Source organism: Stenella coeruleoalba, assembly GCF_951394435.1.
Source record: "Stenella coeruleoalba genome assembly, chromosome: 14".
Lineage (NCBI taxonomy): Eukaryota > Metazoa > Chordata > Mammalia > Artiodactyla > Delphinidae > Stenella > Stenella coeruleoalba.
The window spans coordinates 68,868,737-68,939,402 of NC_137160.1; the positions used below are offsets into that span (position 1 = coordinate 68,868,737).

The 70,666-nt window shown below is 52.5% G+C and overlaps 1 protein-coding gene across 1 annotated transcript; it reads left to right on the forward strand.

The window, feature by feature from the left end:
* Positions 1 to 7,355: 7,355 nt before the first annotated feature.
* MN1 (MN1 proto-oncogene, transcriptional regulator) lies at positions 7,356 to 51,569 on the forward strand (the record flags this gene model as incomplete). Its single annotated transcript, XM_079941803.1, has 2 exons — positions 7,356 to 12,184; positions 51,388 to 51,569. The coding sequence occupies exons 1-2, from the start codon at positions 8,422 to 8,424 to the stop codon at positions 51,567 to 51,569; spliced, it is 3,945 nt and encodes a 1,314-aa protein (XP_079797929.1). The 5' UTR covers positions 7,356 to 8,421.
* Between the last annotated feature and the right edge of the window lie 19,097 nt (positions 51,570 to 70,666).

Here is a 70,666-nt window from a genome sequence, read left to right on the forward strand (position 1 = left end):
GTTGAATAATCACGAACCCTCCCGAACTTCCCATTTTCTGACTAATTGTGTGGTGCGTGATGCTTTATGTATGATGCCTGTTTTTTTTTTTTTTTTTTTTTTGCTGAATGGGAACTTTTTCAGGGGGAGGCTGGACTGGGCTCTGGAGTCGCCAGGGGCCTCAGTTCCAGCTCGTGGGGCTGGTTTGAGTTATTTTGGGACCAGGGCCTGGGTTCAGTGCACTCCGCTTAGAGAATGGAAAATAGAAGCTCATAGCTGGATGCCATCTGGGGAAGAGAAATCCTCATAGATGGGGAGGTCCGCTGAATCGCCTCAGGATCCTATGGGCCGGGCTTGAGACCGGGCCCTGCCATGGACAAGCCTCGTGGCCTCCAGAAAGTTCCCAAGGATAACGGAGATTCTGTCCTCCTGGAAGTGCTTTCAAGATTAAACGAGGTCTGGGAGAGCTTCTGTGCTCAGATAAGGGGCAGCTCTTATCAAGGTTGCTATTCATACTTCCAGGCAGTGGCCCTGTTTCTGATCCTCCAGGTCACAGCTAGGCATGTTGCCCTGCAGTTTGGATGTCCATGCTGGCTCTGAGCTAGATCCTGGAAAGGGAGTGTGTCTGAGGGAAGGCTAGGTTGTCAGGGAGGGTTTGATGCTGGAAGCAGGCCCCTGTGTGTCTGGTTCCCTGGGAAGTCGAAATGCCTTATGGTGGCCAGAGCTCTCGTCCTGTGCAGGTGGCCCTACTCGGCCAGGCGAGCTGGGAAACAGCCACTTCTCGTCCAGCTATTGTTCAAGGGGACGGTCAGTGGCTCCCTTGTATTGAAACTCTGTGTCAGGCCCCGGGGGCCTCTGGGAAGCAGGGAGGTACAGGAAGAAGCAGAGGAGGGGTATCCCTCCCCAGGCTGGGCACTCCTGGGGCAGAGGAGGGGGCGTTTCTTAGGCCCTTCCCATGCCCCTCCCTAGCCCCAAACTCTGGGACTCAGACCTGGGCCCAAGTTGTTTAGACTGTGGACTGGTTTGCAGGCTGATGGTGGGGTCACACTGGGGCTGGTGTGAGTCCCACTCTGCCTTTCACTTGCTGGATGACCTGGGCCAAATCCCTTCACCTCTCTGTGCTTCAGCTTCCTCCTTTGTAAAATGGGAAAACTAACAAACCCCACCTCACAGGGTAGCTATATAATATAATAATAGAATATATAATATACTGTGAGAATATCTATTGTATATGGTACATGTTATAGAGTGTAGGCTGGGTGCTTTCCCGCACTTTTAGCCTTCCGGACACCCTGGGACACAGGTATTACTATAGATCCAGAAAATGGAGCTCCAGTCCAGGGCTTGCCCAGGGTCATGTGGTCAGAACTGTGTGTGTGGCGGAACTGGGCTTTGAACCTAGAATGTCTCTCTTGGAAACGCCCCTTGGCCTCCCCCAGCTGAGGGTGGGAAGTCCTACTCAGCAGGAAGCAGCATCTGTCATCCCTGAGGCAGGAGGGGACCCTTGTCTGTGCAAGCAGCCCTGGGGTGGGAGAGCCAGCAGGTATTGCCTTGATCTGTGCTGGCTGCTTGGGGACAAACTTGGGACTTTCCCTCTCCCAGGCCTTGTTTTCTGGGAAACCAGTGAAGATGGCTTCTGGGGTTACCTTGAAGGCAAAGAAAAGGGAGATCCTGAGGTCCTTTTGAAACTCGCCTCTGATTATGTCACTTGGCTTTGCTTAAAACCCTTTCATGGGGCTTCCCTGGTGGCGCAGTGGTTGAGAGTCCGCCTGCCGATGCAGAGGACACGGGTTCGTGCCCCGGTCCGGGAAGATCCCACATGCCGCGGAGCGGCTGGGCCCGTGAGCCATGGCCGCTGAGCTTGCGCTTCCGGAGCCTGTGCTCCGCAACGGGAGAGGCCACAACAGTGAGAGGCCTGCGTACCGCAAAAAAAAAAAAAAAAAAAAAAAAAAAACAAAAACCCTTTCATGGCTGGCTCCCCAGAACCATGTCCAAAATGTCCCATCTGCCTTTGTGGTCCTCCTGATCTTGGTTCCTGTTGACCTCTTGGGCTTCAGACCCTGCCCCTCCCTTGTCCTACTCTAAACGAAGTGCTGCCTAAAACTTCCCACACTCCTTCTAATCTGATTCCCCTGCTTGGGAAGTCTTTTGACCCTGGTTGGGTTGTTAAACTCCTATTCTACCTTCAAAACCCACCTCTGGGAACACTTCTCAATTATCCATCTCTCCTAAGACAGTTATTTTATCCCTTATAGTGTGTAATGTAGTCTCTTTTGCATAGAATACGAGGTTTCCTTTGATCTGGCTGGGACTGGATCTTCTACTTTTTCCCCAAGTTCCTAGGCTGAACCCTGACATTCAGTAGGCATTCAATATGTATTTATTCAATGGAGAAGAGACCCCAAAAGATATCAGGCATCATGCATAGAGAGAGGGAGGGGATACTGTTGCCTAGCAACTGGCAGCCTGTGGCTACATGAAGGTCTCATGCCTTCTAACCTCTAGCCAGCTACCATATCCTCTATCCTGGCCATAGCTGGACCTTCCCCAAAGGCTTCAGCCCTGGCTGCTCCCTGAACAGATGCTGAGCCTGCACCCGCTTACGCCAGCACAGTCGGGGGTGAGAGAGTTTGAGGTGACCACCTAAGAGAGTCATTCTTTCTCTCAAAGACTGGCTGGTGAGGCAAGGCTGATTTGTTAAATAAACCCAGTTTCTCTGGCATCCTTGTTCTGCTTTTCACCTCCCTGGATCCAGACACAGAAGAAATAATAATGATACTAATGGTAATAAGAGGCTACCATCTAATGAATGCCCGCCATCTGCCATGCTCTGTGCCCCTTTTAAAACCTTGTCTCCTTATGAGCCAATCCTTATGCTCCATATGAACTGGCTATGAGTCCCCTTCCCAGCAGGGGAAACTGAGGCTCAGAAGAGGAAAGTATTTTGTCCAAGGTCACACAGATGAGAAGTGGTGAAGCCAAGATCTGAATCTGGGTGTGCAATGCCAAAGCTCACATGCTTTCCACCGCTGACTCAGGAGAGAGAGGTGTCAGTGGAAGCAGGTTCCCCTCCAGGCCTCCTGGGGACTTTGCCTGCAAGAGAGACTAGGTCTGCTGTGATTCCTGTGAGCTTCCAAGCTCTAAAGGGGATGGGGGTTAGTGGGGAGCGGGCTGAGAACAAAAGTGTGTGTGTGTGTGCGTGCGTGCGTGCGCTTGCACACACGTGCACGTGCACTAATTTCTCACACTGGTGTGGTAGAGAGACACCCAGAGAATAGTGCTAATCATCATCACAATAATATTAATGATGATCATAATGGCAGTAGTGATAAAAGTAGCCAACATTTCTTGGCACTTACCACGTTCCCCGTACTGTGCTAATCGCTTTGCCTGAACTAGTACATTCAGGTAGAACAGGTGGTGGTTAAGAGCCAGGGGTCAGGGTCTGGCAGATTGGTTTGGAATCCCAGCTCTGCCACTCTTTGACTTTGGGAAAGCCATTTGCCCAGTCTGAGGTTCTATGTCCTCATCTGTAAAACAGGTTCAGAGTCCCAACCTTGAAGGGTTGCTACAAGGATGAAATGTAATGAAATGTAATGTAATGGGACCCTGGATGTAAAGCAGGGAGGAAATGAAATGTAATGAAATGAAATGAAATGAAATGTAATGGGACCCTGGATGTAAAGCAGGGAGGCTTCAATAGCCAGCAGCCAGTGTGCTGATCTGTCCACTATGGAGGTATGCGTGAGTGTGTCTGTGAGTGCGTGTGCCTGCATTGGTTTTGGGGGCCTGATGGGCAAGGGTGAAGGCTGTGTGCCTACTGAGGAAAGGGTGTTGAGTGTGGGTTGTTTTGTGCTTTTTTGTGGAGTGGGGGGCTCACTAGTTGCAGTCCCCTTTGGGACTGGGGCTCCTGGGGCCATTCGGGGCAGCTCCCCACTTGTCACCAGCTGGGAGCATCCCTCTTCAGCTCTGGGGCCCCAGTCCAGCTGTGTCTCCTCCTTTCCTTGCCCGGGAGACCCCTTCTGACTGGTGCCAGCACACTCAGCGCCCCTCGAGGGAAAGGCCGAAGGAAGGGGAAGAGGAGGGAAAGGCCCCGGGGTTGGAACCCCTGCTGCTCCTGTTGCTCCAGGCTCTGCACCGGCGGGTGGGAACTTTGAATGTGTCTGAGCACTAGGGGGCAATGTGTCTGTTTCAAAGAAGCTGCGGGCCGGTGCAGGCAGAATGCACACACAGGCACACGCAGGGGCGCCCACACCGTGGAGGCGCACACGCCAGCACGTCCACCGGCACAGATGGGCACAGGCAGGGGCACGGCCTCTCACACTCGCAGAGAAAACAGACACACGTGAGCAGAGATGCAGGCACGCAAGGTGTGAGGCAGCCACACACACAGAGGTACAAACACAGAGGCATCCACAGAGAGGAGCATGGGTCTGGGGGGCAGACAGGGACGCTCACGGAGACACCCAGAGACACAGGAACGTGGGCACACACAGGCATGGACACAAACATGCGCAGGTGCCCTGCACCGGCACACACGGGCCAAGACACAAATGCAGGCACAAGCCACACACCCGCACAACATTCTTTAGTGTTAAGGAAAGGTGACCCAGACACACATTCTGAACAGAAACACAGCCGGGCCCAAACACACTCTGCTTTCAGACACTCACACACCTTGTAGACTTAACTCTTGGAAACAGTCCCAGAAAAATACTCCCACACCACCCCTCCCTGGAACGCACAGAATTATTCCACAGGAAACCTGCCCAGGTGTTCAGGGGACCCTCTCCCAGCCCCGTGTGAAGTCATGCCTCAGCCAACAGCACACCCCAACCGGGGTCTCCCCAGACCTGCAGGTCTGCGGGTCATTTTTCCCACCGCCCTGGCCCACCCAGGGCTCCAGACAGGCCCCAACTGTCCCTGTTCTCTCCAGACACACAGAGACATAAAGCCCTTAAACGGTGCCTCCTGAGGCACCCAGAACCCAGAACCCACCACTCTGGACCAGGTATGTGACCAGATGTCATGGGTTTTGCATAGGTCTTTGCCCATGCAGGGTCCTCCTTGTGGCAGCCATTCCTTCTACTTGTCTCCTTCCTGCCCAGGAGGCTCTGGGTCTCCCCAGCTCTGGCCTGGGGCCCCAGGGTGGGGGTGGGGAGGTCACTGGAGGCTTACCCACGCCCTTTATTTCTTTGTGCCGAAATCAGCCAAGCCTCAGTCTTTTCTTCGGCTCTCACTTCCCTGTCACTTTGCTAAGTAATAATTTCCATGTCCAATTCCATTTCTTTTCTAGTTCTGAAACCTCTAAGCTATCAGCAAGAGGATAGTTCACATGAAAACTAATTACACAAAATCAATATTTAATCACAGACCAACAACCTGATCCTGCAGAAAAATCCTTTTAAAACTCCACCTCCCTGTACAAATACTTCTTCCCGGATGCTTATTTATGGACCTAATTTTTGGTGGGGGTAATTTTCATTTTTAATTTCAAAAAGGAAAAAAATATCTGTAGACATCCACAACAGGGAGGTCCCACGAAGGGCCTTGGATCTGAGCTTGCTTCTGCTCTCTGAGTTTTAAAGTTGCAGGTTTTTATTGTTTGCTTTTATTTTTATTCTTATCGAAGGGGGGGGTGTTATTTTCTCCCGGAGTCCCTGAAGACCCTGCTTCTTCCTCCCCTCCGTCTAAATTGAGCCCATTTTCCTGGCATTTTCGGTTCTGGAACACCTAGCGTCTGCCTTCCCAGCAGTAACTCTGGGGAGCGATGAATCCGCACGCTCGTCCTGGTAACTTTTTAACTCCCCGCCCCGCGACGGTGAAGTGCAATCTGAGGTTTTAAAATAAAAAGGGCTCAGGGGTTGGTTTTATTATAACGTTTATTTCATTTCAGATTTCATGCGCAATTTAGCAAACGCTAGACAGTCTTGGGCGATAAACACTTTCTTTTGTTGGGGGGAAAAGGCATTTTTATACACCATGCTTAATTTTATTTAGATTTAATAGCGATATCAGGGGCACTTCAAAGAAAGTTCCCTTTTCTCCCCTTCTCCTAAGAATGCTGGTCTGCTAGCAAAATCGCCTCGTGCTATTTTATGGCAAGGAAAATTAAAAGCCTGCTCCCCCTTCCTCCCGTACAGACGCTTTAGGGAGGAAAATACACACATGCAGGCACAGAGAATAAATACTTCCTCTACCCTCCATCACCTCTAACTCCCAACTTCTAATTGCAAGATAGATTGCAGACTCAGTGGGGATCAGGAAGATCTAAACATTTTAACTAAGATTATTGGGATAAATATTTCATAAAGAGCAGGGCAGATATTAAATTACTCCTATTGATTTTAGTATCACAACCCAATTCCGTTCTTTGGGCTCTTCAGTTTAATTGATCTCTTAAGGAGGCCAACCTCGCGCCCCAAGAGGGCCTGGGCCTTGACCGGGGTGCCTGAACTAGGGTGCTCCGGCCGGCCAGTGTGGCCCTCTGCGCGCTGGTCTTCTCGGGGCTCCTAACTGCCTGGCCGCTCTGGCGCTGGGTTGCTCCGATATGCCCCCCATAAAGTGGCCCAGTGGTTATGGTTCCTCCGGGCGGAAGCCGGCCATTGAGAACCGGGAACCCTAGACAGTGGGGATAGGAAACAATTGTGCGCGCCCTAGTGAGGGAGGCGATCCCTAACTTCGGGGTTCCCCGTCTGCTTTCACCTCCAGGGAAATCCGAGGTCCGGCTAACTTGGGTGCGACAAGTAATCAGACAGCGGTGGAGAGCCGAGGGTTCGCTCCAGCTGAAGCGCAGTCGACACTTAGCGACTTTCCGCGGTGAGTCCAGGATCTTTGCCTGGCGACCCCATTGTCTGAGCGCCCCGCACCGCTTACCGCCCACCTCCCCGCCCCTTACTCACACCGCAGGTCTCACTTCAGTTGGGGGTGGGGAGTTGGGAACTGTGGTGAATGGGAAGGGGGGTGAACAAAGCCAAGCTCCCGCCATTCTCTGCCTGCGCCCTCTCCAGACCGATGCGCGAGGAGGCCAGGGTGCGCCCGCAGCGCACTGGCACCGGACCCCGAGGCTGACCGGCGCTGGGGACCCCCGAGCTGGCGAAGTGCGGGTTCGTGGTGGGGGCCTCAGCAGTCAGCACCCAGGACCACCTTAAAAGCGGGCCCCGCCCCGGACCCGGAGCTCGGGCTGCGCTGATTGGTGCAAATGTAATGGCTGAAATTGATTGCTGAAATGCAAAACTTGTTGCTGCTTCTCCGGGCTCTGGGCGAGAGGCAGACACAGAGAGGGGAGCCGAGACCCTCGGAACGCCCCACGCAGAGCCCCCCCGCCAGCCAGGAGAGGGGTGCGCGGACCCCCCAGAGCTGCCCCCGCCTCCCTCCCATTCCGGGCTCCGAGAGCGCAGCCGGAAAGCCTTAGCCTGCTAGCCCAGCGTGGCCCCCAACCAGCGTACGCCCCCCTCCCTGGGTCCGAGGGCGACTTGCGAAGCACCTTGGCGGGGAGGCAGGGAACCCTAGCCTTGGAGCGACCCAATCCCTCGTTTTGCTGCCCGCCCGCGCCTGGAACGGGGCGCGGAGATCCCTGCGAACTCAGAGACCTAACAGCGGAGGACAGAAGCGTCAGGCGGCGGACGTGGCCGCGAAGCGGCGCGCCGGGGTGCAGCGCACCCGCCGCGGAACAGGGGAGCCGCGCCTTCCACCAACCCTCGGTTTCAACCCCGGGCACCCGCCTCCTCCTCAGCCCCGCTGAGCTCTCGGCTCTGGGACCGGCACCGGTGATGCAGAGCGGAGCCTCCAGTCCTCCGACTCCCTGAAGAAGCAGTAGCCGCTTGCTCGGGCCGACGGGGACTGTGCGAGCGGATCCTGCTTGGCTGAGGCTCGGGCTGCGGAGCGCGGGGACTCCGGGGGGAGGGGGGAGGGACCGCTCGGTCTTTGCCCCGGCGCCAGCCACGGCTTTGAAGGGTCTCTCTGCTTGGCCCCTTAGCAACTCCGCCACGGACTCCGGGAGGCTTCAGGCAGCGTCCAGGGGCTCCCCACCCAAACCGATCGGACTTAAGAAGGTGATTGCTCTGCTTTCCCTCCCTCCTTCCCGACTCCTTCCCCCCACTTAACTTTTTGTCTTCAGTCACCCGCAGCTCCGTCCCCTCCCCACAAACCCACCCGCGGCCGTGCTAACGTCCCAGGGCATGGGCCCCCCAACACGGCTCCTGGAGGCCCCGCGGCGCCGCAAGATGTGAGAGGCCCGCGTCGGGCAGAGCGAGAGCTTCGGGAGAGGAGCTGATAACCCCCAGCCTTCACAAGCCGGGCGAGGTGGCGGTGCGCGCTGCGTCCCTGCGCTGCTGAGCGTCCCGGAGCGCCCAACCCAGGGCCGGAACGAGTAGCTGGCCGGAGGCGCGCCGCGGAGATCAGGCTGTCATGCCCTATTGATCTCCCCGCCCCCCGCCAAGTATGTTTGGGCTGGACCAATTCGAGCCCCAGATCAACAGCAGGAACGCTGGCCAGGGCGAGAGGAACTTTAACGAGGCCGGACTAAGCATGAACGCCCACTTTAAGGCCCCGGCTTTCCACGCGGGGGGACCCCCTGGCCCCGTGGACCCTGCCATGAGCGGGCTGGGCGAATCCCCGATCTTGGGCATGAACATGGAGCCTTATGGCTTTCACGCGCGCGGCCACTCGGAGTTGCACGCGGGGGGGCTGCAGGCGCAGCCGGTGCACGGATTCTTTGGAGGCCAACAGCCGCACCACGGCCACCCGGGAGGCCACCACCCCCACCAGCATCACCCCCACTTCGGGGGCAACTTCGGCGGGTCGGATCCTGGGGCCTCGTGCCTGCACGGGGGTCGTCTGCTCGGCTACGGCGGCGCGGCCGGCGGCCTGGGCAGCCAGCCGCCCTTCGCCGAGGGTTATGATCACCTGGCGGAGAGCCAGGGGCCGGAGAGCTTCGGCCCGCAGCGACCTGGGAACCTCCCGGACTTCCACAGTTCGGGCGCCTCAGGCCACGCCGTGCCTGCCCCATGCTTGCCGCTGGACCAGAGCCCTAACCGAGCCGCCTCCTTCCATGGCCTGCCCGCCTCCAGTGGCTCCGATTCCCACAGTCTGGAGCCCCGGAGGGTGGCGAACCAAGGAGCCGTCGACTCGCTGGAATACAATTACCCGGGCGAGCCGCCCTCGGGACATTTCGACATGTTTTCCCCCTCTGATTCTGAGGGGCAGCTGCCTCATTATGCAGCGGGTCGTCAGGTTCCCGGGGGCTCTTTCCCGGGTGCCTCGGCCATGCCTAGAGCTGCAGGCATGGTGGGCTTGTCCAAAATGCACGCCCAGCAGCAGCAACAGCAGCAGCAGCAGCACGGAGTGTTCTTCGAGAGGTTCGGCGGGACCCGCAAGATGCCCGTGGGTCTGGAGCCTGCAGTAGGCTCCAGGCACCCGTTAATGCAGCCTCCCCAGCAGGCCCCGCCGCCGCCTCCGCAGCAGCCCCCGCAGCAGCCGCCGCCGCCGCCTCCGCAGCAGCAACAGCCGCCGCCGCCGCCGCCGCCGCCGCCGCCGCCTGGGCTTCTGGTCCGGCAAAATTCGTGTCCGCCTGCGCTCCCGCGTCCCCAGCAGGGCGAGGCGGGCACGCCCAGCGGCGGCCTGCAGGACGGGGGCCCCATGCTGCCCAGCCAACACGCGCAGTTCGAGTACCCCATCCACCGGCTGGAGAACCGGAGCATGCACCCTTATTCTGAGCCTGTATTCAACATGCAGCACCCTCCTCCGCAGCAGACGCCCAACCAGCGGCTGCAGCATTTCGACGCACCCCCCTACATGAATGTGGCCAAGAGGCCGCGCTTTGACTTCCCGGGCAGCGCGGGAGTGGATCGCTGCGCTTCGTGGAACGGCAGCATGCACAACGGCGCTCTGGACAACCACCTCTCGCCCTCAGCCTATTCCGGCCTACCCGGCGAGTTCACGCCGCCTGTGCCCGACAGCTTCCCCTCGGGGCCACCCCTGCAGCATCCGGCCCCGGACCACCAGTCCCTGCAGCAGCAGCAACAGCAGCAGCAACAGCAGCAGCAGCAGCAGCAGCAGCAACAGCAGCAGCAACGCCAAAACGCGGCCCTCATGATCAAGCAGATGGCGTCGCGGAATCAGCAGCAGCGGCTGCGCCAGCCCAACCTGGCCCAGCTAGGCCACCCCGGGGACGTGGGCCAGGGCGGCCTGGTGCACAGCGGCCCAGTGGGCGGCTTGGCCCAGCCGAACTTTGAGCGCGAAAGCGGCGGCGCGGGCGCCGGGCGCCTGGGCACGTTCGAGCAGCAGGCTCAGCACTTGGCGCAGGAGAGTGCATGGTTCCCAGGTCCGCACCCGCCGCCGGGTGACTTGCTGCCCCGCAGGATGGGAGGTTCAGGCCTGCCCGCTGACTGCGGCCCGCACGACCCCGGACTGGCGCCGCCCCCTCCGCCCGGTGGCTCGGGGGTGCTGTTCCGGGGCTCTCTGCAGGAGCCGCTGAGGATGCCCGGAGAGGGCCACGTGCCCGCGCTGCCCTCCCCTGGCCTGCAGTTCGGGGGCAGCCTGGCCAGCCTGGGGCAGCTGCAGTCGCCCGGGGCTGGGGTGGGGCTGCCCAGCGCTCCCTCCGAGCGCCGGCCTCAGCCGCCCGATTTCACAGCGCCAGCGCTCGGGGGCCAGCCTGGCTTCCCGTTCGGCGCAGCGAACCGGCAGGCCACGCCGCACAGCGGCCCAGGCGTGAACTCGCCCCCGAGCGCGGGCGGGGGCGGCGGCAGCACGGGCGGCGGCGGCGGCGGCGGGGGCGCATACCCGCAGCAGCCTGATTTCCAGCCCAGCCAGCGCACCTCGGCCAGTAAGCTGGGCGCGCTCTCGCTGGGCTCCTTCAACAAGCCCAGCTCCAAGGACAACCTGTTCGGCCAGAGTTGCCTGGCTGCACTCTCCACAGCCTGCCAGAACATGATCGCCAGCCTTGGAGCCCCCAACCTCAACGTTACCTTCAACAAGAAGAACCCGCCCGAGGGCAAGAGGAAACTGAGCCAGAACGAGACCGACGGCGCGGCCATGGCCAGCAACCCGGGCTCGGATTACTTCCCAGGAGGGACTGCTCCTGGGGCCGCAGGGCCCGGAGGCCAGTCGGGGACCAGTAGCAGCGGCTCCAAAGCCTCTGGGCCGCCCAATCCGCCCGCCCAGGGAGATGGCACCAGCCTCTCCCCCAACTACACCCTGGAATCAACGTCGGGGAACGACGGCAAGCCGGTTCCCGGGGGCGGCGGCCGGGGACGGGGTCGCAGAAAAAGGGACAGTGGTCACGTGAGCCCCGGGACCTTCTTCGACAAGTACTCGGCAGCGCCGGACAGCGGGGGCGCGCCTGGAGTGAGCCCAGGGCAACAGCAGGCGCCAGGCGCAGCCGTCGGGGGAAGCTCCACAGGCGAGGCGCGCGGGGCGCCTACGCCTCATGAGAAGGCGCTCACGTCGCCTTCGTGGGGGAAGGGGGCCGAGTTGCTCCTGGGGGACCAGCCGGACCTCATGGCGTCCCTGGACGGTGGGGCAAAGTCGGACGGTAGTTCCCCGCACGCGGGCGAGTTCGCCTCGGACGAGGTGAGCACGAGCTACGCCAACGAGGACGAGGTGTCATCCAGCTCCGACAACCCCCCAGCCCTGGCCAAAGCGAGTAGGAGCCCTCTGGTGACAGGCTCGCCCAAACTCCCTCCCCGCGGGTTGGGCGCCGGGGAACATGGACCGAAGGCGCCCCCAGCCCCGCTTGGCCTGGGCATCTTGTCTACCTCTACCTCCACCCCCGACAGCTACGGCGGCGGGGGCACGGGCCATCCCGGCACGCCGGGCCTGGAGCAGGTCCGGACCCCAACGAGCAGCAGCGGCGCACCGCCGCCTGACGAGATCCACCCCCTGGAGATCCTCCAGGCACAGATCCAGCTGCAGAGGCAGCAGTTCAGCATCTCTGAGGACCAGCCCCTGGGGCTCAAAGGTGGCAAGAAGGGTGAGTGTGCTGTGGGGGCTTCTGGTGCGCAGAATGGTGACAGCGAGCTGGGCAGCTGCTGCTCCGAGGCCGTCAAGAGCGCCATGAGCACCATCGATCTGGACTCGCTGATGGCAGAGCACAGCGCCACCTGGTACCTGCCGGCCGACAAGGCTTTGGTGGACGGCGCAGACGAGGACAAGACGCTGGCACCCTGGGAGAAGGCCAAACCCCAGAACCCCAACAGCAAAGAAGGTATATGCACTCATTCCCTGTTCCCTTCTCACCTGGTGGATACCCGTCCCACCCCCATTGCAGGCCTTAGCTTCTGCCTTGAAGGCTCCATGAAAGGGTGGTGTCCCTTGGGGTCAGGAGGGCGCAGGGCCTTCCTAATGCCCAGTTCAGAGCTGGGTGCCCTTCCTTTGGTTACACCTAGGGCTCTGTGGGCAGACCCCTTCCCTCCCCCCAGGTGCTGCCAGGTAGATTCTGGTTCCAGAGGGTGGTAACAACTTAGGCGGAAGCCCTTTGGCGATTATTGTAGAGCCCCACCCCCTCAAGTTTTAGCTGAGTTACTGGGTGCCCAGAGCACTAGGCCCCTTCCCTTTCACACTCAGACCCCCTCCTCACCTTCAACATTGAGGCTCGTTCCACTTTTCAGGAGTTGTTTGCCACCCCCCCCCCCCCTTCCTGGCAGGACACCTGGGAAGCTGTGTTAATGCCTCCCCACCTTTTCCTAGTCAGCCAACCTTCAGCTTGAGTTCCCTTCCGTGTGCCAGCATCTCTGGGAAAAAAAAGTGACCAGTTCTGGTGTCTGCAGCATCATTCAGAGGCAACGCCTAATTTGACCTTTGTTCCTAATGAATAACTGTTTTGTCTCTTCTTAACTATTAGAGTTTCATTGAAAAACTGGAGACCTGTCGGGATGGTAGGAGGCAGGCAGTCTTCAGAGTGCACCTCCCTGACATTTGATGGGGGGGCCTGGGCTGGAGTGGGGTCCACTTTGGCAGAGACCAGACCAATCGGGCAGGGCTTCGTTTGTGTATGGGGATATGGATATATATTCTTAAGACACAAAGGACCCGCGTTTGTCAATATCTCGCCTGGCTTTGGTGACAGATGTCCGGTCCCGGTTCTCCTTTGCATTCTAAGCACTCTTTCCCCACCAGGCCTGGAGGCCTTTAAGGTGGGTGGGGTGGGGGTCAGTAAATGGACCACCATTGCCGATAAAATAATAATAGTGTTTTTTTTTTAACCCAAACACGACTGGGCTGCGGTAGCTATCCATTTTATTTTTTAATGGGGACTTTTTACGTAACATCATTTCCTACCTCACCCCCCCACCCCCACCCCCACAATGCCTACCTTTTTCTTTTAAATACTCACTGGATTTCCTTGGTTTCACCAGGCTGAATGTTACCATGGAGTCAGTAGCTGGCGATTTAACAGTGTCTTAAAAAAATACATCCCCCATCCTCGCCTTCTCTTAAGGTGCTTTTCCTCTGCCTTAGTTTTCCTAGTCCACATCCTGCATCTTGCCATCTCTTGACCCAGGGTTTAAGGTGATGGTAGGTTTTAGGAGAAGGGGATAGGGGCGGGAGGAGGGGGAGGGGAAGTGCGGCAGGAGTTGGGTGGCTCAGAACTCCGGGCTTTCACGCCCGCCTGTCCCGGGTAGCTTTCCCGCTTGCGTTTTCTAATTCATGAATGCGGCCTTGCTGCTTTTCTCTTTGTTCGCCTACTGCCCAGCCCGGGACGCCGCTCTCTCATTTGAAGCTGGGTGTTTAGCATGCACAGCAGACGCTGCGGCCAGCATCAGCATTCTCCAGGCTTCTCCCAGGCAAGGCCATAAATTGGTTAGTTTGGGACCCTCCGCTGCCTCTCCCTTTTTCCCCCCTCCCTCCCTTTTAAAATGGAGTTGGACACAGCATCCTGTTTGCTCTGCCCCGCTTCTCTTTTATTTTCTTGTACACAACATCTCGGGCCTGCCGATCAATAACTGGTTAGCACAAATCCCAGCCCCTGTCACTTCTACCTGGCTTGGTCTGGCTGCCCCTCCCCCTCCCCCTTCTCCCCCTCCCCCCCCCCGCCCCCACAGTAATTAAGACCACATTGGCCAAAATGGGGCGAGAAGAGTTAAAAAGAAAAAAAAAACGCCACGATTTAGAGAATTAATAAAGAAAAACCAGTAACGCTTTGCTTGCAAGTCGTTTGAAGGGCCTTAGGTGCAGAGGAATTGGGTGGTTTTAACGAGATTTTTTTTAAGGTGTCGCACTGTTCCCTTCCCAGTCTGACTAATGTCCTTTGCAGAAAAAAAATGCAGACTGTGAATGAAGAAATGTCATTAAAGAAATGTTTTGTTTTGTTTGTTTCATTATCACAGTCAGACGAAGGAAAATATTTTTTTGGAAACAGATGCTAGTCACTTTGGGGTTGATTTCCCCTGTATACTAAACTCAGCCCTCCCCTGCATACGGGAGACGGAAACTTCCTCCAGGGACCCGCTTCAGGGCTGGCCGCCTTAGAAGCCTCGGCAGGGACACCCACTTGACCTCCTTTGTTTTCCACTCTGTGATGTGGGAAGGACAGTTTCCTAGATAAAGCCCCGAATTGAGGTCACTCGCAGCTTCTACAGCCTTGGGGCTGCTAGTTAAGGCTTTATAAGGTATCTGCATATGATTCCTGCTCCCTTACTGGTAGTAAATAAGGATGATTAAACTTTTCATTATGATAACACCCTGCAGCTCCATCTGCATATGTTGTATAAATAGGTACACAGAGCCTTCAACGGGCCCCCGAGTGCCCTGGCTGAAAATCAGAGTGAAGTGCACCACTTTGAAATAGAGTTGAGAAAAAAAAGAATTGAAACGAAAGCGTCCTGCTTTTCCGTAAACACATGCCCAGGGTCCCATCAGCCATGAAGCAGCTTTGGATATACCTTTTCCAGGTTCCAGCCCCAGCGAGCACTTTCTTTGACCGCCTGCCCCCCGCCTTTCAGGCAAAGCCCAATTTTGTAATGATATTTTATTTTGTCACGCCATAAAACACGCCAGTACTAATGTGATTAAATATTAACACTGTTACTGAAATTCTTCGCTCCGATGACAAAATACTAGTCGGTCTTTAACAAAATGATCGTGCTCAGGTTGGAGAGAACGAATAAGTCTTTAGAACTGCACAAGCTGTGTAGCCACTGGGACGTGCCCAGATTGTCTTATGGGGTTTAGATGTCCTTTGGAGGGGAGGGAACTCTACTGGCAAGTAACACTTCTCACAAAGTCTAGGCCAGAATCACATGTGATGATGATTTTTTTTTAACCAGGAAAGTAATCCTCTCCAAATTATGCTTCCTCTGACTTCCTAACCCGCCAAACAACTCTCATATCATAAAACTCTACGTCTCATCATGAGATTCTGTTTGCACAAAGTTGGGGTGGGGGAAGGGTGAGGTTGTGCAAAGGGAAAAACAACAACAACAACAAAAAAAACCGGCCTGAGTTTGGGCCTATTCAGACATCTATTAAATCAGTGAGGATCACATAAATTTGAAATTAGTTTGCAAAGTCATCCACCTATCTTTGTAATAGCTGTGTGGCTATGGAGGAATTTCAAAACAGGGAAGGAGACATAATGATAGTTTGTAGATAAAGGATATTAAGCCTAAAAAAGTATGTCCCCCGCCCCCCCCAGCCCCTTACAATTTTCAAAATTTGAATTAACTGTATTCCCGTAATAAGTTTACCATTGCCAAACTTCTAGTCCGTTGGTTGTTCTCTATCTTGAAATCCGGAGATGTCTAGAAACGCTCTTTCACACACCGTGAAACGGGAGAGGTCTCTGTATACACTTCTGCATGCAATTCTGCCCTTTTTGGAGGTATGATATTTTTACAGTGATGCGGGAGAAATTTTTGGAATTTCATGCTTCTCTCAGTGTTCCAGTCGGAACACAGTAAGCAGTGCTAAGAAATACTAGTCAGGCAGGATTTGAACATTGAATTTCCTTAGACATGGGGCAGGCTTGGGGTAAGAGCCGGAGGGCTCCTAGTGCTCTTGTTCTGAGTCATTTCCCTCACTCCTTACACCGTGGAGAGAATTTTTAAGGCTCCCTCCAAGTGGTTTTGGGAAGTCATGGAGCCTCGCACTCCTGTTTCCCCCAAAAATCACCCAGCACGGGTTGCATGCCTTCATGTGACTTTTGCAGCATCCGGAAGATGTAACCCAAAACTTCGCAGGTGTTAATCAGGGGTAATGTAAACAGATAGCCCCCTTTGTGCAGCTGACGGTCTGGGTCTGCCTGCTCCCTGGCTAGTCTGGGACATACTACTACTCTTCTTTGGTGCTTGTTCAATATTTCATGGTTGTAATAAACCAGTCTTCTTTGCCCGCATCCTGACATAAAATCCCCACCTAGCACGCATCTGCAATTATACATTTCTACTAAATATTAATAAAGGACAAGGATTTCTAAGGGCCTGAAGCTTATTGGTGTTGAACTTATGGTTTCTGCCACTGGATTTTTCTGGCTGTTTTGATTTTAAATAGTCTCTGCCTTCTAATATGTGATATATACTTATATATTCTCCTATATATATATATCTATACAATATTTATAGATTGAAGGCATTTTCTCAGGATTGCTTTCTTTAGCTTTCTTAATTTAAATCTAAATTCAATTAGATTTCTTGTGAGGCCCCTTCAGACCGGAAGTAAGAGACTGTTGCAATGTACTTCTATTTTATTGAGATTTCTAGGAAAGGAGTGAGGGTTGGTTAATCTAATTTCTCTTTCTAGAAATGAAATTCTGTGATTCCTTATATGATTTTGTTTGCCTGACAGAGGTATTTAAATTTCCAAAGAAAATCTTAATAGGTCCTGAAAATATGGCTGCCCTTGCCAGGAAGTTCCTTGCTACTCTCTGCTGATATAAAATATACATCTTTAATAAACAGTCCAGGAGGACCAGGTGAAATTAGAGGAGGGAAATTCTTCCCACTCTGGAAGGGCAAACTTGAGTGTATCCTTGGGATTTCACAGGATCTCCTGAACTCACTCCATGCTGGAAGCTTTAGCAAAATCACCTTTCTGTCCACTTGAGTGACAATAACCTTGGGTCGTGTTCTTTGCCCAGGGAGTGATATGCTTTGCCGAAAGCATTTAGGAGGTAAATATTTCTAGTTAGGAATACTGTATTTGCCTCGGTTTGGTTCATTTTAGAGATTAAAAGTCGATAGCTTTATGCAGTAGGATCAAATGTCCGGGGAGTGTGTAAGGGCAAGTAGGCCTCCCAAGCACACTGCAATATAAAAACCCCAAACCTCTTGTGCCAGTGGGGACCTGGATCTGTTGGGGGGGGTCCCCTGTAACTAGTGGGTGCACCTTGTATTCTTCCCTCGATGCCCTTCTGCTTGTTCCACCCAAGTCTTCCGTCTGGAAGGGCAGGAATAACCCAGCTTCATCGTTTTGACTCAAGTCAGATTTTGACTTGCCCAGCGATGTGTTTGTTTTAGGATGATGTCTATTTTTAGGCGTGTCTTGGGTGGACAGATTTGAGTGTGGGTTTTGATTGCTAGTGGCGGACATGTTGATACATACATGAGTGCCTGATTGAGAAGAGAGACATTTGGGGAACAATTTTCAAGTTTCCTTGCCTTCTGGTACACCCTGGGGCCCAGCAAAGTGGTCTGGGGGCTGGCTTGAAAGGGTGTGGCTGAGGTGCCAAGTCCGGTCTGGGTCTATCTGCAGCCCACAGGAGGAGAGCAGGGCCCATGCAATTCAGCGTGGGAAGGAGCCCCCCACCCCCAAACCCCTCACCCCACCCCAGCGTACGCACATATACATATGTATGGCCAAGTGTATTTCCATCAAATCATCCAGCTACTCCTTTAGTTTACCGTTAATCTGCTTTCCAAAAGCAGAGTTGGGGGGCGCGCGGTGGCAGGGAGAGAAACTAAACCTTCAGTCTCTTTGGCCTTAGCTGACAGGTTCTGATTCTGTAAAGGACTGAATGAGCGCAAGTCCTAAAAATAGAGGAGGATTTTGAAGATCCTAATTATGAAATCTCGGCCTCCCGGGCCTCCTGGGCTGGGGGTGACTTTGATCTGGAGTATTTCGGTAGCAGACGTACGTCGCCCCTTGCTGAGTTTTGCGCGTGGAGGTGTCTCTCTGTCTGAGTTCAGCTAACACCACTCTCCAACCGCGAGAGGAATCTTTGAATCGGTGCCCACCCACCCCTCCCCCACACCCCCTCCCAGTTGTGGGAAGCGGGCGCTGCTTCTCATTTATGGAAATTCCTCTCCTTTATTGTAATCTTTTGGTACCAACGACTTGGCGGAGAGGACGGTGGGCTTTTGAATTAGTCACAGCTTTGCCTTCAGGGACCCTCTGTGTCCTGGTGCACAACAGCTCAGCCAATGGTCTCCTCAACTCATGAATGGGACCGGAAGGAAGAGATGGTTCTGGGACCCTCGCACATCACGTTTTGCTGGACGGGTCGCCCAGTGCCGAGGCGGCCCTGATCATTTTCTGCCATCTTCCAGTGACAGGGCAACACACATCCGCACGCAGCCTCACGGGGCCATCAGTGACTTTAGGGTGTGGGTAAGAAGCTACCCCACGGATGTGCACTTCAGGGGCCCAGAACCCCCAACTTATTTTGTGACCGGGATGGAAAAGCAGAGTTAAGTTTGATATACTTGAACGAGGAGGGGCGTTTGAGAGCCATCATTCTCACGGGGGGTAATTATTGCGGGACTCCGAGGCCTGCTTTGTTTGCTGGCTTGCATTTTAATCAGTGACCTCTGAGGTTTGGGAAGCAAGTGGAGGGTCTGCTCCCAACATGATGTTTGCCCAGAAAGGACATGGGGTGCGGAGTGGCGGAGAGGCTTCCCAGCATCATGAAATCCAAGGGGCTCTTTGTGGGCCCTGATAGCTTCAAGTTTTGGCCCCGCAAGGCCACTTCGACCTGGCATCCCTGATACCTACTGCTGGGGGGTCCATCGTAGCCCCAGCATCCCAAATTCTCCTTTTCCTTCTTGGCTGAGAAAGCTGGTAGGTTTTCATCACCTCCGCATCCTCGCCAAGCAGGATCGGAGGGAGAACTTTATAGTGGTCGTGTGCTGATCCTTTCACAATTTATGCATCATCGTAAGGACCCAGATGCCCTTTAAACATAGCGGCAATTGAATTTAACAGTTTGGAGGGCTTAGCGCATTCATGATAACAAACTGGCTCTCTGAATGTCCCAGATGGAGCATCTTATGTGGGATAGACTTTTCCCCCAAGAGGGGGAACCTCCAATAAACATCCCAACACAAACTCACATGGTAGGGGGAAAGCAGGTTTTTACGTTCTGATCATTAAAGCTCAGGGGTCCAGCGAACTCAGCTCGCCCCACTTCCTCTGTAGCTGGTAGGATGGATTGTGTGACCCAAAGGCTCTGTCTTCTTCCTGTCTTTGACATCTCTGTGGAAGATCTTGGCTTCTTCATGGAACAATTGGCCCTGGGATTCCGATTCTTAGGAGAGATCTCTGATTTTCTGGGTCTCAGTATGACTTACCTCTGCTAGTGTTCAGTTTAAGTGAATCAGGTGTGTTGGAAAATGATTTAGGAAAACAAGGAGACCCTTCTGTGAAGGCATCTTTGGGGCCCACTGACGCGGATGGTCTTTGGAAAGTTGGAGGGAACCGGCTCTTGTTTTTATCCTGCACGTGTCAAAACCCCGCTCCAGGGAGACTCAGAAATAGACAACATTGTCATGCCTTCAGAGGAGATGCGGACTAACCTGGGTGCTGAGACCCTTCTGGGCCTTACCCCACCCTGCTCCCTCTTCCAGCAGACCATCTTGTGAGAACTAAGTGGCCCGGAGATGCAATCTGAGGACTTAAAATAAGTTTTCCCTTCTAACTGCTGATGATAATTTAAAGAGTGTTTGGGCACGAAGGTTTCATTTGCTCTCAGAGCTTGGGTCAACACTTTCACTGGAATGGGGTGGGCTTGGGCCTTTCTGACCCAGCTGGCTTTGCCTGGTACGACTGGAGGACTCTGTCTGTCCCCAGTTTGAGAGACCCATTGGTGGTGCCCCTGGTCATATTTGGGAGCTCCTGCAATGAGAGGAGACACACACACAGGCACACGCACATGCACACGCACTTGTACACAACACACACACACACACACACACACACACACACCCTGCCCCCTGTTCGTCCAATCATCCAGGGCAGGGTGAGATGCGGAAAAGATATGACCCTTTAAAGTTACCATGAAGCAGTGTTTTTCAGATGCCCTTGGATCTGGGAACACAAATATTGTCGAGTGATTGGCAACGACCACCAGGAATGAAATACTTCTGAGGGACCATCTTATGATCAGAGAAGGGCTGGGGAAGTCGGCAGAAAACATAGCCTGCTTTGAAACCCCCAGAGCTCAGCCTTCCAGAGAAAGCCAGGCTTGGTTGAGTGTTCACTGGAAGTAAGCGGGTTCTACCCTGACCGCATGGGCTGTTGGAAAAGTCCTTGAAATTCAAGGGCCTGAGTCCTGATGTGGACACTCTGTCCTTTCCTCTGAGCCGGAAGGCAGAGAGAGAAACAGCCCCAGTTAGGAATACTGGATGGAGATGGGGGTGCAGTTTATTTTCTCCGGGGGCGGGGGCAGGTGATCAAGGGATGGATGGAGAGGGGAGAAGTGTGTCCCTATGAGTCGAAATATTTACCGACACAGGGTTTAGGAGTGGAAAATAATTTGTAAGTGTGGAAGTCATTTATAGTAACACCTCCCGGGCGAGGCTGGGAGTGAGGGAATTGCTTGGGGGCTGGTGTTGGCCATCATAAAGGACAGAAAGTTCTTGGCCCAGCTCTCCCTGCTGGGCCTGGGGCTTCCACGTGACCGCAGATGTATGGGGGAAAGAGATGTGGGGAACCCAGCCTGGGGCGGATGACCACGTCATGGGTCTCTTAGCAGTCAGAGCCCCTTTCTGTGTAGTTAGTGGCCAAGCTAGCCATGCGGTGCCGGGGCGTGGGGCGCGGGGATGAAGACCCAGATGGGCCCTGGGTGGATCGAGCCTCATAATGTGGCTGTGGCTAACTTTTCCTGCAGAGAAGCTGGTCCCACGAGGCCTGCTGCAGAAGCATAGAGTTTCACAGATGCACCCAGATCTTTCCATAAAAGAGGGACGATGGGGGTGGGAAAAAGGAGTGACCTTTTCCCTGATGACCCCGTAAAGTGACCACTGATGCTTCTCTCCCAGCACTGAGCCTCTTTAGGGATAACCTTGCCTATTACAGACCTTGCAGGCAGGTCCCACTGTCTTAAAACGCAAGCAGTGCCCTCCCACACAATACATACATTTTTTTCCATTTTCTGAATAGTAGGCAAAAAGGGAAGGCAAGTAGATGACAAATTCAGCAAGAGGAAGATTTCCCTGACTCGAGATAAGCCGAGTGTGGAAAGGAGCTGGATGAATTAGAGGTTCACTTTCCTCCCCTTCAGGGGACCCACGGTCCAGCCATCAGCAGGCCTAATTGGCTCAAAGCAAATTGACCATTTTCATCTCCTGCGATGTAACTTTTGGTGGTTGTTTAGTATTTGAGGGAAGGGAGGCTGTGGACCAAAATTTGGCTTTTTTAAACAGGAGCAATTTCACGATCCTTATGCCGTGACTATTTCCAAATTGTCTGGGCATAAAGCTCTGGATGCCTTTTGCCGGTTTCTGCTTGTGCACGCAGGCATGCGCACCCCTACTCGAGTATACACATGAGTGCACACACACACACATGAACACACACAGGCCTGAGAAGTCTTAATAAGAAACGAAAAAATAAATTAATTTTTTCCCCAAGAAGCAGCTCATGCAAAGTTTTGGCCCTGTTCAATTTTAAGTAGAAGCTTATTGATCTCCGTGTGGTCAATTTTTGCCGAATTTGTAATCCTGTTAGGCCTCCAGGAGAGGCGTGATTAATTTACTTGTACGTTTCACCATTTGGGGTCAGTTTAGTTAATAAGCATTTATTTTGTGCTCAGTGTGTGTGAAGCATTTTGCCGGGATTAGAAGTGTGTGTGTGTATGTGTGTGTGTGTGACTGTGTGCACTAATGGGCCCCCTTGGCCGTCACGGAATAAAGGCCCCCAGTTGAGGTTCCCACCACTTCCTCAGGACAGGAAGGGAGGGCGAGGCCCCTCCAAGCATCACTTGTCTGGGAGGAGGGAGGAAAAGCCCAATCCAACAAACTCAGCCCCCCAGAGCCTTGGACACGGCCAAAGAACATCCATCGGCTTCCTTCTGGTGTCTTGGTCCCCGGAAAGTTTTCAAGCATTAATTCTTAATTGACTGGGAGCTGAGCACAGACGTGGAGAAGAGTAAAGAATCTTAAACCTCTCTGGGGCACCTTCCATGCTGCTCCTTGACAAACGGTGGTGCTGGGTGTTTGTGCGTGCGTGCGTGCGTGCGTGTGTGTGTGTGTGTGTGTGTGTGTGTGTGTAACTTTTAAGGAAACGCGTGGTTTGACTTCCAAAGAAGGAAGAAAAAGTATGCGTGAGTCTCGAAAGCTGGGAAAAAGAAAACCAGAGCAAAACAGCCTGCAGCTTTGGCCTTTCTGAACACCGAGTCTCAGAAGGGGAGAGTGTGTCATTCTTGATGGCGGGCTGTTTAGCCAGGCATCGCTGGGTACACCCCCTCCCTTTCTTCCTGGGCTCCCTCCAGCCTTCCTGTCTCTCTATCTCTGGATGATGGGTTAAAATTCCACTTTTATTATTATTTTTTAAACGACAGATTTTGGCTTAACAGTTGTAGAGCAAATGGGTGTCCTGAGCCACCCTCCCCTCCCCAGTTGCTTAATTCCTTGAACGTCAGTTTCTACTGAGTCCTTGCCTTTGCAGGGCGAGGGCTGGACAGGAGTATTTTCGGCGCTGGGCCAGCCTGAAATGAACTTGAGGCGCTGGGAAAACAGGCATTTGGAGAGATGAGGATACAATTTCTTTTTTTATGTGGGCCCGTTAAAGTCTAATGGACATCGGTCTGGCCTTAAATTTGGAGAGGGTCTTTATCTAACCCTTAAAACCAGAATCGTTTCCGGTAATTACGACACCCCTGACTAGACCACTAAATCTTCCAGCAGCTTGTCTGGAAGGCGGTGGCAGAGGTGGGAGGAACAGAGGGGCACACCTGTTACCTGTATCAGCTATAATTATGACATTTCTGGGCTCCTGGTTTGAAAGGGAGAATTTATGGACTGAGCTTTGCCGGAAGAGAGCAGCCCAAGACGTTCTGGCTCATGGCAGCGAAATCACAGGGGGCCTCACGCTCCGTGTCCATCACAGCCCTTGCATTTCCTTAATGAATTAATTTAGCTCCCCGACATTTGGTATTAAGTAAGTAGTTATTTTGGAAATCCAAGAGAGAAAGAGCTCGAAGACTTTTTTTAAAAAAACAAAAAGCAAAAAACAACTTTTTGGAAAAAAGAAAAAGTATTGCATTTTGAATTTGGAGACCACTGGGCATTCAGGCATGTTGGGGGAACCCGTTTGGTGGGACGTGGCAGGACGTGGCAAAACCGACCGGCCCCGTCCCCGCCTGTGTTTTTGCTTCTCTACGGAGAGGATTTTTCCATTGTTAAAGCCGTCGGAGGCCGCAACACCCAAGCTCCCTGCAGTTTGTTTGGAAGTATTGTTTAGATTATTCTCACTTTTCAAATTGAGAGAAACTTAGTTTAATGGGAAAATAGCAGTATTGCTATCTTGGTGTGTTTGCTTTAGTGTTTAAAAATAGTTTGTTTTCGTATCCTGAATTTCATCCTTTCCTTGTTTGCTTGTTTGATGGAAACCGGTGAGTGTGTGTGTGTGTGTGTGTGTGTGTGTGTGTGTGTTCGGGGTGGATACACACGCAGGCAGTCAAATGGTTGCAATCATGCAGCCAAAAATCGGTTGCAATTTTAAAGCTGGCTAAAGGGACCCAGAGTGCTTGCTTTTAACTTAAACCATCTTGTCCCTTCCTCTCCCATCAGCACACCACTCCCAACCCCCTCAGCAATATTTATTTCTTCCTTAAAAAAAGGAATGCTGGGCCTGTTTGCTGAGGTCCCTGTTGGAATAGATTTTCAGGGGTTATGTATTAAATGTGTTTGAGGGCGATTTCAGTCCTCAGCCTGGTCGTCCCACTACTAATGGTAGCAGGGCCTAGTATAGAGAGGCAAAGAATATTGTAAATGGCTTATGCAGAAAAACCATTTAGATAAAAATGCAATTTTCCTTTCTGCATAGAGTGCTAAGAATTAATAGCATATTCTTTCTAAATGGGTATTTTTATATTATATTTTCCTCCTAATGAAATTCTTTTCCCAAACAGGAACATGTTTCATTTTAAACTTTAGAGTAAAATTGATCTGTTTTTAAGCCTGCAAAAACTGGTGTCCCAGTTTTCAGTAGGCCCCTTGCCTCCCTACTCTGTGCGCAAGATTTTTGAAGTTAGATCCTGCAGAGGATGGAATGGTGATTCTGTCCCTTCCCTGTCCACGTTCAGGCTGAGAACAGGGAGAGGGGCTGGGTTCACCCACATTTTGGTTTTTTTTGTCCTTCTTCCTGGGGTGCGTTTGGGAGGGTTTGATGGTTTCCACAGATAGAGAAACTGGTCTTGAAACTTGAACTGTCTGTGTTTGGTGCCCCTCAACCCCTCACCTTCCCTGGGTAGGAGGCTCACCTCTCTTGCCCCAGGGAATTCCCCATCATCCTCTTGGTGCGTCCCTTTCTCCCCTGCTTTTTCAATGCTTCAGAGGAAGCCTGGGTGCTCACTGCCTGCTCCCCTTTATGTGACAGCTGTGAAAGAGGATGCTTTTAGCCCCAGAGCACCCACCAAGGGGCGGTTCTGTGGGTCAGCTCTCTGCCAGGGCCTCTGTGGCCATTTTGGGAGGAGTGGAAGTTCAGAACTTCTTAGAAGGCCTACTTTGTCCATTCCAGCAGATCTTTGCGGCAGCATTGCTGTGGAAAGTGTTTGAGAGCTTATTTTGCCGGCTGCCATGGGCCACTGTCTGCTGACCCAATTTTTCCTGCCAGGGTGTGCGTATGTGGAGATACTGGGTAGATTTGTGTTGGCAACTGAGATGTCCAGACGTGACGGAGGGTGAAGCTGCAGTGTCATGGTAGATGGATATCCTGGAAAATATGCTTGTAATTTTCACTCTTGAAATAGCAGGAAGGTGAACGTTTAGGCAAAATTATAGAATGGGAAAAAAACTTTTCTCATTTTTGTGCCCCCTCTCCACAACGTTTTCCAACCGAGAGATCCAAGGCCCAGAGAGGGCAAGCAACTCAGCCAAGGTCACACAGCACAGCTGCACAGCAAGGATTTCACTATAGCTGAACTTCAGCCTTGACCTTGCCTTACTGCCTCTTGACCCCTCACCTGGGAGCTAGGATCTGATTTTGCTGAGCCTGTGCAAACCAGAGTCCAGGTCTTCTTAAACCAGAAGTTTCCAAACCTTTTGTAGGAAGCACCAATGGAGGACACACATTCCTGATGACAGCAGCACTGTTCCCCTTCCTCTTTCAGAGCTACAGGAGGTATAGGCTGTATAGGAGATGATTCTTGACCTTGGGGAAGCCACAGTAGCACCAGATCCTGCCAGATGGGTGGCCTAGATTTCAGGCCTGGCTCTTTGACTCTTCTGAGCTATGTGACTATCACCTCTTCAGTGCTTCCAGCTTGGTTTCCTCATAAAATTGAAAAAAGGAAAAAAAAAATAGTGCATATCTCATGGAAGTATTATGAAGACTAAATGGGATGACTTTAGCTAAATAATAGGATGATTATAATGATGTGGTTAAGAGCACAGGCTCTGGCAGATTACTTGGGTTCAAACCCAAGCAACTCCACTTCCCAGCTGTGTGACCTTGGGTAGGCTACTGAACTTCTCTGTGCCTCCATTTCCTCATCAGGGAAAGAGGATAATAGTTCATACCTCATGGGTGGGGCGGGGGTGGGGGAGGATTCGGTGAGTTAATATATGCCTGAGTAGATGCTCAGAAGACTGCCCAACAATGAGGAAGCGCTGTGCCAGCACCAGCTTTTATTAACCTCCTGCTGTATGCCCGGTGTTTCATTTGTAGTGTCATAAGACCCTTCGAAGTGCAAGATGGTGTTGCTGCTAGCGTTTGTCCTGTCTTAAGGGCTAGGAAATGAATAGCAGAGAGGCCATGTGACCTGTCCTGGGCTATGGAGTCATGCCGGCTGGAGGGGAGCCACGCCAGTCTGTACATCAGGCCCTTAGCACGGGCCCGGCGCCTGGGGCCATGCTCAGTACATGTCACATGGCCTAGGGCAGGGCTGGGCTGGAACCTGCTGCTTCTGCAGCAGCTGTCTGAGGCCTCACCGTCAGACCCTGTCCTTGTGGGGGGCAGTCAGACTGCGTGTGGACCTTGGTGAGCTGGCCCCAGCCTGGTGTGGGCAGCCATGGTGAGGCCCGGGTCCCTGGTGGTGGGATGGCAATGCTCTGGTATTTTTCTTTCACTTGACAGCTCTCCTAGGCTCTGAAGGAACAGTTTTCTGATACACATGAGGAAGGGTCAGCCTTCTCATGGAAGGAATCTGTGAAATGAGCTGACCCACGGCCCCCGAGCACTTTGATAGGAGCCTGTGCCAGCCATAAACAGTCTGGGAGCTGGCAATAAAGAAGTTAGACCCCCATGTCTGGCACCTCGGGTGGGGCCTCAGGAACCTGGCAGGCTCGGGCTAAACAGGAAGAGAGCAAGCATGAGAGAAAGAGAGGGGGAGAGAGAGAGAGAGAGAGTGTGCCAGGGAGTGAGTAAGCGAGGTCCCTGCTCCAGGTGAGGGTGGGAGGGCTTAGCTGTCGCACAGGCCTGGGTTCCAATCCCAGCTCTGCTACTTGGGTGCTGTGTGACCTTGGGCAGGTGAATCACAGGTTACAGGACCCACAACACAGGTGTAATCCCTGTACCCCTCTCAGAGGTTTGCTGAGCCCTGTGCCCTAGGGGCAGCAAGCAGCGGGGTAGGTTGGTGAGAGCGAGGGCTTTGGAATCAGCTGGAGGGGAGTCGTTCTTTGTTCCCACAGGGGACCCTCGGCCATGTCCCAGCACCTCTCCCAGCCTCAGTGTCTTCAGTGGCAAACTGGGGAGAGTAACACTGCTCCCTGAGGGCCCTGGCCGTGGTCCTTACCCTGGGGTGATGTAACCTCCCAGAGGATGCTTGCCAGTGTCTAGAGACATTTTTGGTTGCCACAGCTGCAGGGAAGGAGGGCACTACTGGCATTAGGGTAGAGTCCAGAGATTCTGCTAAACATCCTACAGCACACAGGGGCCGTCCTCACTCCACCTCCTCCCTGACAAAGAATTCTCCAGCCCCAAATGCCAAAAGTGCCAAGGTTGAGAATCCCTGAACTACAGTGAGGGATTGAGGTGAGGTTCAAAATAATACTGAAAGCATGGTAGTAAAGTCTGAATGCAAAATGGCCAGCATATTTATTCATTCAACAAACGCGTATCAAGCACTTACCATGCGGCAATGCTGTTCTAGGTGCCGAGATGCAGTGGGGAACCAGATAGGCAAAAGCTCCTGCCCTCACGGAGCTTGCATTCTAGGGGAGGGGACAGACCGACAGACAAACAGCAAACAAGAAGAATGTCACAGGGTGAGCAGGGCTGCAAACAGAGAATCAGAAGGGGATGGGCATGAGAGGTTCTAGACGGGGCCACCAGGGAGGCCTCTGTGAGGTGGTGATGGTTAAGCTGAGCCCTGAGTCATGAGGAGTCAGTCAGTGGTGTGCTGCTAGCCGTTCAACAACTGGCTCTCCAGGGAGGGGGAAAGTTCGGCTTAGAGCATTTGCCGATTCCCGTGGTGTAAATACTCCCAACATGGCCCATGTCAAGCTGTAATGTCAGCTGTCAGCCGGCTTGCAGAATTCCTGAATATTTAACAATAGGTTCCCACACCCTGGAGCCAGTCTGGTCCAGCTCTGCAGGAAGGGTGTTCCAGACAAGGGGAGAGCAGGAGCCCTGAGGCAGGACTGAGCTGGCAAGTTCCAGAAACAGGAAGGGGTTGTGTGGGGGGAGAGCCTGTCCAAGCAGGAGGGGCCGGACCACTCAGGGCTTGTCATCACACTCAAGTCAGGAGGGTGGGTTTGATGGGGGGGCAGGGGAGGGCCTTGGGCACAAGAGGGATGGGACCTCACGGCACATCGTAGATGTGTGATTAATGGTGACTAATGGTGGTTGCATCTGAGCCCAGAGTAGCTGAGAAATGTGTTTCCCTTCTCTTCCTTCCTGCCTGGCCCCTTCTGAGGAGGCAGAAACTCTCTTCCAATAGTTTGGCAGCACCCGGGCCGGGCCACAGGTTAGAGTAGGGCGTGTCCGCACCCTCCCCAAGGACAGGGGACTCAGGCCCCAGGGGAGCACTCAGCCTGCCACAGGTGGGGGTCTTGCGGGATGTCTGTCCTCCCCCTGATCTGGGCAGGGCATGGTTCACGTCTGAGCCCAGGGAGACTGTTTCCTTCTTTTCCTAGGCATTGTTCTCCAGGGCCGACAGAGGTCACCGGACAGGAAGGCACAGGACCAGCCGGACTGAGCCTCCGGGTGACCCTGGCCTGGCGTCCACCTTCTGGAGGGTTTTCTTTTGCTTTCCTCCCTGACTCTGAGTTGCAAAGGAATCCTAACAGGCTGCAGTCACTGAGTGCCAATCACACCAAGCCCCATTTTATAGTTGAGAAAACTGAGGCTCAGAGAGGGAAGGTGACCTTCCTGAGGTCACCCAACTGGGAAGTGGGGAGCAGAGGGCGGATTCACACCTGGGCCTGTCTGACTTGGGAGCCCGTGCTCAGAACCACTAAGGATGAGCTGAGAAGCTGATTTCTCACCGACAGAAGCTTGAAAACATCACTTTGCTCCACACACAAAACTAACACAATATTGCAAATCAACTATACTTCAATAAAAAAAATAAATAAAAAATAAAAACAGAGACTGGCCAAAAAAACCAAACACCAAAACCAAACCAAAGACCAGCTCCCAATCTTGCACACTGTCCTCCTGACAGCTGTCAGTCATGTCACTGATTATCCAAGTCTTCACCATCTGTTCCCCATGGGTGAAGGGGCAGCAGTCAGAGCCCCAGGCCTGGGGGCCAGGAGGTGGCTTGGTGTGACTGGGGCCAGGCTGTGCTACCTTGCTGAGCCTCAGTGCGCCTGTCAAGTGGGTCAATTCTGGAATCCCCAGCAGTCAGAGCCCCGCGAGCAGGGAGCATCTGCCTGTGTATCGGTCACGTTCTTTCTCTGCACCCTGCACCGTGCTGGAATCGGTGCTGTGAACAAAACAGACGCCACGCCTGTTGAGAGAGGGAATTACCCAGTAAATATGTAGAGAAAAAGGGCAGTTGCATTAATGACCCACAGGAAATTGGCCAGTGTAAGGAGAGAGGGCCTGGGGTGGGCCCATTAGCCAGGATAGCAGGGGGCTCCGATGTGTGAGTGGAAAATGAAGACGAAGCAGCATTTTTCCCCCAGGACCTGGCGTTGGCTCCATGGCCAGTAGATGCCCAGTGATTGGATGAATGAAGGAAGGGGCTTTGTCAGCGGTTGGGGTGCATTCTTATGTGGTCCCAGGGCTGGGAGTCAGTGCCCCCCGAATTCTCCTGAGACCTAGCAGGGATGGTGGGGGTTTCCTCCAGAGAAGCTGGTCCAGGGTCAAGGTCCCAGCCCCCATCTCTGCAGGGGTGAGGAGGAAAGGGAGGGAGCCATGGGCATCGGAATTCCTCAGCCCCATTTCACTTGCCCCCTCTCTCCATCCCCAACACTGGTCCTGGGGGAAAAATGCTGGAAGCCCCTCCCTTCCATGGGCTCTGCTTGCCCGAGACCCAGGGGCCCAGGATATAGCCCCTGTCCCAGCCAAGGCTTGTTAGAGACATCAGGGCCTGACTGACCCTGGTGGGCTGTGAGAGGAGGCTGGAATGTCCTCCGTTAGTCACCTGACCACTGGCCATTGGAACTGGCTTTTGCATCCCAGGCCTTGGGGAGGGGAACAGCGCAGGAAGTCAGTGCTGCCGCTGTAGCAGCCCGGCCTCTCCCTGCATCTATCCCTTCACCGCCTGCCCTGGGCCTCAGTCTCCTCATCTGTTTTTTGGGTTAAACAGGGTCTTGGTGAGGATCAGGGGAGACAGTGAGGAGCACTCAGCCCAGTGTCTGGCACATCACAGAGGTCACTAAACCCTGGTGTAAGTAAGATGCAAGAGGAATTGAGAACCTGCAAGGGGAAGAGGTGGCACACTGCAGAAAGTAGGGGAGCGGGGGCCCCTTGACAGCACCACTCCTTTCCTGTGAACCCTGGGAAATCTGCCTGCAGAGTTTTGGAAGGTGATCTTGGGTGCCATGGATGGTAGCGATGGTGGCCACTGCAGCTGGCAGAAATTCCCCAGACAGCAGGCTAGACGTTTTAGAATGCAAGTCAGTGAGAAACAGCTCTGAGATAAAAGTCGTGCATTTTCTGAAGCCCCTTAGGGTTTTCAATACCCTGGCCCCGCATACCCACTTCTTAGCATCTCTGTTTGTGTAAGGTTTGGAAAATCAGTCCCTTGCTAATGTTAGGAAACTTCGAAAAATCACAGTAGCAATGCTAATAACATGTAAAGCATATTAATCGCACTGTATGTGGATGGTGACGTGTACGAGACAAACCGTGAGTCGCCCTTCAAAACTGTGCCCGGCTGGGAGGAAGCACCCATGACTCTGACCTGCTACTTTGTCATTGGCCTGGGTCAACGGCTTGGGACAGAAGTGACCCGTACCCTGTAGGACTTTGCTTCTCGCTTGTGTTTCTCCCCAGATCCACGTGACAATGAGCAAGTCTGTTTGCTGGAGACTTTTTCCTAGATTTTGCTCTTGGAAAGAAATCTCTTCTGATTCTCTGCCTCAAGCATTAACTTATAGTTTAATCAAACAAAGCTGGGTGGGGTGGGGGGCCGTGAAAAGGGTACATATAAAGAGCAAAATCCTATCTGCCCAGAGTGGGGTACATCCATGTCCCCCTTGTGTTTTAAAGCCTGGTGCAAAAACTTTGCAGGCCATTCCCCGAGGGACAGAAAAACATCTCCAGCTGTGGTTCCCCAGGTGTTTGCCCCATCTCCCTCTCTGCTGTCTCCCCCCTCCTCCTTTTTTTTCCTTCTCTGCCTTTCATTCCTGGAACAATTGTCCGGGCCAGTTCCTTTGGGCTCCTCCACATTCCCTGCCAGAAACAAAAACCATTCTTAACCCCAGATGACCAAGGCCTGTAGTCATTTTGTCTGGTATGTGGCGTCCGCCTGGGGTTGGGGTTAGATGCATGCTTCCAATTTATATTCGGCTTGCCAGCTTCAAGGGGAGCAGGGGCTGGGGGAGAAAAGCCTTCAAGGAGCAGAGAGCCCAGAACTACCAGATTGCAAGAGAGGAGAGAGAAGGACCACAAGCTCAGGGTCTGAGGCCAGCCCCGGGGGCACAAGCCAGCGCATTCTGGGTCAGGCCAGTCCCTGGCCCTTCATACCCCCTGCCCCCCTCTACTTGTTAGCCACATTGTGGACTTCAGATTTTCCTCTGTATTCTATTTGGTTATTATTAATTTTTAATGAGGTCAGACTGAAAATCCATCTGCCTGGGCCTGCCTGCCTAGGTTTGAAGGCAATTAAACTGGAGACTAACCTCTTAATTAGGGTTTCCCTGTGTAAATCTCATTTGATAAATTCCTTATCATCCTTGGCTTTAACTGCAGCGTGGCCTGGAGAGGGGATTGAGCTCCCCCGGGACCTCTAAGTGAATCCCCCCCAGAGAGGCTGCCCCGCTCTGAAAACGGGGCTCTGCCAGCCAGAACCTCCCCCAGGAAGGGCTGGGAGAGAGGCCCCTTTCAGGGTTAATTAATCAGAAAATGTAGTGGTACCCGGTGATTCCAGAGAACTTGTCTGCCACCTTTTCATTCTTCTGTTCCCCCTTCTGCCTCCCTTCTAGGTCTTTCTTTAAAAAAATTTTTTTGGGGGTGAACTGAACTCAGTTAAAGGAAATCTGCAGCATCCCCCCTCCTTCCTTGCCTACCCAAACTGTTTGTCTGTGTGGATGGTTAAATTTTTTTTCCTTCCCTTTTTTAAATACAAGTGCGGCTGGGAGTGGAAATGTCAGGGGTCAGGCTTCATGCAGCAGGGAGCAGGGGGGCAGCCTCAGCTGCTGTCTTTGCCATTCGGGAGAAATCAGAGCTGAGCTTAACCCTTTGGAGCCCAGCCCCTGCCTGTGGGTTCTGGGAGCTTCCTCCTACTCTTTTTCACTAGAGTCAGGGGACTTTGTCACCGAGACTTCTTTTTTAGGGTTTTGGGCTGAAAACTACTCCCATGGTGTTGGGGGAAAGGGGAGTCACAGTGTGACTCCCAAATTCACTGCTCTAACCCCGTCAGCGTCCCAGGTGGCATCCTACTTCACAGATGGGAAAACTGAGGCCCAGGAGGCGTGGTTGACACACTGAGTCTCCCAGCTGATAACAGGTGGGGCTGGGATTGGGGCCCAGCTCTTTTTGTTCTGAACCTTTGATTCCTATTTACTGGAGTTCCCCCCCCTAAACCTCTAGGGTCCAGTAAAAGGAGAAGGCTGACTCAGGGATGGCGTTTGGATTCCTTAATCACTCTGCAGCCATTGAAAGGGCAGGGGGGGCAGTTTGAGAGCCGAGCTTGTGCCAGTGCCTCCTGTGAGCCACCGATGGCATCCTCACCCCACCATGAAGCAGCTACTTCTGTTGACCCATTTTACAGATGAGAAGGGTGAGGTGCAGAGAGGAAAAGGACCTGCTTGTGGGTGTGGCCGGCAGGTGGTGTAGCCAGATCTGCCCCCACCCCAACACCCATCTTTCTGCCCATTGGGCCAGGCTGCCCCTAAGCATGGGGACACTGACAGTCCATGGAAACAGGAAAAACAGTACAGAGCTCGTGCCTCGAGACCACTTGGTCTCCATCACCCATGGAGTTGCCCAAGGGCAATGGCGAGACCATATGGTGTTGATCCCCGAGCCTCGGTTCTTCATCTGTGAAGTGAGGATGATGGCAGTGTCGACCTCGTGGGGGTTCTGTAGGGGGGGCTATACCCATTCATACACATTAAGTCTTATGATCAGTGATTTGTACCTGGTAAGCTTCAATACATGTTACTTGTTGTTATTATCATTATTTATTCCTAATCACAGAGGAAAAAAAATGTAGACACTGATGAAATCCCAAAGGGAAGAAGCCCCATGTTATGCTCAGCACCTCTTCGGATAGCCAGGAGCCAGTGAGAGTTGGGAGTGGGGGGCTCTGACCCAGCCCAGTTCTAGGGGTTGACCATGGAACCCAGCTCTGTGGCTCTGCGCAAGTCACCTCACCTCTCTGTGCTCCCATGGTGAGGAGGGAGTGCCAACTTCCTTGGTGGGCGGTGGGATGAATCTGGACCTTGAGTCTGCAGGGGGAGCATAGGAGGGTTGCTTCATCACTTTGCCTTTAATTGGGCAGCGGCTTTGTGATCCACCCTGCTGGCTGGGCCTCAGTTTCCCCGTCTGGAATGGGGAAGCTGCTATGAAGCTTCGAGGACGTGATATACCCAGATGTGTTTGGCAGCCGCCAAGAAAGCTGCTCAGATGTCAGGGATTATTAGAATAATAGGAGGTGGGATCGTTCTCTGCAGAGCGGCGGGAAACCTGAGCACAGGGGAGGCACAGCACCCGGCAGCTCCACATCTGTTCAGGGGTCCGTTTGCTTGGTATGTGCCCCTGAGAGGGTACCTTGAGGGTGGTGAATGGTAGTTATGTAGATAAAAGGATCAAGATGATGTTTTGGGGCCTGAGTTTGAATCTCGGTGCCCTCTTTTGTTGTGTGGCCTTGAGTGAGTCATTTTGCTACCCTGTGCCTCAGTTTTCTCATCTGTGAAGTGGGCATAGTAGAGCTCCTATTTCCTAGGGTGGTTGTGAGGCCTAAGTGAAGTGAGGAATTCAAGGTGTCAGCCTGGCCTCCCACATGATGCCCTGCACTTGGTCCCCAGGCACCGGTCAGCGTGACGACTCAGGCTGAGCCGAGCCTGGAAAGGTCTTTGGAGCCGCCTGAAGCGGAACTTGAATTCTCTCCTTGCCGGCCTGTGGCCTCCCTTCCTCCCTCCCTCTGAAGCCAAAGCCCAGCATCTGTTTCCCCAGGAGCTGTTTAATATTCCACCGCGGTAAAATGAACTCATTGGAGCCACCCGAAAACAGCTGAATGAACCCCCGGCGCCCGGCGCCCTTTCAGAGCAGCTCCAGACCCCCCTCGGGCCTTGGGGAGGCTGGCAACGATAGCAGCTGTGGGAGAGGGGGCCCCCTTTTCTTCTTGGTACCCAGGGGAGCCTGTGCCCCCAAATGGGGGCTCCTGGAGGGCCAGGTTGGGGGCTGGAGCCTGGGGAGGGGCGGCCTGGGTTTCCCAGCCTGTTCGGGGCCTCATTTGTACTTCTTGGCTCAGAGGTTCTGTGTGTGAGGCCTCCGTGGGGAGGCCGAGAAAGCTAGGCTTTCTTCAGATTCTTCTCCTGATCCTCCCCCAACCCAGCCTCAAATGGGGGCCCGTGGAGTCAGGAGGCCCCAGCCTGCCTGCAGCGCTGCTGGGTGATGACGATGATGAACGTGCCAGCAGCATCCTTTGAGCATCTGCTGAGCGCCCCTTGTGTTAAGTGTGTCGTCTGCACTATCTTATTGACTCTCCAAAACCACTGGGGCAGTTTACTGTCCTTATTCCCATTTGACAGATGAGGAAACTGAGGCCCAAGCTGGCTTGTCCAAGATCATACTGCTAGGAAGTAGCCAGGCAGGGCTTCAACCAGGCTCTCTCCTTGATGGCGCTTAGATGTCTGCTCCTATTACTTTGGGATCCAGTGGCCTCTTCTGTAAATGGAGGGCACGGGGGGTGTGTTCTAACATGCCCACCTACAGGAGTGTCCTGAGTTAAAGTGACATCATACGAGGAGCATTTCACACAAGCATACAGTTGGCACTCACTGAAGTGCTAGCCGTTATCTTCACTCGATTACTTTGTGATGCCTGTTGCTTGTTCAGTCCCAATCTCAGCAGCCTCTCCCTTGTCCCCTCCCGTGGTTGCTCCTGGGGGGGCCTCAGTACTCACCCCAGCTCCCTCGGAAAGCAAATGATAACAAAGTGCTTCCAGGTAAAGCTGAATTAATTTCATGTAATTATCCTTGATAAAATTAAATATTACTTACAGTTCGTCTTGGATGCAATTTCTATACCAAGAGGTGGTGAAGCATTGGGGTGAGAACAGGCTGAGCTGGTGCCTGCTGGGCCAGGTGCTGGGCTTGTTGGTGGCTGGGTGTGAGCTGCCCCCGAAGGTGCTCGGCACCAGGACTTAAACCCGCAGTGGTGATTTCTCCCCAAGGTAGAGAGTGCTGGGGAGGCCTGAGCAGGAGGACACAAGCAGCCCCTTTCCCCATATTTTATATCTGAGGAGCCTCAGCAAGCAGTACCGGGCTTGGTTTTTCCAGACGCATTTTTCCACGCGTCCTGTCCTGCAAACCTCTCTGGAAGATCCCAATAGTTGACCTCCAGAAACGGGATCCAAGGTTTAGTGTTTTCTCCCCAGGGTTCAAAGCCCAGCAACACCACTTCCCAGCTCTAGGACTTTGGCCAAAACACCTTCTTTCTCTGAACCTCAGTTTTTCTCATCTGTAAAATGGGGGCAATTTTGATCATTCCATGAATTAATGTGGGGAATTGTGGGATCCGTCTGCTGTGCTGGCCAGAGAGGACTTGGGGGAGTGTCTTGTAAGATGAGACCAGTGATTGTCTTGGGTTGGAGTGAGGACTATGGAGCTGTGCACGATCAGTGCTGAGTGCTCTGAATGCCAGGTGTCAATATCAGATTGTGATTGTCACTTAGTGATGATGTGACCTTGGGTGGGTCCCTGTGGGTCTTCCAGTCTCCCTTTACTCATCATCTGGAAAACGGGAATAATGATGTGTACATTATAGGTCGTCATGAGAATAATGGAAGGTGCTGGTGAGAAGTGAGGCTTGGGGTCAGCCGCAGAGCAGGTGATCAAGAACCTGGCATCGTCACTATTATTGCTAATATTACCATCACTCTTCTTAGTCTTTAGTCACTGCATTTCCTGGCCTCTTTTTTGAGGACTGTGAACTTGGACTATCCAGAGCTTTCATGGGGGAGATGTGATGGAGAGAACAGGAAGCAGGAGGTGTGAGTTGTTTTTTTTTTTTTTGCAGTACGCGGGCCTCTCACTGTTGTGGCCTCTCCCGTTGCGGAGCACAGGCTCCGGATGCGCAGGCTCAGCGGCCATGGCTCACGGGCCCAGCCGCTCCGCGGCATGTGGGATCCCCCTGGACCGGGGCACGAACCCGTGTCCCCTGCATCGGCAGGCGGACTCTCAACCACTGTGCCACCAGGGAAGCCCAGGAGGTGTGAGTTTTAATCCTAGCCTGACCTTGACCCATTGTCTGACCTCAGGGAAGTCACTTTATTTCACTGGGTCTCACTTTCTTCCCCTCTGTGATTGGACTAGGTCAGATTTACAGATTCAGTGTCAAGTGCTAATCTGGATGGATTGGTTCTGGCTGCCTAGAGCATTGTGTTGAGAAAGACTCTGAGGCTGTATCTGGGTTCCATGGGAGGGAGTGCCAAGGCTGATGAGCAATGTCTGCCGTGAGCTCAAGAGGAAATAAGTTTCGGTGTGAGTCCCAGGTGGTTGATGATCCTGGAAAACATGACCCTTGTGGCTCCTTCCGGCCCAAAATTTACCTCAATCTATGGAAGCTTCCTATCTGAAAGACGATAGGGCTTTCCTTTTGTAAGAAAACTAGTAGTCATGGCAGCCGCTGACGCAGATTGGGAGAGACTTTGTAGATTATAATTCTGGACCAGCGCTGTCCAATAGAACCTTCTGCAGTGATGGAGACGTCCTATATCTGCACTGTCCAGTACGGTAACCGCTAGCCACAGACAGCTGTCAAACACTTGAAATGTGGTTAGTTGTGAATGAGGAATTGATGTTTAAGTATTATTTAAATTTAAAACAATTCATGTGGCTAGTGGCTACCATATTGGACAGCCTACTTCTTGACTCCTAGAGCCCCTGAATCCGTAGCGGCCCCCAAGATCATCAGCTTGTTATACCCCAAGCGTGCCATGAACTCTGGATAAGTCGTTGGGTGAAAGCCCGTTGCTTAGCAGCAGCCACCTGCCCCCAGGCAGCTGGAAACCACCTCTGCAAGAGCTTTGCTCAGGTGGGTGAGCTCTGCACAGGACGATAAATGCTTTTCCCTTCTGCTCCGCTCGCCTCCCCAGGGGGCCTGGTTCCCCAGGACTCAGACCCTGCAGTGGGCAAGGCCTGGTCTGGATCAGATCCCCCCGTCAGGTCATGACATGGAGGCCAGCATCTCCTCATCCTGTGGTACCCCAGGAAACAGGCAGGTGTTTCCAGACACAGAGTGGATGGGCCAAGAGGGAAGGCCAGGTGATGGCCTTTAGGAGAATGAGAGTCATTGTTTACTCTTTCCTTCCCTTCTCTCTTCCTCCCTCCCTCTCCCTCTCTTTCTGGCGTGGGGCAAAAGTAGAAAGTCTTTGGAAACTGACTTGGCTTCACTCTGCCTTGGTCACTCCCTAGCTGTGTGATGTTGGGCAAGTCACCCTGCCTCTCTGAACCTGTTTCTACATCCTTTAAAAGGAATAACATGTGTACACACAATGAGCCAAACAAAACCCAAGGGCAAACACTGAAAAAAAAAAAAAAGGAATAACAGCTCCGCCCTCCAAAGTTTAACAAGAGGACCCAATGCAGTGATATGCAAGAAATGTGTAGAATGGTGTCCGGGGTGTGGTTCCTTTCCCTGGAGGGTAATTTAACTGATTCCCATGCCTGGTGTCAACTTAAAGCTCATCTCAGAGGTTATCCCAGCAGGTTCAGGCTCAGGGTCTGTAGGCAGGAAGGGTGGCCGAGCGAGGGTGGTGGCCGGGACTCCCTGTGTCATCGTCCTCCAGCAGGAGGAAATTGCTGGCATTTGTCAGCCGACCCTTCGCGTTTTCCTCTCCATTAAAGGCACCTGCTTCTTGTGCCGTCCTCGCACACCAGTGGGGTCTAAAATAAAAGGGGAGAATTCTAACCTCCGGACTGTGAAGGAAGTCTGTTGGCTGGGTTGGGGATCTGGAGAGTAAGTGGGGGCAGTTCCTCCATTTCGGGATAGTCTGGAGGGGGTGGCCCTCCTCGGTAGATTTTGGGGAGGGGCAGTGGGCAAACCTCCTAATGAGGTCTTGCTTCATTGGCACCCAGGAAGCCTTGAAAAGTTCCTATTTAGGTCTGTCTGGAGGCCCAGGTGATGTGGTTTGAATCTTCCTTATTTTAATGATTCTTTAGGGTTTGTTCCTGCCCCCAGGAATTGGTACAGTCAGCACATATCGGTCGAGAGCTTTCTATGTGCCAGGTGCCAGGGCCACAGTGGTGAATAGGAGAGACAAGGCTCCTGATTTCATGGAACTCACCTTCTAGAGGCAGTAGCGCAGAACAGGACAATTATGAGAAGTTGGGGTTAGCACCAGATGTTACAGCCTGGTGGGCATTGGAGCCCACTGAGAGGCTTGGAGAGACCTACCTGAGTAAGGGGAAAGTGGAATTGTTAGTTAGGTGAAGGGAGAAGTGACAGTAGTGGTCCAGGAAGAGGAGAGAGCTGGCAAGAGTAGCGTTGCCACCACTTGGTGACAGCGTACTGCAAACTCCACTGTGAAACCTTCTGAATGAGGAGACAACTGAGTGCTGGCTTCGGCAGGCAGGCCAGAATCCTCTGATTTGGTCACACTTCTTCCCCCAACTTAACCTTCTCTGGCCTCAGTTTCCCCAGTGTATAGCACCAGCCAGCCCAGTCTTCCTAGAATCCAGTTCCGCTTTCCTCAGATCACAGGGACAAAGGTCTGTGACCTCTGCCATGGGAGGAGAGGCACTGAGTCTTAATCCTGCTTCTCCATACCTGAGACATAGGCCAAATCTAGAAAATCCTCCCAAGAGGTGGGATACAGGTGTTGCAAAATGTGTCTGGTCCTGGGAAGATGTGACAGAAGGTGAGACTGGGGTCGGCTTAGTCACCTAACCCTCACCCTTGTGCCTGCCTCTTCCCACACTCCCTGTCTGGAAGGAATGCAGTGGCCCCCGCCTTCCCAGGTTGACCTCAGAGACACACGGTGTGCGTTGCACGCCCAGCAGGAACACACAGGGCCGAGCCTGTCCCCTCCGCCATTCCGAGGTAGAGGTTAGCTAGCATTTCCCATCAGTCTATAGTATAATTTAGGGTAGGGAGCACCTAGTTGGGTGGCTTTTTTTTTTTTTAATTAATTAATTAATCTCTGGCTGCGTTGGGTCTTCATTGCCGTGCGTGGGCTTTCTCTAGTTGCAGTGAGCGGGGGCTACTCTGTGTTGTGGAGCGTGTGCCTCTCATTGCGGTGGCTTCTCTTGTTGTGGAGCACGAGCTCTAGGCGCACGAGCTTCAGTAGTTGTGACACGGGGGCTCAGTAGTTGTGGCTCTAGAGCACAGGCTCAGTGGTTGTGGCGCACGGGCTTCGTTGCTCTGCGGCATGTGGGATCTTCCCAGACCAGGGCTCGAACCTGTGTCCCCTGAATTGGCAGGCAGATTCTTAACCACTGCGCCACCAGGGAAGTCCCTTGGGTGGCTTCCTTAGGTCATAGAGTTACAGGCCTGGCAGCCGGGACTCCTGACACTTACAGTGGCAGCCCAGAGAGGGCAAGCGATGCGCCTGAAGTCACACAGCTAGCTGCAGGTAGGGCTGGTGCTTGTCTTCCTGGAGTAGGGGAGGAAAGCCCAGTGTGGAGGGAAAGCAGGTTGGGGTTTGTTTTTGGCAGACACACCTCTAACCCAGAAAGCCCAAGTCCGGACCTATTGGAACCCCTGGGTGGGTGTGCCAGGCCGGGCGCCCCAGGAACTTTGGTCCCTGTTGTTTGGATGGGAGTGACCAACCAGCTTCTTCCAAGCCCAGACCAGCTTCTACTGCTCCACCCGGCTCCCTTCCCAGGCCAAGCAGATGCCACGGGGTGGTTAAAAGAATACAGACTCTGGACTCACACAGACCTGGGTTTAGATTCCAGCTCTCCACTTTCTAGCTGTGTGACCTTGGTCCTCATGGGGCTGTTGAGGTGATAGATGAGATCAGCCAGTGAGAAGGTCCTGGCCCAGCCCCGGGGTGGATGCTCTGCCTGCCTGGCCTCTCACCGTCCACTTTGCGCATCGCTCTGTCCTTCCCTGAGTCGAGGCTGAGCTGAGAGGGTGTACTCAGGGGCTGAGTGCTGGGTGGCTGCCCATCTCCTCCCGCCTGATGTGGGCGACTCACATTTCCGCAGAGAGCTCACCTTTCTCCTCTTTCATTGCATTTATGGATGTGCTTTTGAATGATTAAAAAAAACTTCTTTTTTTTACAACAACCCCTCTCTTCTACAAGCAGCATTTTACTGTTTTATTAATTTTTAAGCAGGAAGGCAGGACGGTTTCCACTATAGCCAGAGAAGGAAGACCAGGGCCACATGAATGGGGAGGACATTTCTGATTCCCGAAGGGTCACCATGCAAGTCCTCACAGATCAGAGTTGTTTACATACAAACACCTTTCTCAGGAGCATGTATTGAGCACCTACTGGGTGCCTGGCTGCTCCTTCCTACTTGTGTGAACTTGGACAAGTGATATCACCTCTCTAAGCCTCAGGTTCAGGGGTTGGCAAACTTTCTCTGTAAAGGGCCTGATAGTAAGTATTTAAGGTTTGTAGGTTATACAACCTCTGTCACAATGACTCAGCTCTGCCACTGTAGCATAAAAGCAGCCATAGACAAAATGTAAACATTTGAGCATAGTTGTGTTCCAATAAAACTTTATTTATAAAGACAGATGGTGGGCTGGACATACCCTGTGGGCTGTAGTGTGCTGACCCTGGCTGGCTCTTCATGAAACGGGGCTAAGAGAATAGAAGCTGCCCTCCAGAGTTATGGTGAGGAAAGAGTGAGTTTAAAAGAACAAACACGTGATAGGTGCTAATTAGTTCTTGTCTGTTGGTTAATTCTATCAAATGCCAATCTCCCAGCAGCACTGCCCAGTTGGTGTATGGTCTTATTTCACAGGTAGGGAAACTGAGAAGCAGAGGGATCAAGTGACTTGCCCTCAACCCTTCTACTCATTAATAGATGACCTGGGATGCAATCTTGCCCCCTTTGTGCCCCAATTTCCCCACTTGTATCCTCAGAGAGGATTCACTGATGTAAAAACACAGGGCATGATGATCTCATCCATTGTGCGGAGGGAACATGGAGGCACAGAGAGGTGGAGTCTTTTGGGCCACCAGCTGAGACGTGGCAGGGCTGGGATTAGGACCCAACCTGGATTTCTTGGAGACGTGGGTTACAGGCGTCTGACTCAGAAGCTGCCAGGGAGGAATGGCAGGTCCTGCTGGACCAGAGCTCTGTCAGAGTACCATTCTCATGGGGCTGCGATCAAATCCTCCCACTTGCTTAGAGTTGGGGAGCAAGGGACCTTGTCCCCAATAAGGGGGTGTGTTTGTACGTCGGGTGTCCTATGCCAGGGCCGGAATGGATGAGGTGCAAGCCTCTTGTTAATTCTGACAGATTCCTGATGCCCCTCCCCTGCTTGAAAACCTTTTTGTCTCCTCTTTGCAGGAACAAAGCCCAACGCTCCCAGTCCTCCATGACTGACTCCATTTGAGCTTTGCTGCCTCCTCTTCCTCTGGGTCCCCCAGGCCCTAAATCGGGGTCCCTGGGCAGGCCTCTGGCTCTTCTGAAACAGTCACAGCAGAGCTTGGAGCGCCCCCTCTCGCTTCTCTTGGTGCAGAGCTTTATCCTCATCCTTAAGTCCCCCTAGTGTGTCCTCTCCTCTACAAAGTTTTCCCGGATCCCCACGCGTCCCCTGGGTCCACTTCGCTCCGACAGGGATTGTCTCTGTTCTGCAGTTCCGTGTTTATCAGAACATCTGTCCACCAGGCTGGGGGTCCCTGAGCCCAGCGCCCAGCACACAGCTGGGGGCACATGTTTGCTTGTGGCGCTTCAGCTATTATCACCGTCTCGAGGATTCCCTCTTACAGGCTGCCCCAGGCCCGAGTTCGGGGAAATGATTATGGTAACTGGATATCGAGCATCCCCTGGGCACCAGGCATTTCATCCGCCTCTCCGCAAAGCAGCAATGACCAAAATCACTTTTTAGGTGAAGGAATGGAGACCCGGGGAGTCAAAAGCAGCTGATCGTGGGTCAAATAGCCCGGCAGCGACAGGGTTTGCATTTGAGCCTAAGCTTCTGTCTCCTAAGTGCATGACTGTCCCATGACTGACCCCCACGCAGAGCCCTTCCTTGAGACGCAGTGGCGCTATGGGAAGTTACCTGGGCCTACGGGCCACTTGCCTCCCTGCCGACCTGCCATGGAAAGAGCACAAAGCTTCCACAGCCCAGTGGATGGGTGACCAGGGCAGATGCCCCCAAGAACCTCCACCCAAAGCATCAGTGCTTTGAAAACGTACTTTTTAAAATTCAGACTTGTCACTGAATCTGTTTTTTTTTTTCCCCAATGGGCTAAAAGGAATGCGGTTCTAATCCTATAGAAATACATGTGTATATTCGTCTTGTTTTATAAAGATAATGGTTGAATGGCTTACCGCACAGCCGGCAGAGTGGGGAGCTCGGTGAGGTGTTGGCCCTTCTGTAAAGTTGCCCCCAGTGTACGGGTGGGATACTGGGGCTCAGAGAGGGACAGTGTCCTGCCCAGGGCCACACAGCACTGGGCCCAATGTCATGGGGGTGAACTGTGGGTGAGAAGGCAAGAAAACAGAGTGGGAAGGGCTCTGCTGGAGACAGGGCTGGAGAGAATCTCCAATATAATAATCATATTAGAAATACTAAGAGCAGCTACTATTTCTTGGGCAGCCTTGGTGCCTGGCAGTGTGTTAAGCGCTTTGCTTGCATTATCCCTGGACTTTTCCCAACAGCCCTATGAGAATAATACCGTCTCCAGCCCTATTTCATGGGTGAGAAAACTGAGGCTGGGAGGAGTTAACATCCCCAAAGCCAATCCTGAAGCCTGGTGCTCTGGACGCGCGGTGCAGAGCTCCCCCTGCACAAGCACCCTTGATGCACCCCTGTGGACGCTGTCAGAAGGAAGGTGCAGGCTGAGGGGTCGGCTCACGGCCCCCCAGCCTGTCACGTCTCGGCAGCAGGCAGGCGGGGAGTGGCCCGGGGGATGCACAGGGCTGCATCTGTCACAGGTCATTGGCCACGTGGCCGCAGGCACCAGGAGAAGGAGCCTGCTGGAGGCGCTCAGGCCAGGGAGAGGGGCCTGGGCTCTGGTCCTCAAACACCACCCCAGTGCCTCCTCCTTTGGGGCTGAGGAGGAGCCCTGGAATTCAGCCCCCCGCCCCAGTCCCGGTCCGGCCCCCAGCTCTCAGCAGCCTGGTCCCAGTGATGCCCTTGCTGCTTCGCCTCAGCGGAGCCCTCAGCCCGTTCTCAATCTAAGTGACAGCTGCCCTCAGCCAAGTCAACTCCAATTAATTTCCGAAGACTTTCGGGGGCCCGGCTGAGCCTCTCCCCAGGCTGAGCTACCCCAGCGGCTGCAGCGAGGCCCCTTCCTCACCCTCGTGGGGCCTCCCGATGGTTGGTGGGGGCCCTACCAGCCCCTCAGGAGCCCCCACGTGTGCCGTGTGCTGCCCCCATCTGATGGGGCCAATGTGGAAACGCTCGGGCAGCGTCCATGGAGAAAGCACTGAACGGGGCCTCGGGGTTTGTCCTCGGCTGCTGTGTCACCTGGGGTCCTTCTCACCCCATCTGTGTGCTTCAGGGCCCTTTCCCCAAAAGCAGGAGTGTTGATCCAGAGAGAGAGGGTGGGAGGGAGGGCGGGGGAGGGGGAGGAAGAGAGGAAAAGATAAAGAGGGAGGGAGAGAACAAGAGAAAGAGAGGCTGAGCAAGAAGGCGAGGGGGGTGGGAACGAGAGAGCTGGAGAGAGGAGGAGGGACTGGGTGTACCTGCCATTTGGCTGCGACATTTTACTTTTTCCTGTGACTTTGGCATCAGACAGACCTGGGAGTTACCCTGGCTCTGCCACAGGCCGGCTGTGTGACTGTGAGCCAGTGACGTCCCCTCTCTGAACCTCGGTTTCCGCCCCTGTAAAATGCCCTCTCTGCCTGGGTGTTGTGTTGGTCCAATGAGATCGGCCAAGGCCCGGCCCCCTAGGGAGCCTGAGGTCAGTGTATCTTACGGTCCCTTGTTTTGGGAGGGCACCTGCCTTAGCCTCCTGCCTTCTTTGAATGTAAAATCCGGTCACCCCAAAGGGATAGAAAGATTCAGGGGGCTTGTACATTTACTCACCACCATTCATTTCTGAGAGGACCCGATAGGCCTGGAGAGGGGGAGTGACTTACCCAAGGTCACACGGCAAGCAGGTGGAGAGCTGGGATGAGAATGTGAGTCTTCATCCACATATTTCACAAATCCTTATCAGGTGCCTACCGCATGCCAGGGCCGGAGAGACCTCGGAGAGCCCCGTGGGCGTGTCTGCTCTCAGGGTCTCCATCCAGGCCAGGCTTGTGTGATCTCTACTGGTGGGAATGTTATCCGCTTCTACAGGTGGGGAAACTGAGGCTCAGCAAGCTGAGCTTGCCCAAGGTCATGGAGCTGGTGAAGCGCAGAGTTGAGACTCAGAGGGAGGAGGGAGGATTTGAGTCCAGGTTTCTGAACATGCCAAAGCTGCCGGGTATGGGGAAGGAGAGGGGTGGGAATTTGGGTGTGCCGTCTTCCTGCACGGTTGGTGGCGTTATAGACCATCTTTGTGCTGTCTGACATCTGGCTTAGAGTCGCTGTTCCTGCCTCTGAGGCTAGAGCCGGTGAGTCCCCCAGACCCCGTCTAGCTCTCTGAAGGAGGGGACACGACCCAGGGACTGAGCGTGGACAGGCAGCCAAGGCGGGATCCTCCTTGGGGTTGTGAGGCTCTTCAAAAGAGTTCCAGTTGGGGTATGGGGACCAGTTCCACTAGGGTTGGGTCCCCCACATCCCAGGGGTGGGTTCTAGGAGATGGGCCTTTGTGTTGCCTTAAAAAAGCCTTGGACTTTGTTAACCACCGACAAGACTCTCTACTCCTGCTCTGATTGCTTGTGGCCTTTACCTGATAGAACCTGACAGAACTCGGTGAGGACCCGGGTGCTGACCTTATCCTATTTCGTAGGGAAAGAAGCTGAGTCTCAAGGAGGAAAAGTGACTTGCCCAAAGTCGCCCTGCTGGGAAAAGTGCCAGGGACCAAGTTACAGGCTTCGGTCATCTGACTCCAAAGTCTCCCCATGATGTCTTCCATCTTTGGTGGCCTGTTGCTAAGGGGTTCGGAACTCAGGATTCCCCCTCTGCCCGGGGAGATGTGTCAGCACTTCCCTGTAGCCAGTGAGGCTGTCGCCGGTGGCATCATTACTATTATGGTGGCTGGTCGTGGGGTGCCATTTGCAAGCGGGGGGTGTTGGAGAAACATCACCATGGGGCTGACAGCCAGGTAGATAGATGGTAGGAGTCAGCAGAGGTGAGGAGTGTGTTCTAGGCGGAAGAAACATCAGGAGGTGGGAAGGATCTCGATATACTTTGAGAGACGGTATAGCTGAGAGGTGAGGCTGGAGGCCCAAGATGGAAGCAGACCACGTCATGGGAAGCTGGAGACTTTATCTTGGGGGCACTGGGGAGCCATGGAAGTTTTAAGCAGGAGAGGGGCCTGCTCTGGTTGGTGCTTCAGAGTTTCTCACCCGGCTCACAGTGGAAGATGGGCGTGTGGGTCAGCGTAGAAGCAGAGAGAGCAGCAAGGTTGTTGCTGCAGGCGGGAGTGGGGGCCTGGACCAGGGTAGGGGCAACGGGGCGGGAGAGCAGTGGAGGAATTTTGGAGGCAGGCTCTCCCCTCCCTGGTGCTCGACTCTAGGCTTGGGGAAGCGTGATGCCCAGAGCCAGCCTGGGTGTGATGGCCCGGCCTTTCCTGGAGATGGGGGCTAGGAGCTAGGAGCTTCTGGGGGGACATGGATGTGTCTGGGGGCCCTAAGGGACTCCCGGGCTGCAGGACAGAGGTGCCGAGAACAGGTGGCTCAGCCCTGTGGTTTCCAGGCCGGCCGGCCTGCCTCTGCTTCCAGGCCCAGTGGCCCAGCCCCCAGCTGAGTGGCAGCTGTCACAGACACCAGTGTCTTCCCCCCCACACCCCCTGCCAGGTCCAAATAAAGGAAAAACCAAAATACATTTCCCTTTGTCGGAATCTGGCGAGGGTGAGCCTGTGAGAGTCATTCGCTATTGTGTTCTGGGGCCCACACTGCTCCTTACATAAGCTTCAGGTTAAAAATACTCACGGAATTCTAATTCCTCTCTGCCTGGGATCGCACCCCGGGGGGCCTCCCAGCCTCGGAGGGCAGGGGGTGGGGCAGGCCCCTGGCACCCAAGGAAATGAAGAAACTGCCCCACGCACAGGGCGGGTGTGTGGCAGTATCAGCTCTGCCTGCCCCCAAAGCCCTGGGCTGTTGAAGTATAGCAACCACAAGACTCCTGAGAGCGGCTAGCCTCTTCGGAAGGCTCATCGTGTGCTGAAGTTTTCACCCATGTGATCTCACTTCATCGTCCTCCAAGCCCGTGAAGTAGGTTCCCATTTTACAGCCCAGGTTAACACCTTGCTCAGGTTATACCCTGGATTAGCACCCAGGGAGCCCCTGACCTGGGTGCAACTTGGAGCCCACATTTGACCCCCATAATCTGGCCTTCCCTCTGGGGGGCAGAGGGACAGGAGGTGGCCCGGCAGAAGTCCCCTTTCTGAGGGTTTGGGGACAGAGTGGTGGCTGTGCGTACCGCCAAGGCAGCACTTCAGCTGCTGGAGTGGGGGGCGGCAGCGACCCCAACCCCCTCCCCCCCGGAGCTGAGGATGCCTGAGCATGTGGCCCACCCAAACTGGAACCCATTCCCGGGCATACTGAGTGCAGGGCGAGGCAGTGACAAGGCCTGTTTTGCTGACTTTAAAAAAAACTCAGCCCCCTCCATGGGCGGCACCTCCAGAAATGAAATTAACAATGAGATGTCCCCAGGTAAAGACATGCACATCTTTTCCCTTCTCCCTTTACCTCAGCCGTGGCCAGCCAAAGGGTCAATCAGCCGTCCCAGTTAGCACTCCAGCCAGCCGTCCCAGCCCCGCCGGTCCCTGCAGGCTGGTGGACAACCACACAGGGCAGTCCTCTTGGTGCTGGTGGGAGTGCACTGTGTGCTAAGCACTTTACATGGATCATTTCACTTAATCCTCGTAACTGCCTCCATGACGGCCAGTCCTATTATTTCCGCCATTTCCTAGGACTGAGGTTCTGAGAGCTGAAGTGATGCACGGGAGTCCGTGCTCCCCAGACGGTAGGCATGATCATTGTGGAACCCGTAGGAGGGGTGGAATTCCATCCGTTATCCACGCGGTCACTTTTTGGGCACTGGCTCAAGGTTCTTTCCTTTCCTTTGTGGAATTTACTATCCCCTTTGTGGATAGGGAAGCACTGAAGACAAAATCTGATGTGGTCTCATGTTGGTGGCAGGGTGAGCCCAAAGCAGCCTGTACCTGGATAGCATGATACCAAGTCTGCAGCGTTCAGCAAGGGGGTTCTGGGAAGGGGCTGGATGGGTCAGCCAGGGCTTGTGCACGTGGAGAAAGGGCGGGGAGAGACTCTGTGGGGAGTGACAGCGAGGTATCCCAGCTCCAGGCCCTGCCCCTGTGCGTGGGGACTCAGGTGGTCTGTTCTGGCCAGTAGGGGGATGACCTTAAAAACAGTCCCATGGTCCTTCCTTGCTGGGCAGGCACGCCAGGAAGCCTCTCATCTCAGCTCCTGTGCTGCCCGGGGTGAGGCACCTCATGGTTATACATTTTGAGTCAATGTCACCCCTGCCTCAGGAACTGACCACCCACAGGCAGGGCGTCATCGGCTCTTTCTCTTGTATGGTCTCCCCCAGCTGCCTTGAGCCAGGCCCATGGGAATCGCCATCCCCAAGTTACAGATGAGGAAATGGGGGCCAGCTGCCGAGGTTGGGGGACCCGGGATTCCACCTCGGCCTGACCTGCGAGGAATCCTGGGCTAACAGGAGAGGGCTGGTCCCAAAGCTGGTGACCTGGCCTCGGGTGACCCTTGGGCAGCTCCCTGTCCCTTGGGGTCTCAGTCTTCCCATCTGTCAAATAGGGCTGAGCAGCCCTTCACAGTCAATGCACAGGCCCCAGCTGAGCTGAACAGGCGAAATCTGCCCCTCCCCCACACAGCCACAGTCTGATAGGGAAGGCTGACAGCCAACAGTGGAAAACAGGACAACACCCTTCAGGTTCTGTGGTGTCTGCCAGTGCCGGGCGCTGAGTACCTCCAGGGTCTCCCCAGCCCTGGGAGCTGGGCGAGGGGGCGGTTTTATCTCTGGGTCCTGGTGTGGGGGCTGGCATGCCTGCTGCCCTGAGTAGTGGGGATGGAGGGCCTCTCCTGGGCCAGGCCGGGGCAGGCCCTGACTTGAGGCGGCTCCCGTGGGACTGATTTATCGGCAGCCACTCGGCAGCCCAGGGGAGCCGCAGTCCTAGGGTGTGTTGGGTTCCCCCAGCTGGAATGAATCCTGCGGGAGGATGAGTTTGGTCATGCTTGGGTTGTCAAGAACTGAAGAGTCATATTCTCTCCTAAAAACATTCCCCATGGATACCAGACTCGCTTGTTTGTTCCAGGCAGAGGCTGGGGAATCCTGTGCCCATGCTCTGTGATGTGGGGCAAGGCCCTCACCCTCTCTGAGCCCCAGATGCCCGCTCTAAAGTGGGGAGAAGGGTCACCCAGCTGCCGGGCTTGCTGGGGGATGGAATTAGATAATACACGGAAGTGTCCAACTGTGTGCCTGCGATGCCCTCATTAAATCCACCCCAAGTAAGAAGAGCAGCTGTCTGTGGTTTTGGCGCGCGGCATGCGTTTGAGTCGTCTGTAACTTGGGAATAAAACATCTTTAGGAAATGTGGCCATTTGGAGCAGTCTGGAGCCGCTGCTGAACAAACCCAGCTCCCATGAGTGTCTTAGTCCTCCAGTGTCTACCTTCCTGGTGCTTCAGCCACAGAGCAAGGGAGCCGGGTGTCAGGAGCTCACGTGTGGGTCTTGTCTTTGTTTAGCTCTTGCAAACTTTGGCAAGGGGCCTCGGTTTCCTACCTGTAAAATGGGCACAAGCGTTGTTGCGTTGGCTCCTTGAAATAATGTGTGTAAAGTGAAATAAGGAACTCCTTTCAGAATCTCTCTCTCTCTCTCTGACAGATGCTACTCCTTCCCCCAATCTAGATCTCGCAATGTTCAGAACAAAATTCCTTTTGCAGGTGTTAAGCAGCAGGGTGTCACTGGGAGCAAGGCAAGCGTGGGCTCAGGAGCAGAGGTGTGAGGGCTGTACATCAGCATGGCTGGAGTCCAGGGCCCACTGTGGGTGAGGGGACCCTGAGTCTGGTATCTCTAGCTAGCTGGGGTCACAGCATCCCAGCTCCACCACCTCTAACCAACTTGGGAACCTCAGGCTCAGAACCTCAGCTTCCCCATCCATGAAATGGGTACAAAGACTCCAGCTTTATGGGCAGGAACATGCCCAGCTGGCCAGACTCAAGGAAGGGACAAGGCTTGGAGGCTTCTAGATGGTTGCAAGGACCCCTCACCTCCTGACTCCCCTCCCCTACCTCAGACATGAATGACAGTCCCAGCAGCCCTGTCTGGGATTGTCTCTGTATGCCAGGACATCTGTTACAAGACCCCAAGGGATTCAGCATCACCCCCACTTTGCCAGTGAATAGAACTGAGGCTCAGAGAGGGAGATTGTTGGATCCCATCCACCCAGTGGTGGGGCTTGGATTCAAGCCGCAGTCTGTGACTCTAAGATGACTGTGCTACGATACTGTCTCCCAGCTTCACCGTCAGATGCAGGAGGAGGAGGAAGACTGTGCCTTGTTTCCTGCTGGAATCTGCAGGCTTACACCACGCCTGGCACACAGTAGGGACTCAGCTTATTAATTGAATGAAGGAAGGAAGAGGCAAAGGAGAGAATCTTCCCTCCCAGCCCCAGCTCCTCCCAAGAATGCAGGTCCCAAAGCTGGGTGTCTCTGGGGCTCCAGGGTGGGGACCCCAAACCCAGTTAGTCACACCTGGCCTTGGTTGCCTGGGCCCATCCCTCTGAGAGGATTTTCTCTGCAGGCCATGGCTCAGCTCTTGGGGGAAGCCTCAAGGCGGATCCCAGAGGGCGGGATGGGCGGGGTGACTCCTGCTTGGCACCAGGCCCTGGCTGGGCCTGCACAGTGTGCTGAGGAGGGCGGGCCAGTCATGGAGTTCAGTATCTGGGTGTGCTCCCTCGGCCGGAGCTGAGCCCCCACCGCCAATTCCAGCTTTTCTCATTTCTGCTGAGTCAGAAGTTCACCATCAGCCCATCTTCAAACCCAGCTCTGTCCCATCCTGGCTGTGTGACCTTGGGCAGGTCACCTTGCCTCTCTGAGAGTCAGGCCCCGAAAAAGGAATAATGAGAATAATCATGATTCAGTAGGCCTCAGAACAGAACTATTGGTCACTGGGCAGCAGTAAATTAGAAGTCCTCTGAAATGACTGCTCCATTCCTTCCCTGCCTCAGGACTCCCGATTCCTTGTTCTCTTCTAATATAATTCGTGCTAAGGTGTGAATGGCTGTCAAATTTCTTTTCTGTCAAGTGAGTCTAATCCAAACATTACTATGGTCTGTGCTGTTTCTGGTGCTGTGTGACTGAATGAGAAGGAAATTTAGGGGATTTTCATTGAGGGTGTAGGAGAGGAATAGACTCCCTCACCCTTATCACCTAAAGTCCTTTCATGCAGCAGCTGGGGAGGGGCAAAGGGCACTGGTGTGGTTGGGGAGTCCACACTCTTAGTCTCTGTGGCTCTGAGCAGTTTGGCACTGTGTAAGGAAGTTACCAGCACGTAGCAGGCCCTTAGCAAATGTCTGTCTGGAGGATGACAAGAGAATGGGCTGTATTCGAGACCTGGACAATCCTCCCCTCCTCCGTTTCACTGCATCTGATGAACTCCTACACATCCTTCAGTGCCCAGTTTGGATGTGTCTCTTCCAGGAAGCCTTCCCAACTAACTTCAGGTCCAGTTAATCTTTGGGGAACTCTAGTCCATCAGAGATGGGCAAACCCTGAGTTTATCCGGCCTAACTCTCCTATTTCCCAAGGGGGAGGGGAAAAACAAACCCAACAGGAGGTCTTCCCTTAGCTAAGGTCTCACAGCCCAAGTCAGAGGTGACAGCAGGAGGATTCGAACCAAACATCTTTAGATCTCCTTAGACCATCTTTAGGCATGAAAAGAGGGCCTGGACATGGCCTCTCTTCTGCTTCTGCCACTTTACCCCCATTAGGGCCTCCTGCAGAGTCAAGCACACAGCTAACGTCCTCTCTTCCTCCTTTCTCTGCAGCCCACGACCTCCCTCCGAACAAGGCCTCGGCAACCCAGCCCGGCAGCCACTTGCAGTGCCTGTCTGTCCACTGCACAGACGACGTGGGCGATGCCAAGGCCCGAGCCTCCGTGCCCACCTGGCGGTCCCTGCACTCCGACATTTCCAACAGATTCGGGACATTCGTGGCCGCCCTAACTTGAATTGACAAGAAATACCCCCTCCCCAACCAGGCCCTTCCCTCCCCCTTTTCTCCCCTCTCCCCCCTCCACCTGACCCCACCCCTACCCGCCCTGTTAATTTGAAAGGGCCACTATTGCTGAGTGGATGATTTTTTTTCTAGGTTGGTACCTGCTTAGTGGCATATGGACCGGAAAGGGTTAATTTAAAGGGAAAAAAAAAAAAAACCTCAAAAAATTTTTTTAAAAAAGAAATTTGTCTGCCACGGTATGTTACCAGTGTTAACCCTTCTGCAGTTAGCAAACTTTTGCTGAAGCCTTTTTCCTGCTAGATAATTCCCATTTTTCTGTAATCTTGGCATACGTTTTTTAGATGACCTCTTTCCTTGTTTTATTTTCGTGCTGCTGTATGTCCAAGTATTGTTATTTCATAATAAGACAAGAGTTGCTTTCCTTTTTTATTCTCTTTTAGTCTTGTTCCTCCCCACCTCCCTCCCCACTGCCTGTTTTTTTTTTTTTTTTTTTTCCTTTTCGCTTTGTTCACTGCTTATTAAAATGGAAATCCTGGAGACTAGTAGTTCTGGAATATTGCCGGGTGAGAGTCAAATTGTCATCACAATATTATATATTGACACCCAACTGTCATCAGTCAGGCTGGAGCCAAACAATTAATGCCCCCCTTAGGTATTCCGCCTGGGATTTTGTTTTGTCTGTTCCCTAAGAAAATAGAGAGATATATTTTCGTTCCCACAAACACACCCTCAGCCTTCAGCTCCGTTCTCTCTTCTGCTGGAAGCTGCCTTTCACTGCCATGGAGGTGATGACGTATCCAGTCCGCTCTGTGGGAAGGAGCCGGAATGTTCAACAGTGGTGTTTTCTCTCCTTTTCTGGGCCTCTGTACAAACGCCCAGGCTCTGAATTTTCACGCTGTGCCGAGCAGCCCTCGTCCGCGTGGGGATGGTGCCTGTCCAGCTTGCAGAGCCCCTAGAGGCTGCAGGCTCCCGGCTCTGCTACGGCCAGGTCAGCTGGGTCTTGGGTGCTGGAGTTGAGGATCAATTCTTAGCCCTGACCTTTCCTGACATCTGTTCCCAGCCAGGCATTGGGGGAAGAAGGAACAGGACTGGGTTATCTCCCCCACTTCTCCCGTTCCATCTCCAACCTGGGCGGCCCCCCATCCCTGGGAAGGACCAGGCTTTCGCCGGCACTTTTCGAGGGGCTTGTTGAGTGAAGGAGCCCCCAGGCTCTGCCTACCAAGCCCCCCTCCTCCAAGCCTGTGTGTATTCTCTGCAGGGGTTTGCAGACTCCTGAGGGCTAGAGGAGGGAGAAAGGAACCGGAACTAGTGACTTTGATTCTTGGGCCTTTTTTTAAACCCAGGAATCCTCCCTCCCCCTTTTTATTTAATCTCAGCCTGTTGCAAAACCAGGGCCACGTCCTGTGCATCTCATGAAGGAATAACTTCTTTGAGCGGAGGTGTGGGAGCAGCTGGGTGAGCAGGGCAGCAGAAAGCAGGGCTCCTGGATCCATCTGAGGCCTGTCACCTGGTCCTCCCAGGGCGGTGGTCAGTGGAGGCCCAGTGTTGGGGGGGGCACCTTTGGGTGCTGTTGATGACTCCCAAGGGCTTGTGTGACTCATGGGGGTGGTGGGAGGCACCCAGATTCCAGGGTGGGCCAGACAAGAAGTGACTGATATCACTTCACCCAAATCAGTAACTCTTGTAGTCGATTTCAGTTTCTGTGAACAAGCATCTTGCTAAATGTGGCATTTTGAGCCTTGCGCCCCCTCCATCCTCCCCCCGCCCCACGTCCCCAGAGTTTGCAGACCCGGCTTTTTTTAGCAAGTGACCTGAAGGCTTTGGGCTCACCGTACAACACTCACATTGTTTATTTCAAAGAACTTTTCAGCAAAGGGAGAAGAGCGTACAGAAAAATCTGTCTCTTTCCATTCCCCGCTCCTGTCTTTCCTTGGGCTGGCTTTTTCGGCTCGGGTCTGAGTCTGGACGGTCCGAGGTTCTTACACCGGCAGTCTGACCAGGGTTGACCCCGGCCCCCACAGAGGGCAGGCAGAAACAGGTGGTGTGAACTGATCAGTGAGAAGAAAGTGGGAGCTGACTCAGCCCCGGGTTCTGCCACCAAAGGAGAGAAAAGGTGAGGAAAAGCACCCCGCCACCCCGCCGCCACGGGCTGCAGGAGAGCCAGCCATAGTCTGAGCGAAACTCCACGACCCCTCTGATTCCACAACGTACAGCTGTTGGAGAGCTTCATCCTTTTATTTCTTAAACAGGCATGATTTCTCCTTAATTGCTTAAGGCCGGGGAGCCAAGTGTCTTGACTTCTGTCTTTGACTTGCCCTGTGTTGAGTCCATCAGCACATGGCCATCGTCTCATGGTCCTAGCAACCTCGGAAACCCCTGAAGTTTTAAACTTTCTCGCTCCCCACGACCCCAGAATTGAACAGCTTTAAAAATAGCCTTAAGCAAAAGGATGTTATTTCATTAAATTTGGTTTAATGGAAAGAATAAAAGCAGATTAAAAACACACCCAACCCACGAGACTCCACAAACACTGGTAATCGGTACTGCATAGCAAAACTCTTCGGGAAAGAATATGAAAACGTTATTGCACATGTAAAATATGAAAACTTAACTCTGCTGTGTGTTAGGCAATCCTGTAATCTTTTTGACTCTTAAAAGAAATTCATTTCTGAAATGCTTGGTTGGAAGACTGTGACAATAGCTCATGAAATTGAGTGTTATTTTTTTCTTTCTTTTTTAAAAAAAATATGTAAAGTGCAGTCTTCTGTATTCATGCATATTGTATATACCTGTATATGTTTTCCTGAGCAGCTAAATAACAATAAATATGACGTTAATGGTGACTGTGGTACATTTGTGGGCGGGGCTTGCTTCATTTTTTCTCCACCCCCTCCCCTTCTTCCATGGGTCTCTTCAAATTCCATGGGGGTCTGGATGATGTAGTGTGTGTGTGTGTGCGTGTGTGTGTGTGTGTGTGTGTGTGTGTGCGCGCGCGCGCACGCGCGCACGTGTGTGTTGATGCTGTTCTAAATTGGGTCATCTCAGAATTTCTCTAGTTTGCACTATTGATCTTTGGGCTGCATAAGTCTTTGTAGTGGGGGAGGGGCCGCTGCCTTGTGCACTGTAGGATGTTTAGCAGCATCCCTGGTCTCTACCCACTAGATGCCAGTAACATCTCTTCTCCTCCCCCCTCCCTGGGACAACCCCAAATGTCTCCAAACATTGCCCGATGTCCTGTGCAGGACATGACCCCTGGGGCTGAGAACCACTGGTGCAGGAGGGAGGGGAGGGGCAAGGGGGGGAAGCCATCCAGATGGCTGTGCTGTGTGATGGTTATTCTTTTGGGTCCCAGCGTTCAGATCCCAGTAAGCCTTGTTACCTCTTGCAAGTTTCGTAGGCTCTCAGCTCCTGCTTTTCCTCATCTGTGAAATGAGTAACTCATGGAGTCGTTATAGGAGACGGTTTGTGTGGACGCAGCCCGTGGGAGGGCTCTATATGCATAAACTGTTAACGGCATCCCGTGATCAGCTCACGGCGCAGCTGACAGTGTTTGGGAGGTGGGCTGTTCTGTGTTGGATGCTGCTTCCTCGGCTTACAGCCGTGGGCTGTGGGCAAGTGGTTTAACCCACCTCCATTTTCTTGTCTACAATGGAGCAAATCACATCTAGCTTGAAGGTTACTATGAGCACTAGCTCACAGGCCCTATAAAAGCTCTGGCTGTCCTATGGGCCACTCTTTGGGCAACTTCACTCTGGCAACTGTAGACTCAGACTTAGGTCATTGCAGAGCCTTAGTCTACAGGGGGGGGAACTGTGGTAGGGAGGAGATAAACAAGACGAGTAAATTGACAGGTAACTGTGAGGGGGATATGCCCAATAACCCGTGGTGGTACAAGGGATGAATGTCACTCTGAGAGATCCATGAACCCCATGTAAGAGGCATAGGTAAGGCTTCCTCCAGCAGGTCATGCCCAGGTAGGATTTTGAAGGATGAAAAAGAGTTCACCTTATTCATCCGAACATACAATGGACCCTAATTTGGCAGAAATTTTGTTGAATTTCTTCCCTTCAGTTTCTAAAGTTTTCTTTTTCTAAAATATTATTTATTTATTTTGGCTTCACTGGATCTTAGTTGTGGCACATGGGTTCTTAGTTGCACCATGTGAACTCTTAGATGCAGCATGTGGGATCTAGTTCCCTGACCAGGGATTGAACCCGGGCCCCCTGCATTGGGAGTGCAGAGCCTTAGGCACTGGACCACCAGGGAAGTCCCTAAAGTTTTCTTTATACAGTTGACCCATGAACAATGTGAGTTTGATGTGTGCGGGTCCACTTATATGCAGATTTTTTTCAATAGTAAACACTACAGAGCTACACGATCAGAACTGGTAGAATCCATGGATGCAGAGCCACAGATATGGAGGAAACACATATAAAGAAAACCGACTGTAAATTATATGCGGATTTTCGGCTGAGGACAGGTCAGCATCCCAAAACCCCTCATTGTTCAAGGGTCAACAGCTTATTTGTTAGAATATAAAGTTTTAAGGACCACGGACTGGTGTATTGTTGGCGAGGGGGGAATCATGTGACACGGATGGGGCTGCAACACTGGGGTGTGTGTTGGCCCTGGGGAGGGCAGGGTGGGACTCCAGCTTCAGGCTGGTGTGTCTTGCCGGTTGGAGGAATGGTTGTCTCCTCCACCAAGCCGTGACAATTCCAGAGGGCTGAGGGTCTGTCTCACAGGGGACGATGAAGGAGCAGTCAGGTGGAAGGTGGCCCTCAGCCCTTCCAGAGCTGGGAGGTGGTACAGAAAAGGTACCCCATCCCACTTTCTTTTTAAAAAGATTGGAAAAGGATCCCAAGACCAGAGTAAAACATGATTTCCCTAACTGACGAGGGAATTAGCAGGAAGGACCCCACTTGGGGCACCACAACTGCACTGTAAAGGAGATAGAAGGTGTGAGAGATGCCAAGCTTTTGTCACCAGACTGGGCTGACCTGACCCGGAAGTGATTGGGAGCGAATACCCAATTCTGCATGTATAACAAAGTATCATAGGATGGGGATAAGACCCTAATATGGCAATTATAATATAGTCTGATGAGGTATCCCAGGAACCTTGGAAAAAATTTTTTGTTGAGATAAAAATTTGTATAACACAAAACTCACCATTTTAATGATTTTAACCTGTATAATTCAGTAGCTTTTAGTATATTCACAATGTCATGCAACCATCATTGCTGTCCAATTCTAGAACATTCTTATCACCCCAAAGAGAAGCCTCATACCCATTTGCAGTCAATCCCAATGACCCTAGGTAGCCCCTGGCAACCACTAATGTACTTTCTGTCTCTGTGGCTTTGCCTATTCTGGACATTTCATATAAGTGGAATCATATAATATGTGGCCTTTTTGTCAGACTGCTTTTACTTAGCACAATATTTTCAAGGTTCACGGCTTTCTGTGGCTAAATAACATTCCATTGTATGACTATACCGCATTTTGTTTATCCATTCACCAGTTGAAGGTAATTAGGGCTGTCTTTACTTTTTGGCTATTGTAGGAAGCGCTGCCGTGGACATTCACATACACGTTTTTGTGTGGATGTACTTTTTCAATTCTCTTGGGTATCTCCCTAGGAGCAGAACTACCTGGTCATAGAAACTCTGTGTTTACCTGTCACACTGTTGGCTGCAGCAGCTACAGCATTTTACAGCTTGGAAGGAGGTTTCGGTTTGTTTTCTTAACCAGGGTTCCCCACTCGCCCTTTTTCACAGTTAAAAAAATTGAGGGATAATTTATGTACAAAGAAATGCGCAGATCCTCAGTGTGTAATCTGACGTGTTCTCACGTGTCTACACCTGTGTAACCCAAAACTCTATCAATATTATACACTATGACACACTTCCCAGAAAGTTCCCTCCTGCTCCTTTCCAGTCACCAACCCACCCCTAAAGTAACAACGGATCGGATTTCTATCACCATTGCTTTGTTTTGCCTGTTCTTTAATCTTGAATGTCCTGTAAATAGAATCAAACAGCCTGCACTCTTAGGGGTCTGATTTCTTTCACTCTGTATAATGCTTTTGAGGTTGCATGAGTCAGTAGTTTATTCCTTTTTATTGCTGAGTAGTATTTAATTGTATGGATATAACACTGTTTATTCATTCACCTGTTGATATGCATGTCAGTGGTTTCAGTTTGGGGTTACTAGGAATAAAACTACTACGAAGACTTGTGTACAACTTTTTGGCTGAGTCATATAGGAGGTGCATGTTTTCCTTCTTAAGAAACTGTCAAACCATTTTTCAAAGTGGTTGTGCCACTTTGCATTCCCATTGGCAGCATCTGAGAGCTCCAGCTCCTTGTAACATCCTTGCCAACACTCGCTACTATCTATCTTTTTAACTTAGCCAGTCTAATGTGTGTGTGTGTGTGTGTGTGTGTGTGTGTGTAGTGATATCTCATTGTGGTTGTAATTTTTATTTCCCTAATGATGTTTCATGTACTTTCATGTGTTTATTTGCTCTCTGTATATCTTTTTTGGTGAAATGTCTGTTCAAATCCTTTGTCCAATTATTTATTCGGTTGCTTGTCTTTTTGTTATTGAATTCTAAAAGTTCTTTATATATTCTGGATACAAACCCCTTCTCTGTGTGCTGCAAATATTTTCTCCCAGTCTGTGGTTTTTCTCCTAGTGTCTTCTGAAGTGCCAACGTTTTCAAATTTCACAAGTTCCACAAAGTCCATTTTATCAAGTTTCTTTTATGGTGAGAGCCATTTGTGTCTTCCCTGGGGTCCTGCTTTCTTCTAGTAGCTTTATGGTTTTACATTTAGCTTTCACGTTGAGCTTTCTATGATACATTTTTTTAAATTTATTTATTTATTCGGCTGCGCCGGGTCTTAGTTGCGGCATGCAGGATCTTTGCTGCTGGGTGCGGGATATTTTTAGTCGCGGCATACCGGCTTCTCAGCTGCTGCATGCGAACTCCTAGTTGCGGCATGTGGGATCTAGTTCCCCAATCAGAGATTGAACCCAAGCCCCCTGCATTGGCAGCGAGGAGCCCCAGCCACTGGACCACTAGGGAAGTCATTTTGATTGAGGTTTGCATATGGCATGAGGCAAAGGTAAGAGTTCTGTATTTCCAGAATATCCAATTGTCCCAGCATCATTGGTTGAAGAGATTTTCCATTCCTCCATTAGACTGTTTCGGTACCCTTGCTGAAAATCATTTGACTGTATATGTGGGGGGTTATTTCTGGACCCTCTGTTCTATTGATTTAGTTGCCCCTCTTTTGCCACATGGATAAATGTTAAGCTGGGGGTCACATGGGAGTTTTGGTATGCTTTCTCTGAAGAATGGACAAGAGAGGGACTCTAGAAGAAAGGGATCAGTGTGTCCTACCATAATTCTAAAATAAACACTTTGAAAACAGGACAATGTCACTGTTGCCTGATGAAGGCCCCTGGCCTGGCCTGAGAACATGTTTTTTTTTTTTTTTTTTTTGAAAATGAGGTCAACTCATCTGAGAAAGATGTTGGAGACTGAAAGATGTTGAGACTCCTTGCACCAATGGAAAGGCTTGGAGAGAGTTGAGAAAGGAGTGACTTCATCATTGTGAGGCTGGGGATTGCTCAAGGCTGCATTTGGGCACCTCATGTGCCATCCTGCCCCAGGCTTCCCAGAAACATTGCTCAGTCTCTCCATTTTTTTTTTTTTTTTTTGCGGTACGCGGGCCTCTCACTGCTGTGGCCTCTCCCGTTGCGGAGCACAGGCTCCGGACACACAGGCCCAGCGGCCATGGCTCACGGGCCCAGCTGCTCCGCGGCATGTGGGATCTTCCCGGACCGGGGCACGAACCCGTGTCCCCTGCATCGGCAGGCGGACTCTCAACCGCTGCACCACCAAGGAAGCCCAGTCTCTCTATTTTATATGCAAAGAAACGGAGGCTCAGAATGTCCAGTTCAAGGTCATGCAGCAGGTCAGCAACAGAGCCAGAACCAAATACCCTGCCTCCCTGCCTCCTGCCACTAACTGTCCCTTGTCCCAAGACCCGGGCCCAAGCTAACTGGAGGGCAGGGCAGCTCCACACAGGAGGAAGTTTGTTTTGTTCACCTCAGTATCTGCAGCAGCCAGCACGGGGCCTGGCACACAGTGGAACCGCACTAGATATGGGTCGAATGAAAGGCGCTGTTGGTGGTTCCCTCTTTTTTGCTCGAAGACCTCCTCGCCTTTGGCTGCTGTTGGGTTAATAGGTGGGGAATGGGGCTAGTGTCTGGGGGTGGGAGCTGATTGTTCAGACTCTTGACTCTGGCTGATGTACACTCCCGGGGCCACTCACGGCTGTGCTCACAAAACCCACAACAGGTGATAAATGAATCCTGTTATGAGACGGAAGATAGAGGAAGGAGAAGGAGATAGAGGGTGACAAGGGATTGCTTAGGAATGCCTCCCTGAAGAAGGTCAGGGGAAGAGACAAAGAAAGTCAGGGAGCGAGCCAAGCAGATATCAGGACAGCGGGAACAGCACGTGCAAAAGCCCTGTGGTGGGAGTATCTCTGGCACGTTGGAGGAAGAGTGAGGTGGCCAGGATGATAATGTTCTGATGGGCCGAGAGTTTGTAGAGAGGCAGAACAGCAAGGGGCTTTCAGAAACTAGTCCCCGTCCTCTGAATCTCTTCCTCTGGTACATTAAAAGACAAGAACTGAAATAAACATCCTCTTTTTCTCACCGTTCTCTCCTGGGATTCCAGAGTTTTGCTTCTGACCCCACTTGCTACCTTATTACCTGGGCCTGACCTGTGTCCCAGGGTCTCTGAGTCTATGGCTCCACTCAAACGTCACTGGTTATCAGCCGTTCAACCCACTTTATTTTGCCGATGGAAGTGATACAAAGATCTGTGTGTGCAGAGGTTGCCAGGCCCCAGGGGACAGCACCAGGGTCTGGGGATGCAGGGAAGGGGAGGTTCCAGGGAATGGCTGTGATGCTCCTTGACTTGAGCTGGGAGCTCAACTTTAGGTATTGATGGTTTGGGGTTTCAGTACAATTTCTGGCTTGCAGGGATGGGGAGGGAATTGCGAATACTGCTGCTGTTGCTGCTGATACTGACTGCCGTTCACTGAGCACATGCCTGGGGACTCCCCAAGCATCAACCATAAGCCCAGGCTTCTTGTCCCCATTTTCTGGGATTCTAACCCAGGCCTGCCTGACTCCCCATCCACAATTCTGCCTGCTGCTCTGCAACCACCAGAAGGCCCCGGTCCAGCAGGGTGCACGAGGTGTGCTTTGAACAGATGGTGCGAGGAAGCCTGTGCTGAATTCCCCCCTAACCAGCCAAGGTTCCCCTCTCCAGGCCTTAGCTTCCCCATCTGAAAAATAGGCTTAAGCAAGTACCTGCCTCAGAACCTCCCAAAGCAAGGCTTCCCTGAGAGCAAAAGAGAAAGGGGGAAAGGTGAAAATGGTGAACTCCAGTGGGAGTTGGGGGAACACCCTCGTCCGTTATCAGAACCTGTCCAGCCAAGGGTTATTGATCGCCCGCGGTATTCCAAGTACTGCCTAGGTGCTCGCCCAGCACATTCAATGCTCAGGTAGACCTGAGAGGCGGTCTTGGAATCCTTCCTAGTTTACAAATGGGGAGAGTGAAGTTTAGGGATCTGCAGTCTGCAGGCTGAGATCACCCAGGAGGTGAGTGGCTGGCTGGGTGCACATCTGGGAAGCTCAGAGCTCCGAGCTTGGGGCTGGCTGTGGGGGTGATGGGGCTCTTCTTCTATTTGTACTTTTTATAGGGATTTGAGCAAGCAGGAATAACCTTCCCCTTCCTGCAAGGTCCTATGACTACCTTGTTTTTCTAGGGAGGATTTTTCTAGGGGACCCAGGAGGAACTGGAACCCAGGTCTGGCATTGTCCCCTTTGTTGTTCAGATAGGGGTGTTAGCTTCATTCTATGATGTGGGAGGTAACGGGGAGAAGGGAGGGGCTGGGTGGCAGACAGCCCATCAGCTCTAAATCTTGCTCCCTGGCTGACGGCTACTCTCTGAGCCTCAGTTTCCTCATCTGCAAAATGGGGCTGATTTTAGCACCTACTGCATAGAGATGCAAGGATTAAATGCAGTAAGAGGGTTTTGCACAAGGCTGCTCTGGGCAAGCATCCGGTACCTGTCAGCTGCTCTTGGTGGTAGAATTAAACATTATGTGCCTTGGTTTCTCCCTTTGCAAAATGGAGGTAGTGATAATGAACAATAATAGGAAACACTCATGTGATGCTATGTGCAGGGGCTTGATCGAAGCATTTTACTTCCACTGATGAGTTATAATAACAGCTTAGGAGGCCAGCTCTATTATGAGCCCCATTTTCCAGAGAAGGAAGCCGAGACACAGAGAGGTGAAGCCACTTGGCCGAGGTCACCTGGGCCAAGCTCCCCATCCTGGGGCCTAGTCATGCTCAGCGTAGGGCCAGGATTGGCCAGCCCCTAATGGATGATAACAATGAAGCTCAGAGAGGTGTAGCCACTTACCTGAGGGCACACAGCCTGCCAGTGACAGAGCACAGGCCCAATTTGGGTCTTTCAGGTTTAAGGTGTCAGGTCGTTTTTGCTCTGCCTGCCCTGCTCTGTGCCCTGCATGCAGTAATCACTGGACCAGTGCTCTCTCTGTTCCCTGCCCAGGCCAGGTCCTGGTCAAATCTCCCATCCTTTTGACTGCTGTTGGCTCAGGAGGTGAGGAGAAGAGGCTTGGGCGGAGGAGCCTCCTGATTTTCATGCCTCCCCTTGCTCTGGCTCTGGCTGTGGCAGCCTCCCCTCCTGCCTTCCTGTGGGAGGTGGGAACTCCCTCCTCTTGGGGCTGGAGCCTGGCAGATCTGGCCAGTGGGATGGGGGCTGGAGTGGGGGGCTGGGGTGCCGCAGGGACTGCGGATCAGTGTCACCAAGCACTGTGGCTGCAGCCTTGGTCCCATCATTATAGCCCCTCCTGCCGTGTTGGGGGAGCCTGACCGCACGGGAATCTCACCCGTGGGAGCACATTCTTACTGGCTGTGCCTCCGGAGCCCCACCAGCCACCCCAAGCAGGCTTTGTCCCGGGGAGGAAGCCTCAAGAGTTCTGAGCCCCTCGGAGGACAAGGGGCTCACTGAGGCTCCCAGGCCAGGCAGAGGGGGAGGGGAGGGAGAGGGCAGAGCCACTGACAAGGGCTGACAAGGCTGCTTGTGCCATGCAAACTCCGCAGGACCTTGAAGACCTTGTCTCTGGGAGCATCGATTTACCCATCTGTGAGAATGGGTGACTGGGAGGTGCCGAGAGTCCACAGTGGCTGCTTGTTACCTGTAGCTGTTACATTCCTAATGTAAGGGGTTGAATATTGTTGATATAGATACTGAGCCTACCATCTTGTGTGGAACTCCTGGCACCAGCTATGTTTCCAAATCTAGAATTTGGGAGAACTTAGAAAATTTGGGTAAAGTAGGACCTATATCACATGCTCAGTGACACGCCTGGGGGGCTGCAGTCAAATGTTAGAAACCATTGGAACAGTCTCATTAGTGGGATTAGTGGGAACTCCAGGCATGAGAATTCGACAAGAACTTTCTGTTTTTAGAGCCCTTTTAGATTTCAGGATTGCATATAACAGAATGTGATCGTTTATTGCTATAATTCATTCACTCATTCATTTATTCATTCATTCTGCAAATATTTGAGCATCTGCTGTGCGCCAGACACCGCTTCAAGTCTGGAGGACCCAGGAGGGAACAGAGCAAACCCCTGCCCCATGGAGCTCACACTGGGGTCTGGGGGAGTGATGGCTATGCCTGCGTCTACAGGTACCTGCAGGTTTGTGGGGTCATCACACTTTGTTTACGGATGAGGAAGCCAGTGTGAGGCACACCGAACACTCACATTTTCTTAGAATCTTTTCCCTGTATCATGTTAAAGGTGGACATGGGGATGGGATAGTGATGGGCTTCTGAAGTGGACCCCATGGTCATGGTCAGCTTGAAGATGAGGGAACAGGCCTGCCATGAAGTCACTTCATGGCAGGCAAGGCAGGGCCTGAATGGTCTGCGGCCCCCAGAGTCCGGCCCCACTTGGGGCTGGAGGAGTGCTGTGTGGGTGTTGGGGTGTTGGATGGGCTTGGGTTTGAGTCCTGTTGGACCTCCTGCTGGCTGTGTGACCTTAGGCAGGAGAGGCTGCCTCTGGGGCCTCAGTTTTCTCACCTGTAAAATGGGCTAAATGATTCCTTTGAAGGGCTTCCGGAAAACTGAATTACTGAGCTGGATGCTTTAGGCCTGTAGCAGCTCAAACTCTGAAACAAAGTGGCTTTTGTCTCTGGGGTTTGGAACAGGGTCTCCCCCTTCAGTGAGCAGCTGTACCACTTGGAGCAAGGGCAGAGGGACATATAAGAGGCTACAGAGGCCCAGGTCCCCGTCCAGATGCTCTGACCTGATCCTCTGGTTGTGGGGTCTGAAATGCTGACTTATGGGCCATGTGGTGAACCTCAGGTTGAGAGCACCTCCCACCCCCAGCTCGGTCAGCTCGGTCCTGGTGACAGCTGACCCTTTGTAGTGGGGAGAAGAGTGGGTGGCCAGGCCAGCTTGGGATGGGGATAGAGGACCAAGGGCTGTGGACCATGAGCTCAGACACAGCTGGGCTGGCTTCTTGACCATTCAGGATAGGTTGGCTACATAATTTGGGGGGCCCAGTGCAGAATAAAAACGTGGGCCCCTTTTTCAAAAGGCAGGAAAAAAAACACACAAAAAGGCACTAACATACAGAGCTTCTCCCTTTCTTCTGTGGTGACTCCCTCAACTTCCGGTGTTTTTTATTTGTTATTTAATGTGGGTCTAAGTTAAGAAAAATTAAACTTTTGAATTATTAGCATGAATTTCATCACTCATCTTTATATTGTGCAATGCCAGTTCAAAGAACAAATATAAGAGCATTTAGTTCACGTGTGGAATCATCGAAATTACACAATTTGTATTTGTACTTGGTACATGCATGTGTACTTTGTTTCAACCAGAACTGTGGAAATGCTGCTGAAAATGAGCTCAACTGTCTTTTTTTTTTTCTTGGAACTCAACTGTTTTTATTTCACTTCTTGATACACGCACATTCTACCAAGACTCTCCCCTTGGAGAGAGGCTTACTGAAATGAAGAGGAATTGTGGGTTACGCTCTCCTTCCTTTGCCATCATTTTCGGCATCAGTAAACACAAATTGGAAAGGATGCCATTGTGTTCCTTGGCTGTCTGTGTTTCTTAGTGCCTTCTGTATTTGAAGTAAGTTTGGTGGAAAGGGACGTTTCTCCGGGCTGGCAGCACCTGCACTTACTCAATCTCAGATGCAAACTGCTTACCTTGTACTTGATTTGTCTCTCACTGAATTCCCATTATGTAGGGGTGTCTGCCCAAGTTCTGTGCTCACAGAGCATCGTGAAAGCTACACGGGTACCGGGCAACAAGAAACAGCAGCGGACATGCGTTATATATATCTCATCTGCTTGCACACATTCTCCTTTGTCCCATGGGACTTCACTTAACAAAACACGTTTGCAGATAAAACTATGAAGAATTTTAAGACGGCGACAGCAAAACATTAAACCAAGCGTGGGGCCCTGGTGAGCGTGGGGTGTGTAGGCTGTACACGTCACATGCTTGTGAAGCTGGCCCTGTTCCAGGGACACTGCTTCCCTTGCAGATGGGGAAACTGAGGCCCTGAGAGGGGAAGGGACCCAGATGAGGTCATAGATGGCCAAACTAGGACCTCTCTGTACCTCAGCATCCTCATGGCTGGATTGGATTTGCCTCATGGGGACGGGTGCTGGTGAGGGACAGAAGTGGACTGAGTTTACAGAGGACAATAATCTTCCTGCCTGCTGCACTTCAAACCCTTGCTTATTTCTTCATTATGTTGGCTGACTATTTACTATGTGCTGATCCTAGCCGTAAGGAACTTCCCATCTGGGGACAGGGCCCTTCTTCCAAGCCTGGAGACACTGTGTAGTCCAGACCCTGTCCAGACCCTGAAACCAGAGGCCACAACTCTGATCACCCCTTGATAAGTGGCCAGAGGGTGGGACATTGATGCCAGCATCTGACTGAGGTGTCATTGGGGACAGGCTGCGAATTTGCTGAGCGTTTCAACAGCTAAAGAAAGGGCATTTCAGTAAGAGGGCATGGCCCGGGCAAAGGCTTAGGGGTTAGCAAGGGTTTCAGGGGAAAACTTTCAAAGCCTAGAACCTTGAGGAGGAGAGGTGTAGGCAAAGAAGGAGGTTTGAGCCAGAGACCCCAAAGGAGAGCCTCAGGGGTCATGTGACTCTAAATCCCATCCCCCACCCAGACAATTCTTGGGCCAGGCCTCCAGCCAAGATTTCTCCTTGGAACTTGGCTCTTTGTACAGAGCTGAAGGATCCCTGACAACCCTGGCTCATGGCCTAGATGTGCCAGATCTATCTTTTTTTCCCTTTCTTTCTTCCTTTCTTTCTTTCTTCCTTCCTTTCTTTCTTTTTCTTTCTTTCTTTCTTTCTTTCTTTCTTTCTTTCTTTCTTTCTTTCTTTCTTTCTTTCTTTCTTTCTTTCTTTCTTTCCTTTCTTTCTTTCTTTCCTCTTTCTCTCTTTCTCTATTCTCTCTTTCTTTTCTTTATTCCTTCCTTCCCTCTTCCCTCCCTCCCTCCCTTTCTTCCTTTCTTCCTTCCTTCCTTCCCAGGCCTGGGGCCTAGAAGTTCCTCCACTGAGTCCCTGCACGAAAATACCAGTGACTTTGCTTATCCAGCTGACAGTGTGTTAAGCGCTGGGCCAAGCCTGTGTGTCTTCTCCCCAGATCCTCTGAACCCCATCATCTTAAAGATGAGAAGTCTGAGCTCAGAGAGCTGAAGTGACTCCCCCAAAGTCATTGTGAATGGGGGAACTGGGTTTAAGCCCAGGTCACTTGGTGCTCCCCTGTGGGCCTGGAACCACCAGGCCACACTGTCACAGGCCTGCATGCTCCCATCTCCCTGCCCTTTTTGCCTCCTTACCTCTTTTCCCTCCACCTATTGAACTCCTACTCATTCTTCAGAACCCTGCTCAAAGGGCCTTTTCTTTGTGTCTTTAAGCCCCCAAGCAGGGACCATTCCACTTCTCCCTCCTGCAAATATTTGAGTTCCTCTATGTTCCAGGCATGGTGCCGGGTCCTAGGGAAACATTGATGAATAAACTTACCTGGTTCTGCCAAGTAAGTAGGAAGTAAGCACAAACCAATACATTGTTACTAGTTGTGAAAACAGGTATGAAGGACATGAACTGTGCACTTTAATAAAGAATGATAGGTTGGGATTACTCTAGGTGATCAGAGAAGTTCTTTTGAAGGGGTGAGATTTGAAAGTGCCTTTCAGGCCTAGTAACTGGCAGGTGCAAAGGCCCTGAGGCAGGAAGTGCTCGATGTGTGCGAGAACAGCAAGGAGGCCAGGGCAGTTAGACTGGAAGGAGAGAAGAAAGGGTGGTTGGAGATGAGCCCATGAGATGGGCAAGCCTCACATAGAGTCGTCCCCTGAGGCACTGAGGTTTTGGGGTCTCTGCTTCCCTCCTGGAGCAGAGAGATCAGATTAAATCCTCCTGGTGTCTCCAGAGCAGGGCCTGACACTAGGAGGTGGTCAGCAGGTAGGTGACAGGCAGCTCTGCCCCCTCCCTCCTCTCTTCTGCTCAGGAAGGCAGCTGGGCCCTCCCCACTTGGCTGCCCCCTTGGGGCACCTCCTGAGGGGCACAGTGGGTCAGCTGGATGGGGGGGCATGAGGGGTGCTGATGTAGGACCCGAGAGAGGGCCAGGGAGGCACTCTTTTGGGAGGCAGGCACCATCTGCAGCTCATTTTCCTGTGTCATTTGCATTTTCTCTGAAATCATTTAGTTTTTACGGCTCCAGCCAAATGCTCTGTCACGAAGGCCACAGCTTTAAAGGAGCATCAGGGGAGCTAGTGGGCATCGGGTGTGGCCCCTCTGGGCGTCTAGCCTTACTGGGCTCCCTCTCCAATCCCTTCTCCTGCCCAAGGCAGCTGCACTCTTGGAGCAGAGGGGATAAGAGCCATGAGTCATGCACAGCTAGCGTTTGTGGAGGCTCCCCCGTGCCAGGCTCCTTGTTCAAAAAGTACTGTTCAGTCTCCACGAGAGCTGGGCACAGGGTGGAGGCCGCTGTCCACACAGGTCAAAGCGTGCCGCGTCCAGCAAACTGGCAGGGAAACTCCTATTCTCATGTTAAGGGTGGGCAACTCTGCCAGGTAGGTCTGCCAGCTTCACACCCTGCATCTCCCTGTTCAGGACAGGAAGGGTTCCCTGAGGTCCTTTGCTACAACCAACCCCTGTATAGTTGAGGAGACTAGGTCCTTCAAATAGACGGGAAAAGGCGGAGTCGGGATTTAAACTAGGAATGTCTGCTTCGGAGAAGGGTAAATGATGTAACTTCAGCCGTAAATAAGGCGAAACTTCTAAAAGTGTGGGACTGGCTCTGCTCAGAGGATGTTGGGGAGATAGAGTCCTGCATGAAGCATCTGTGGGGCACGTCACAGCTGCCACTGTGTCTTGAAGGGTGGGGTGCAGTCCCCTCAGTGGGACATGTGATGAAGTATTTTGAATTCCCTAGTGAGACGGCTATTTCTTCCCAGTTCCATGACATCAGGGAAGGACTCCTGCGGGTGCGAATGTGTCTTTAACATCTCTCTCCACCTCTTACTCATCTCCCTTTTTAACAAAGAAGCCCAGAGCCTTCTGCAGGCAGTGCTGTCTGGCTAGAATTTAGTGACAGTTTGGTTAAGAAGGAACCATCTGAGCTGATCCCAGAAAGGTCACTGGGAGTTTGCCAGGGAACAGGGAGAAGCATTCTGAGTGGAGGGAACACCTGGGGTATAGACCTGGCCGCCTGGGGGTGTGTGGCGTATTTGGGAGAGAGGGGTTACTATTTGATGTGACTAGGACTGTAGGGTGTGGGTGACAAAAGTGGGAAGGGTCTCGAGGGGGAAGGGCCCCAGTACCATATACAAAAGGGCTTGGGATTTGTTCTGTCTGATGGGAGTTGGGGAAGGGCTTTGAGCAGAAGCAGGGGCTTTGGGCAGAGTGAGACGAGGTAGGTAGGCAGTCTAACAATGATATTGACTTGGAGGAGGATGGTGGCTTTGGGGAAGAAGATAGCAGAGCTGGTCTGACAAGTAGGCTTTGCCTAATGGTAATGGTGATGAAGATAGTGTTGATGATGGTAATGATATGGTGACAATAATGGTCGTGATGAGACGGTGATGATAATGTGGTGGTGCTGGTGCTGGTGGTGCCGGTGATTATGACGATTATGATGGTGATGATCGTAATGATGGTGATGATGGTGATTATGGTAATGATGTTGATGGTGGTAATGATGGTGTTGGCTATGGTGGTGGTGATTGTGGGGGTAATAGCATAAACACTACTATCAACTGACATTGACTTTTATATTCCTCACTTCATTGATATTATTAAACCACTATTGTATGGGATTGACATCACTTTTATCCCCATTTTTCAGATGAGGAAACTGAGGCTTGCCCATGGCCAGCTAGCTAAAGAATGGCAGAGTTGGGGTGGGGTGCCAGGCTGGCCTAACAACTGAGCACTGAGCTCTGGACTCCATGCCTCCTGCTTCCAGGCAGTAGGTCGGAGAGGCTGTGCCCTAGCCTTCCCCCAGCCCAGGGCACCGAGATAACAGGTTTCCCTCATCTGTGGCCTTTGTCCTTCTCTGACCATATGAGTTTAGACTTTGAAGGCATTGACTGCACCTTTGGCTGGGAGCTTGTCATCCTCTTGGCTTTGGAGCCTGTTCTCTGGTCCCCAGGGAAGGAGAAGAAGCCTTTCCATAGTCCTTAGTTCTTTTGTGCCAAAACCTTGCCCATGTGAGATGAGTGTAGAGGAATTTGGTCCATGTGGATCCAATTTCTCTTGGAATATACAGCAAATGATGCTGGACAAAGGCAGGCGGCCTTGGCTGGACCTAAAATATGTGGGCAATCGCTTCTGAGATGTTTGACAACTCCAAGACTCAGCAGAATGGCCGGCAGCACTGGGCTGTGGCAACCGGTCCAGACATGAGGAACCAAATGCCACGGCTCATCCTGTGAATGTGCCAGGGACACGTGGACAGGGACCAAGATGCAGGGGAATTCAGCCAGGCTGGGTGAGGTGCTGAGCAGGGCTGCTCAGACACGAGAGACTTCCCTCTGGGAAACACAGTATCACATTGTGTCGGGAGTGAGGGTTTTTTTTTTCCAGTGTGTGACCTGTGTCCCTTGACCTTGTTTAAACTTAAGGGACTCTCTCTGTGAAATGGGGCAGGCAGAACTGGGGAGTATCAAGCACAGCCAAAGCAAGTATTCTGGTTTTATCCAACTTCCTTTTCCTTCCAGGCATCTCTTCCTCCTCTTCTTAACACGTGCTTTTGATGGGGGCTGCCAATCATAATATCCCACCCTCTGACTGCAGTGACTGGGCTAAAGATGGGCATGTGACCTACACTGGGCCAATCAGAGCCTTCCCTGGGATTTCTGCTCTTGGGCTGGGTGAAGGTAACTCCTTTTCCTCCATAGAGGGAGCTGTTCCCTGCTCTGTGGAGAGTTTGGTCTGAAAGAAAGAAGGTGACCAGTAAGGAGAGAAGCAGATGAAGACAAAGGAAATGTCCAGGTGAGGTTGGCATCCTGGAGGTCTGCCTCACACCTGTCCTCACAGAATTTTTGGTGACAAGAGCCAAGAACATCTTTTGCTTTGCTTAAGCTAATTGGACTTGTGTTTCTGTCCCATAAAACTAAAACAGTGTTGATAAATGCAAGCTTTTCCTGGCTTCCAAGGTGTCTCCATGGTTCATTACCCTCATCGTTCCTCAGAGCCGCTCTCTGAGATAAGTATTAACATTCCTATTTACAGATATTAATGATCATAATCACTCCTGTTTCCCAAGAACTCAGTGCTGTATCAGCCACTGAACTAAGCCTCTAGCTGGAATATTTTATTGCATTATACCCTGCCCTTGGAGGTAGTATTTATTAACAACTCCACTTTACAGATAAGGAAATAGAGATGCACAGGGGTTAAGGGACTCACCCAAGTTTACACA